The sequence below is a fragment of the Lactuca serriola genome, chromosome 4 (assembly GCF_051521515.1).
Source record: "Lactuca serriola cultivar US96UC23 chromosome 4, Lser_US96UC23_V15, whole genome shotgun sequence".
Lineage (NCBI taxonomy): Eukaryota > Viridiplantae > Streptophyta > Magnoliopsida > Asterales > Asteraceae > Lactuca > Lactuca serriola.
Genome location: NC_136411.1, coordinates 394,172,546 through 394,244,634, shown reverse-complemented (window position 1 = coordinate 394,244,634; position 72,089 = coordinate 394,172,546). Strand labels below are relative to the sequence as shown.

General features: G+C 38.8%; 3 protein-coding genes and 1 long non-coding RNA gene across 8 annotated transcripts in view; 3 read left to right on the top strand and 1 right to left on the bottom strand.

Annotated features, from left to right (window-relative positions):
- Positions 1-1,087, top strand: part of LOC145097902 (uncharacterized) — a 2,843-nt gene extending 1,756 nt beyond the window's left edge. The window contains exons 3-4 of one of the 3 annotated variants that reach the window (XR_013704523.1): positions 1-505; positions 627-1,087. The exon at positions 1-505 is cut by the window's left edge and continues 219 nt beyond it. This is a non-coding gene — a long non-coding RNA (uncharacterized LOC145097902). The other 2 variants (XR_013704522.1, XR_013704521.1) reach the window with 2 other exon arrangements.
- A 21,552-nt stretch (positions 1,088-22,639) lies between these two features.
- RST1 (ARM repeat superfamily protein) lies at positions 22,640-34,251 on the top strand. Of its 3 annotated transcripts, none has more exons than XM_079035561.1 (25): positions 22,645-23,137; positions 23,229-23,510; positions 23,615-23,698; positions 23,824-24,100; positions 24,194-24,432; positions 24,563-24,752; positions 24,840-25,024; positions 25,103-25,203; positions 25,286-25,361; positions 25,430-25,561; positions 25,638-25,719; positions 25,829-25,901; positions 26,603-26,771; positions 26,857-26,987; positions 27,093-27,184; positions 28,091-28,182; positions 28,270-28,485; positions 28,578-28,655; positions 28,823-29,005; positions 29,106-29,969; positions 30,545-30,826; positions 32,050-32,679; positions 33,290-33,458; positions 33,528-33,646; positions 33,729-34,251. In XM_079035561.1, exons 1-25 carry the CDS (start codon positions 22,745-22,747, stop codon positions 34,065-34,067), a joined length of 5,478 nt encoding a protein of 1,825 aa, XP_078891687.1. In that variant the 5' UTR covers positions 22,645-22,744; the 3' UTR covers positions 34,068-34,251. The 3 variants fall into 3 exon arrangements, with proteins under 3 accessions (XP_078891688.1, XP_078891687.1, XP_078891686.1); XM_079035560.1 differs by having other exon boundaries at positions 24,831-25,024; XM_079035562.1 differs by lacking the exons at positions 33,528-33,646; positions 33,729-34,251 and having other exon boundaries at positions 22,640-23,137; positions 24,831-25,024; positions 33,237-33,450.
- A 546-nt stretch (positions 34,252-34,797) lies between these two features.
- On the bottom strand, positions 34,798-39,925 carry LOC145097899 (zinc finger CCCH domain-containing protein 41-like). Its single transcript, XM_079035559.1, has 5 exons — positions 39,748-39,925; positions 38,012-38,703; positions 37,034-37,912; positions 36,290-36,637; positions 34,798-35,498 (listed from the first exon to the last, which is right to left on the bottom strand). The coding sequence occupies exons 2-5, from the start codon at positions 38,600-38,602 to the stop codon at positions 35,106-35,108; spliced, it is 2,211 nt and encodes a 736-aa protein (XP_078891685.1). The 5' UTR covers positions 38,603-38,703; positions 39,748-39,925; the 3' UTR covers positions 34,798-35,105.
- A 24,045-nt stretch (positions 39,926-63,970) lies between these two features.
- Positions 63,971-67,061, top strand: LOC145097898 (uncharacterized). The gene is made up of 6 exons (XM_079035558.1): positions 63,971-64,226; positions 64,347-64,478; positions 65,269-65,358; positions 65,608-65,840; positions 66,529-66,576; positions 66,765-67,061. Exons 1-6 carry the CDS (start codon positions 64,139-64,141, stop codon positions 66,966-66,968), a joined length of 795 nt encoding a protein of 264 aa, XP_078891684.1. The 5' UTR covers positions 63,971-64,138; the 3' UTR covers positions 66,969-67,061.
- Positions 67,062-72,089: the final 5,028 nt, after the last annotated feature.

The following is a 72,089-nucleotide window of genomic DNA, read 5'->3' as shown; positions in this document are numbered from 1 at the left end:
TCACCATTGTAACTTGATAGCTTGCCATGTGGGATGGTAAATGATGGAAGTGATTTGACGACTAGCAACATAAGAACAAAATCTTGGGTATGATTAACTCATTTTGACCTATTGGATTTTTAACCATGGAATCTAATGAGGGTAATGTCTAAATTTTATGTGTAACGTAAGGAAAGGCATTAGCTAGATTGTATTTAGTTTAAGCACATTTAAATAATCATGCCTATCATTTATAATCTTATTTTAGGAACATTATGTGATCGTATTGTGATTATCATGGACTCATACATATACTTGGAATTAGTCTATTTTTCTCAACCTCCGAATGAAAGAATCTTTTTGATGTTTTATGGACAAACCTTGCAGATTTGGCTGTTCGGCATTGCATTTATTGTGTAGTGAATGTCAATGGCAATGGTGAAAACTCATCTTAATAATTGCAACCAAACTTATTGATGTGGTTAAGATGAATGTTATCACAAGTGATTCAAGGCAATGATGATTGGTAAGTTACATTTACATGAACCAAACTATTATGATTTTCTGTATTGTATAATTTGTTGGAATAATTTTTATGTTGGTAAATGATGAAATTGATGGAGCTTTTGGTGTTGGCAAAGGGGTAGTGTACGTCAATTTATAGGTGTACCCTTTGAAGTCTGTTGATGTCATAAATCAAGCCAATTGTTCAAATATCAAAGAGAAACACCAAAGCATATAAGAGGCATTATATGCAGTGCCTTTATCAATTTGAACGGTCAAAGGTCAAATATATGATGGTCTGTATACTTTTTGATCATTTTTAGGCAACCAAAGCTTCGATTTCAATCAGTTTCAACCCATCATCCGCTAAACCCATTAATTTTTTGTTTTCCTCTAACTACTAATTTTTATAATGATCTTGATTGATGGCATGCATCATTTTATATAACTAAACACTCAAAGTGATGGAATTTCTAGCACCATAGGACTATCATGTAATTATATTGTATTTACATATTTTACATTTGTTTTGCTACAGATTCAAGATAAGTATAGTGTAACATCCCGAAAATTAAGGGTAAAATTTTCATTTTTATTACAATCAAAACACCATTGTGACTTTATCCAAACATTTAAAAGCATTTCAAAATAAAACAATTATCATAGTTCATTCCCAAAGATCACATATTGCGGAAAACACGGGTGTATGCGCTGCGATCAAGCCAGGCTTTTCCCTTTCGAACCGGATGTACCTGAAACCATAAACCACAAACTGTAAGATCAAAGCTTAGTGAGTTCCGCAAATACCACATACCAAACATATCAAACGATATATATATATATATATATATATATATATATATATATATAATATAACCAACCAATCAATAAAAGTGCTATGTGGCATCCATAGTCTTGTCATTATGCACGATTCGCCTCGTGGTCTTCCTTGCCAGGTCGTGGGCCAAACCCCTGGGTCTTACAGACAAGTGCCAAGAGCCACCTCTGAGTCTTCCATGCAAACATCACACAAACAACTAGCATACAATCTACTCTACTTAATTAATCAATTGTTAGAGTTCAGACTATGGTCTCTCATACAATTTGTCAGGAACTGCCTCCTGGTCTTTCATACCACTGCCAAGGGTTACCCTCGGGTCTTCCTACAATACATGAAATAAATGGACCAACTTTAGTGCCTTCGAACCATAGAACAGTGAGGAGACTCACTTCGAATACAGAAGCTAGGGTAAAATGACCATTTTACCCTTGACCCATCATGAACCAAAATGAGGTCCAAACCCAAAATAAAAAAGGCCCAAAAATGCTAGATCCATAAAAGCTTACTAATGGCCCAATTTTCCAAATTAGGCCCAACCCCATATGAGCCTTATCCTAAAGCCCAATAATTCCTTAGTTGATAACAAATCTCAGAAAGCCCAAAGACACCACGAGGCTTAAGCCCATTTGGCCCACAAAGGCCCAAATCCATTGAGCCCACAAGGCCCAACAAAGGAATCCCATAACCCAGTCCAATTCCAAAAACAATTCATCAGTCCAGAAGTCCAACTGTCAAAGCCGAAGACCCAATCCAAGGCCCAAAGTCCAAAGATGTCAAACAAGCCCAAAAATGGCACTAGGCCATTTACGTTGGGCGTACACACACTGGTACACTGAGCGTACTCCTAAAGTCCACAGTACGCGGGGTGTAGGATCAGTTACGCTGGGCGTAACCTCGATTTCTCCCAAAAACGACATGTGACTTAATACCTTAAGCACTTAGCCCCAAAACATCATGTAACCTTCATAATAAGCTCTTAACTGATAAAGTTGCCAAATTTATCAGTTTGCATGTCTCAATGGGACCCAATAACCATCTTAATCCATAAGGACTTAATAAACTCCAATCAGAATATGCATGGACCATTCTTACACATAAAGCAAACGTTTTTATGAACTAAAAACATCAGAATAGGCAATATTTATCACTCCAAGCTCCCAGAGTGTTGTCAAATAACTAGGTCTCACCTATGACACCATGATGGGACCAAAACTCACATAATGCTAGATCTAAGCTTCAAATGAGCAAGGTTAGAGCTTTATACTTCTAATGAGCCGAAAATGGAGCAAAGAGTCGAGATCTACAAGCCTTCCATTGATTCACCACCTTGCACAAAGCATCCACTCTTGAATATACACTAAAACCCACCAAAGATGCATATAAAAGGCTCACAACACTCTTGGATGAGGTTAGGGTTCGAGATTAGGGTTGGAGGACAATGGAGGATGAAAGAGAGGCTAACACCTGAGACTTAAGGTGTTTAAATAGTGAGCCAACCCTAAGATTTAGGGTTTTGGGATCCAGCACGTATGTTGGGTGTACTATCTGTATGTTGTGCGTACAACTCCAAAAACCCGTGTTTCACTTTCCAATATTACATTGGGTGTACTCAGCCAAACACGTGCATGCCATCCTTGCATGAATGGGACCGGAATGTAAGCTTTTTCCATCAAGGGTCATTTCTGCCAAAATCTTCAAAATGCCCTAACTTCCTCATTTTAGATCCGTTTCCAACGAACCTTGTATCAATGGATAGGTGGCGAGAAGCCCTACGCTTCTAACAACACACCCAAGCCTTAAAACTCCCGAACAAAACCCAAAATCCTTAAAAGACCGAATGATCAAATCACGACTATACCCTTGACCTCTGAAGTCATAATCGAACACTTGGATCACTTAAACCATAACACCCACGCCAAGAAGAGCCAAATCCTTTCTTTCTCAAGGCCCCAAGCCCCATGAACACTGAAGATTGGGCCCCAACCCCAAATAAAGAAGCAAATCTGGATCTGAGTGTTACATATAGAGTATTGAATCCTTTTGGATTAGAGTGGTTTGTTGTTGTTTGTGGGTGGTGTTGACGATTTTTTAATGTAAGATTTTTATATCACTAATACTTAGCAATGTAAAAGATACATTTTGTAAATTACTAAGAAATCAAAGGAATTATGTCCAAATTGGGTGTTATAGTGCATTATTATGTAGGTTGTTACATTATATTCGACTCTTATGTAACAACGTAAATTTCGAAACAATTTTTATTTTTTTTAAATGTAATTTCATTCATAAAGATTCTCAATTCTTAATGTATCACATGACAAATCCATAAAATCACATCCCAAGATCAAATGTATGAAACTCCAATAGTGTGTACTAATCATGCTGGCGCCTTCCCGCGATCCTCGTTGGTACCTGAAACACATAACACAAACACTGTAAGCACAAAAGCTTAGTGAGTTCCCAAAAATACCACATATAACATATATTAGCCGCTCGAGGCTATAACTTTGTGGAGCCTCTGGTCCTAACTCTATGAACCTTCCGGTTCTAACTCTATAAACTCTGGAACATACACGACATGAATCACATAGAAATAATGTAGTGTATCACAATCACATAAATAGCATACAAGATACTCTGTCATATAACTCTAATTACCACTCTAGGTATAGTATAGTGAGAAGACTCACCTCGGGTAACTCGGTAAATCTCGAACTCGGTAAAAATCTGGTCTAGCCTCCGCCTAATCACATGGAATAAGTACTCTAATCAATACAACTCTCAAGGCTAGACTAAACCCCTCTCTTAGCACTCTCAGAAGGGTAAAAGACCATTTTACCCCTCTCATGGCTCAAAGACCCAAACATTGACCAAACCCTAAAAGTCAACAAAAGTCAACTATCCGGGTTACGCTGCGCGTACCAAACCTGTACGCTGGGCGTACCCGGCAACCTCACAGAATCGGGGAACACGACCCCCTACGTTGCGCGTACTGGGATTATGCCCCGCGGAAATCCCAGTTTCATGCTCCTTTGCTTTTGGGGTCTTAAACGGTTAAGACACACGTCCAACTCCCAGATCTTACTACCCCTAAGCATCTTAATCCATAAAGTTGGTGACTTTAAGCCTTTGCATGGCTATGAGAGTCACCAACACCCAAATCATTCCACTTCCAACACTTTAAAGCCCATAAATCAAACATGACTTCATAATGACGACCAAGCTGAGATTTTTATGGATCAACAACACACATAACACTTAAATGGGACAGATCTAGGTCCATGGAGCCCATTTTGCTCATAAAAGTCTCCACCTTTGTGACATAAACCCTAGAAATGGACCATAAAACACCAAACCAAAATGAAGAGGAAAGTTCTGAGCTTTTTACCTCTAAGTGAAGTTCCTTCGTTTGAAGAACTCAGATCCAAGCTTGAACTCCAAACCGTAGCCTCCACAAGCACCTCCCTTCTTCCTCACTAACACACATAAAGGCACTTTTAGCTCAAAACACTCACACACAAGCTTTAGGATAAAGGAAATGCTCTCTTAGGGTTTCACTCTTTGAAATGGTGGCTGAGGACAAGGCCTTAGCATTCCTTTTATAGTGCACAAGCAACAAATTAGGGTTTGCATCTGGACCCGCTACGCCCAGCGTACCTAGGCGAGTCCGCATCCAACTTAAGCGCATGAGTACACGCAACATACTATTCAGTACGCCCAACGTACTCATTTGCCTTAATATATCACTTAAGGGCTTAACTTGACAATCTTGGAAAAATAAAAAGGTTTAAGAGACGCACCTGGAATTTGGGATGTTACAATTCTCCCCCACTAGAACCAGACTTTGCCCTCGAAGTCTCATGCCACAAACAACTCTGGATGCTGCTCCCGCATCTTTGACTCTGGCTCCCAAGTCAGCTCGGACCCTCTCCGATGTTGCCACTGGACCTGAACCAGAGGCACCTCCTTGTTCCTCAGAACCTTGATCTTCCGGTCCAAGATCGCGATCGGTCTCTCAACATAATTCAGACCCGCGTCCACCTGAATATCCTCCAAAGACACCACTGTCGACTCGTCGGCAATACACTTCCTAAGCTGAGACACGTGGAAGGTATAATGAATCTGGATCAACTCCGCAGGTAGCTCCAAACGATATGCTACCCTGCCCACCCTCGCGGTCACCCTGAACGGACCAATGTACCGGGGCCCCAGCTTGCCCCTCTTCCTGAATCGGATCACTCCTTTCCAAGGAGATACCTTCAGGAGTACGAAGTCTGCCACCTGAAACTCAAGTTCAGACCGTCGCCTATCCGCATAACTCTTCTGGCGACACTGAGCTCTTAACAACCTCTGTCTGACTTGTTGTATCTGCTCTATCGTCTGGAGCACTAAACCAGTGCTACCCAACACTCGCTTCCCGTCCTCTCCCCAACAGATGGGAGTCCGACACCTCCTCCCATACAACAACTCAAAGGGAGGCATACCGATACTCGAATGGTGGCTGTTGTTATAAGAAAACTCAGCCAATGGCAGATACATGTCCCAACTTCCTCCGAAGTCCAACACACATGCCCTAAGCATGTCCTCAAGCATCTGAATCGTCCGCTCGCTCTGACCGTCCGTCTGTGGGTGGTATGCGATACTGAAATGCAGCCTCGTACCCAACTCCTCATGGAATTGCTTCCAGAACCTGGAAGTGAAATGAACATCTCGGTCCGACACGATCAAGATCGGTATTCCATGTCGCGATACCACCTCTCTCACATACAACTCTGACAGCCTCTCCACATAAGAGCTCTCACTGATAGCAAGAAAATGAGCGCTCTTCGTCATCCGGTCAATGATCACCCAAATTGCATCGACACCTCTTGCAGTCCTCGACAATTTGGTGATAAAATCCATGGAAATATGTTCCCACTTCCACTGGGGAATCTCAAGTGGCTGCAACTTGCCATGCGTTCACTGGTGCTCGACCTTAACCCTACGACAGGTCAAGCACCTCTCTACAAACCACGCCACATCCCTCTTCATACAGGGCCACCAATAGTCTCTCTTCAGGTCCAAATACATATTAGTGGCCCCGGGATGGATCGAAAACCTCGATCTGTGCGCCTCCTCTATCAAAATGGTGCGTGCCCCACCCTCAAATGGCACCCAAATCCGACCCTGGAAGGTTATAAGCCCTCGACTATCGGTAATGAACTCATATACTTGCCCGATCACCCGTTCTCTTTTGCGGTTCTCCGGTCTCATTGCCTCAAACTGGGCCTCCCGAATAGTGTCCAACACCGGAGTCATCACCGTCAACCTCATACAAACATCCCGTATCAGGGCACTCTCCGTCCTACGACTCAAGGAATCAGCTACAACATCAGCCTTTCTCGGGTGGTACAGGATCTCGCACTCATAATCCTTTACCACATCCAACCATCTCCTCTGGCACATGTTCAGGTTGGGCTGATCCATCAGATACTTCAAGCTCTTGTGGTCGGTGTATATGGTACTCCGAACCCCATACAAATAGTGACGCTAGATCTTGAGGGCGAACACCACAGCCCCCCAACTCCAAATCGTGAGTAGGATACCTCGTCTCATGAGGCTTCAGCTGCCTCGATGCGTATGTTATCACGTGCCCTCTCTGCATCAGCACCGCACCCAATCCCGATATTGACGCGTCATAATATACCACAAAATCCTCCATCCCCTCCGAAAGAGATAACGATGGGGCTTCGCATAATCTTTGGCGAAGTGTCTCGAATGAGGCATGCTGCTCCGGGCCCTAACTAAAAGCCACGCCATTCCGGGTCAACCTGGTGAGAGGAACAACAATCCTGGAGAAATCCTTGATAAATATCCGATAATAACCGGCCAACCCCAAAAAACTCCTGATCTCTAAAGGGGATCTCAACACCTCCCAACTCATCACAGCCTCAATCTTGGCCAGTGTAACGCCCGTAGATCCGGGATAGTCAAATTAGAGGCAATAAGTGTCGAAAACGACTTTTCGACAAAATATTAATTAGAATAAATAATCTTAACCAAGTTGTATAATATGTCTCAAGGGTTCCGTACATATAAAGAACGCCGAAATCCGAGTTATAACAAAGAAGTTATGGCCCGTCGAAGTTTTACGGCAAAACCGGCACAACACCGGGAGATGTAAATAGTGAATTTACGATGAATGAATTTTTAGCCTTTGTGATCTAAACCAAAGTTGTAGTATACATTAAACCGAGAACATCCATAAAAAGAACGCCCAAATCTGACTTCGTATGAGGAAGTTATGATTTTTCTAAGATTCGGCTTAGCAGTGTACAACCCGAAACTCGAATTTTAGTTCGAGCAGTTTTTGGCTAACGCAACCTTAATGAGAGTTGAAGATATCATTAATAGGAACTCAACGGTAAAAACATAGACGAAAACGGAGTCCGTATGAAGAAGTTATGAATTTTACGCAGACATTTAACAGTATAATCTCCTCCTACTGTTAAATTTAAGATCGGTCGAGAATTAGCCGACGAAGTCTAAATGAGAGTTTTAGATCTTATTTTTACCTACGCGTGGATATAAAGAACGTCAAAAACAGATTTCGTATGTGAAGTTATGAATTTTTGAAAATCGGCTGATTTCCACCCTATGTGCGATGCCACGTGTGAGCACCAGGTGAAAACTTGGAGCCTACGCAACACCACGACGTGGTGAGGGCCACCACGATGTGGTGATGCCCCTGGAGGTCTATAAATAGAGGCTCGAGGCTGCCTCTTTTTCTCACACCTTTCCCCACTTATTTCTCTCTCTATACTCTCTCTCTAAGCCCTAAAACCCCCCAAAAAGCCTAAGGAACCCCCTAGCACGAGGCGGAAGCCCCGGAGCGCCTGACGGCTCCGAAAGGAATAGCCTTCGGCTCATAAACTCTGCTCCAGCAGAGCCCGATTTCCAAGGAAACCCGCTGTAAGTGAGCTATACCTACCCTATTTTTAGTATAGCTTATGTTTTAATATAGTAACATTATTAGGAACTTATAATGAGTATTTGGGCTATTATTATTAGTTATATAAGAGTGTTTCTTAGCGCTTATATAATAGTAATAATATTTAGACTATTAATTAGTCACGTTTAATGTTAGACTAAACTCTAGTGGTAATGATACTAGGTTTTCTCCGAGGGAAATTGTTTTAACAGTAACGAAGTGTTGTCCGAGTACCGAGTCATCACCTTATCAGGTGAATGCATAGTTACTTTCATCTTACACATAGATATGAAGTATTTTATATAAATTACGTGCTATGTGTGCATATTATCTGAATACTTGTTGTCTATGCTAGATGAACGATTTCATACATGTTTTAAATGATTTAAACGATATATGTATTTTATATGTACGTAAATTTTGGGGTAAAACATAGGTAGATGTAATAGATGGAATATAAGTTGGACGATGAGTTGAGAGGTGTTATAGACCACGAGGTGTGGGTGAGAGGTGAACGATGTGAGAAGCCTTTTCCCAAACGATGGCCCCGTCATTCAGCAGAGTATGGATGACAACCACGAACTATTCTAGACAGTCCAGTGGAACACTAGTAGGCTCGCAACCTGTCGGTGTTGTGAACGTTGTGTTCACCCGGTGTACTCTAAACCGTGGTTATCATGCAGACTTGATGCCTAAACCCTCGTGATCATGCATACTTGGTGCCAAAACCCTGGCGACTATGTAGACTTAGTGCATGTTGTATAAATTCTGGCGACTATGCAGACTTAGTGCCTAAACCCCAGTAACGATGGACTTCATGCCAATTCCTTAGGATGATCCTTAGGAATGTATGAACGAGGAATGGTTGATTCTTAGGGTAGATCCTTAAGAGTAAAGAAGATAATGGGGATGGGTAATTGGGTTGATTGTTTGATTATTTGAACATAATAATTATATTATTGTGGGTTGAAAACCCTATGTACTCACCAGGTTTCCCAACCTGACCCACTCAGTTTATTTATATTACAGGTGTTGATATGAAGTCACATTACACTGAGAGATTAAAGAGATGTAGATCACTAGTGTAAATAAATGTAAGTTCCATTTATGCTTATGTTTTTGTATTGACGATGACATCCCAAACATTTTTAAATGAATCAAATACGTTTCTTCGAAAATATTTTGATAACGTATTTATCGTGTTTTTCTGGGAACAAATTCCACAACATTTTTATGAAAATAAGTACTCTGATCTTTACAAAGCATAAACAAAATCAGTCTTTTATGGCCGTGAAAAATGGGGATGTCACAGCCAGATCGACCAATATCCCATTCTAGTTGACGAGGTGTCCTAGGAACTGGACCTCCCGTAACCAGAAATCACACTTGGAGAATTTGGCGTAAAGCCTCTCCGATCTTAGAACTCTGAGGATCTCCCTCAAATGCTCCTCATGCTGCTCTCTGGATCTCGAATACACCAATATATCATCAATGAACACGATCACCGAATGATCCAACATCGGCCTGCACACCCTATTCATGAGATCCATGAATGCCGCCGATGCATTGTGAACCCGAAAGGCATCACCACGAACTCGTAATGCTCATAACGAGTCCTGAACGCTGTCTTCTGGATATCCTCATCACGCACTCTCATCTGATGATATCCAGACCTCAGATCAATCTTGGAGAACCAAGACGCTCCTTGCAACTGATCGAACAAATCTTCGATCCTCGGTAAGGGGTAATGGTTCTTGACCGTTAGCTTGTTCAACTCCCGGTAATCTATGCACATCCGGTGTGAACCGCCCTTTTTCTTCACAAAAAGGATCGATGCTCCCCACGACGAACTACTCGGCCGAATAAACCCCTTCCCCAGCAGCTCCTGCAACTGTGAGGATAACTCTTGCATCTCTGGTGGTGCAAGGCGATAGGGCGCCTTAGCGATAGGCACTGCCCCCGGAACCAAATTGATACGAAAACTCTACTTGCCTCTCGGGAGGCACTCCCGGCAACTCCTCGGGGAAAACATCCAGGAACTCACGCACTATCGGAACCTCATCGACCGACCTTGGCCTCTCTACATCTACTCTCGTATCCACCACATAGGCCACAAACCCACTACAACCCTGCTGTAGGCTCTGCCTCGCTCTAGCGGTCGAACAAAATGCTAACCCGGAACGAGTACCCTCGCCATAAACCGTAAGAACTCCCCTACTAGGGTCTCGTATGGTCACCAGTTGTCGCTCGCAGTCGATAACCGCTCCAAACCTGCTCAACCAGTCCATGCCCACGATGACACAGACATCTCCCATCGCAATCGGGACCAAATCAATCGGAAACTCAACACCAAAGATCTCGAGTGTACCTCCTCGAATCACATCTGTAGCATACACCGCTCTCTCGTTAGCTATGGAAACTCGTAAAGGCCGACTCAACGCCTCCCGACAGATACTGATGTGCTGACTAAAGGCTAACGACACAAAAGACCGACTCGCACCCGAGTCAAATAACACCAAAGCAGGTACAGAACTCACAAGAAATGTACCTACACATATCATAATATAAGCAAAATACCTCAAACTCAAAATAATTAGATGAAAGAATACATACCAGTCACAACATTGGGCGCTGCGCGGACCTCCTCCGCTGTCAACTGGAAGGCTCTCCTGCGAGCCTTTGGCGCCTCGGCATTCATCGCCCGACTCTCGGTAGCTCGTACAGTAGCAGGGGCAGATCCCTGTGATGCTCCCTGTACTGACCCTCGCAACTGCGGACACTCGACCTTCCGGTGTCCGGTCTGGTTGCAGTGAAAACAGACTGCAAACCCCTTGGGGCAATCCTTGGCCATGTGCCCCTCCTTGCCACACTTGTAGCAAGACCCTGCTCTGCAAATCCCCTCGTGACCCTTGTCACACTTGCCACAAATGCGGACCTTCTGGTTCCCTGATCTCGAATAGGCGGGCTTGGCCCGCTTGGCTGCCGGCTGGGACTATGTCGGTCGCCGATCCCTCCCCTGAGACTCTGCCTCCTCCCTGGCCTGAGTCTCGAGCTCAATCTCCCTCTTCCGGGATTTGCCTGAAGCTCGACAAATGTCCGGTATGATGAGTTCTCCATGAACTCACGGATGTCTCTCCTCAAAATGCTCAAATACCGACTCATGCGTGTCTGCTCGGAAGACACGTGCTCAGGGCAGAACATCGCCCTCTCATGGAGCATCCTGGTGATCACTGTAACAGACTCGGTACCTTGCTTGAGGGTCAAGAACTCGTGGGCCAAACATTACCTTTCCACCGGGGGAATGTACTCATCATGAAACATAGCGGTGAACCTCTCCCGGGTCACCGCGGCAAGCTCTGCAGAAGAATAGTGCGTTGTCACAAACTTCCACCAGTCCTTCGCTCCCAGACGAAGCTGGTTCAGCGCGAACCGAACTCTCAGATGCTTCAGACAAGAACACGTATAGAAGCATCCCTCGATGTCAGAAACCTATCTCATCGCAGTAATCGGATCCTGCGTTCCATCAAGCTCTGGTGGCTTCGTGTTGCTGAACTCCCGGAACAGCAACGAATCGCCACCCTAAGGTCTAGCAGCAGCAACAGCCGCAACCTCAGTAACCGTTGCGTATTTCTCATCGAAAGTCTCAATCAGGGTGGTCTTAATAGACCCAAACATCTCTGGTATCTCTGCGCGGATCACCGCAGCCAACTCCTCGTGGATTATCTGGCGGAGCTCCTCATCACTCACTCCGATGGTCTCAGGTTTGTGGCGTGTCCTAACCATGATGTCTCTGAAATACAACACAAAATATCAGAGACTCGCTCGAGTATGCACACATTCGATATCCCATTCCTACTCGATCCCTGGTACCCTAAGGATTCTTACTTGAGTTGCGCACTGATCCGGTGTCTTCAGTTAGGGATGAGCATCGGAAGCGGGTACCCGCTTTTGGAACCGGAACCGTCTCGGAATTGCCGGTTCTGGAACTGGAATTGCCTTAAGCAGTTCCGGTTCCGGTTCCTAAAGTTATGGAACAGCCTTAAGCGATTCCGGTTCCAATTCTCATTTTTTCAGAACCGCTGCCCGCTAGGTACCCGCCGAAACCGGTTATATATATATATATATATATATATATATATATATATATATATATATATATATTAGTATTTCATATAAATATGTGTGTGTTACTTAGACCGGTTTAGAATATATTGGTCTGATTCTATCCCTCTTTGATCCGAATTTATTAAATTTGGATCGAACTAAGTTGTGGTTTTATCGACAAAAACTAACAAAGTTAATGCAACCAGGTTACCCGCTCCCGGAACCGGCCGTTCCGAAAATTTAAGAACCTCCTATAGCGGTTTCAGTTCCGGTTCTAACTTTCTAGGAACCGCCGGTTCCGGTTCCGGTTCTCGCCAAATGAGGCAGGTACCCGCCTATGCTCGTCCCTATCTTCAGTAGTATGGGCCCAATACTACCGTCCACACTACATCAGTATTTACCCCAAGTCCTCCTCTTAGGATCCCAAATCCCGAGTACTCTACTCTTATTATGCATAAGTTATTCCCTAGCAGACCTCTCATAAGTTCCTCGCTGCTACCTACTCACTCTCGAGCGTCTCCTAGCAGCAAAATCCCTAGGCTAAGGCATCACAAATCAGACCACTCTAGCCCTAATAAGAATACCTAGCCTTCTCTAACATGCACAACATATCATATCATATCTCATAACACATAATATAAGGGTATTTTGGGAAATCACCGTTCGGGCGCTGACTGATCGTACACACTACTCTGCTCTGCTCTTTTCAAAACCTTTTACTCCTTTAGAAAATTTTGTGGTTTTATTTTGAAAATCTCTCAAATCCTTAGTTTGAGTTCAGATACGCCTGAAGGTGCACTCGAATCCCTCAAACCAAGGCACTGATACCAACTTGTAACAACGTAAATTTCGAAACAATTTTTCATTTTAAAAAAAATGTAATTTCATTCATAAAGATTCTCAATTCTCAATGTATCACATAACAAATCCATAAAATCACATCCCAAGATCAAATGTATGAAACTCCAATAAAGTGTACTGATCATGTCGGCGCCTTCCCACGATCCTCACGGGTACCTGAAAACACATAACACAAACATTGTAAGCACAAAGGCTTAGTGAGTTCCCCAAAATACCACATATAACACATATTAGCCACTCGAGGCTATAACTTTGTGAAGCCTTTGGTCCTAACTCTGTGGACCCTCTGGTCCTAACTCTGTGAACCTTCTGGTTCTAACTCTGTGAACCTTGCGGTTCTAACTCTATAAACTCTGGAATATACACGACATGAATCACATAGAAATAATGCAGTGTGTCACAATCACATAAATAGCATACAAGATACTCTGTCATATAACTCTAATTACCACTCTAGGTATAGTATAGTGAGAAGACTCACCTCGGGTAACTCGGTAAATCTCGAACTCGGTAAAAATCTGGTTTAGCCTCCGCCTAATCACACGGAATAAGTACTCTAATCAATACAACTCTCAAGGCTAGACTAAATCCCTCTCTTAGCACTCTCGGAAGGGTAAAATACCATTTTACCCCTCTCATGGCTCAAAGACCCAAACATTGACCATAACCTAAAAGTCAACAAAAGTCAACTCTCCGTTATTAAATCTTCCTTATTTTTGCATTTTTGGCCTTGGACTCGGCGACTCGAAGGAATGACTCGCCGAGTAGAAGCGGGATGAGGCGCGGGGTTTAAGTTGCGGACTCGGCGAGTCGAGTCCCGGACTCGGCAAGTAGCCACTGTTTGGACAAAAACCCTAATCCAGGGGTTTGCACCCTATTTAAACGACCTTATGCAGCCTCCTTTTCCCTTTATGCTCCCAAACACTCCTCATAGCAAACCCTAGCCGTTTTTGTGAAGATCTAAGGCTTTTTGAGTGACTCTTGTGAGTTTTGGTCTCAAGGAAGAAGGAAGAGCATAGAAGGATCAAGAGGGGACTGAATGATTCGAGTTTGGTTCATCATTTGCAGTCTTTGGAAGGTATAAAGTCTGAACCTTGCTCATTCTTTTGTTAGATCCCTCTTTGGGGTGATTTAGGGCTTTTATAAGCCATTTTTGGTGGCCAACCATGTTTGCAAACATGGTTGGGGGTTTGGGCTTCTGTAGTATGTCATTTTATGAGCCACAAGTCAGATATAGGTTGCTTTTTGCACCAAGGAAGGCCCCATGCAACAAAACAACCATTCTAGAGCCTTTTAAGCTCTAATGTCCCATGCATGCATGTAAAGTTTGTAACTTGACGTGCTAGATCGAGTTTAGGGGCCTGGATCTATCATTTGGTTAAGTGTTGTACATCAGAAATCAAAGTTCTTAGTAAGGAATGTGTTAGACTCGGCGAGTCCATTCCTGGACTCGACGAGTCCAAGGGTTTTGGTCCCATATCAGTGAGGGTCGTAAGGACCAGTTGAGTGTGGAAGGGTTTTAGGGAGTCCCGGGGAGTGACCCAATGTTCTGGACTAAGCAAAGTGTTCCGGGAATTCATGGTACTCGGCGAGTGCATGAACGAACTCAGCGAGTCCAAGGCAATCTTCATGGAACTCGGTGAGTCGAGGACAGAACGTGTTCATAGGATGAAGAGTAACTTGACGAGTTGTTCATACAACTCGGCGAGTCAGGGCAGGACACGAGTATCAGTTGATGATGAACTCGACGAGTTGTTCATACAACTCGGCAAGTCGGATGAGGATTAAGTCAGTGTTCTTTTGGAAGGAAAACTCATCGAGTCATCGCCTAACTCGACGAGTAGAGACAGTTATGAGGTCTGATGGAAGGATAGGGACTCGGCGAGTTGACGAGTCAACTCGGCGAGTCAGGTCAACTGGAAGTTGACTTTGACTTTGACTTGGTAAAGGGGTAAAATTGTCATTTTACCCTAAGGGTAGATGTCAGTTTCTGACTAAGTGTTTTGTGGGAATTTTAGCCGGAGGATTTCCGAAGCAACAGTGGCAGCAGTCAGAGGATTCCCGCACAGTTCAGCAGCTACGAGGTGAGTTACCTTCCAGTAGGGGTGGGTCTAAGGCCACAATGCCGGCCCACCATTGAGGAGTATTTAGAAGATAATTGTCTTTGTGATAATTTATCTTGGGCTGGTATGCGTTTGGTTATGTGTTATATTTGTATAATATGTTGCATGATAGGGATAGATTCCCTGATAGTGGTCCGTAGGACCAAGGGGTAGGTCAGTACTCGGATGTGTCTGAATGTGTGCTTATATCTGCTATTGTATGCTAGTGGTAGGGGGTGTAATAGTCCCCAGTTACCGGTTGAAAGATACCGATGACGATTACCGGTTGAAAGATACCGATGACGATTACCGGTTGAAAGATACCGATGGTGTTGTATGGTATGTGGTATGATGGGGGAAATCACTAAGCTTTGTGCTTACGGTTTCAGTTTTTGGTTTCAGGTACCTCTTCGTCTAAGGGGAAAGAGCCGGCGGCGTAGCATGGCATCACGCACACATATGATTTTTCCGCATGGTGTTTTCTGGGATTGTACTATGATATGACGTTTGTTCATGGTTGTGGGTTCGAATATGATACTTGGTTTTGAGATGTCATGTTTATACAATACTTTCCAATGAATGTTTGATGAATTAATTAATCAAAAAAATGAAATTTTTGGGCTTGAATTTGGGATGTTACTCAAGGCTAGAGTAAATCCCTCTCTTAACACTCTCAGAAGGGTAAAAGACCATTTTAACCCTCTCATGGCTCAAAGACCCAAACATTGACCAAACCCTAAAAGTCAACAAAAGTCAACTCTCCGGGTTACGCTGCGCGTACCAAACCTGTACGCTGGGCGTACCCGACAACCTCACAGAATCGGGGAACGCAACCCCCTACGCTGTGCGTACTGGGATTACGCCCCCGCGTAAATCCCAGTTTCATGCTCCTTTGCTTTTGGGGTCTTAAACAGTTAAGACACCCGTCCAATTCCTAGATCTTACTACCCCTAAGCATCTTAATCCATAAAGTTGGTGACTTTAAGCCTTTGCATGGCTATGAGAGTCACCAACACCCAAATCATTCCACTTCCAACACTTTAAAGCCTATAAATCAAAGATGACTTCATAATGACGACCAAGCTGAGATTTTTATGGATCAACAGCACACATAACACTTAAATGGGACAGATCTAGGTCCATGGAGCCCCTTTTGCTCATAAAAGTCTCCACCTTTGGGACTTAAACCCTAGAAATGGACCATAAAACACCAAATCAAAATGAAGAGGAAAGTTCTGAGCTTTTTACCTCTAAGTGAAGTTCCTCCCTCTGAAGAACTCAGATCCAAGCTTGAACTCCAAACCTTAGCCTCCACAAGTACCTCCCTTCTTCCTCACTAACACACATAAAGGCACTTTTAGCTCAAAACACTTACACACAAGCTTTAGGATAAAGGAAATGCTCTCCTAGGGTTTCACTCTTTGAAATGGTGGTTGAGGACAAGGCCTTAGCATTCCTTTTATAGTGCACAAGCAACAAATTAGGGTTTGCATCTGGATCCGCTACGCCCAGCGTACCTAGGCGAGTCCGCATCCAACTTAAGCGCATGAGTACACGCAGCATACTATTCAGTACGCCCAACGTACTCATTTGCCTTAATATATCACTTAAGGGCTTAACTTGACAATCTTGGAAAAAGATAAGGGTTTAAGAGACGCACCTGAAATTCGAGATGTTACATCTTGACATATTTATTTTGTATAATAAAGGTTATGAAATCTTAGAACTTTTCTACAGACAAACAAGAACAATATATTAGAAGATTTAAACTTAAATTGTACTTTACATATATAATACACAATTTATTTTTTATTGTATTAGAAAACTAATATAATATGATGAGTAAAAGATGATGGATGTGATGCCTATTAACTATTAAATTATAAAATATACAATATTTTTGATAATCACTATCCATTAGGTTAGAGTTTGGATAAAAAAAATTCAAAGAGAAGTTTACAAATTATTTCATTATTTACCATTTGAGTCCAAGCCGAGTGAGATTTTATTTTTATTACGATTTAGCATATGATACTTAACGAGAGAACATATCTATTGTTTAGGTTGGAAAAAATGGTGTCATGGTTGCTATTTATTTTGTCTGCCCCATCAACACCATCTCACTGTCATATCACTTTTACAACATTTTATTATTTCTTATACCATATCCATAATGGTCACCATCACATGTCACATTTATTTCTTTAATTTTTTTAAAAATACATAATTTAAATAAAAACTTAAATTTCATTAATTGAAATAAAAAATAAATAGTAAGAAATTAAAAACATAAAAACTTAAAAATACAAAAAATAAATAATTAAATCATTGGTGCCTGCTTCACAATTTCTCTGTATATATTTTCGTGATTTCAGACGTGAACTTTCAACTTCGTCATTGCTTAAAATACTGAACATTGTCTTCAACGTTTTAGCAATCACCACTTGCATCACAACTTTGAAATGCCGATGAAGACGAAGAGGATGAAAACATTTTAAGTGTATTTGAGCGAAAGTAAAAGTATTAGTGTAGTATTAAATGATAAAGTTAATTGGTATTTATATATAAAAAAGGAAACAAGCCGTTTGGAACGTTGGATGAGAGGGAGAAATGTAGATTAACAGACGATAGAGGAGAGATGATCGAATTTTTTTTGTCTTGGTACTCATTACTCACTTGGGATGGTGTACGTCACTCATTTGGGGCAGTGTATGTCACAACCATCGTTGCAAACCTTGGTGCTTACTGCTTACCACACCCACTTCTACCAACCTCACCATCCGTTATTGAGGTATGTGTTAATTAGGACAACATTCAGACTCAAGTGATTGACATTTTAACTTGTCATGTTTTTCTTTCTTTCTTTCTTTTTTTTTTATTTTTATTTTTGCTTAACCAACATGCTTAAAGGTAAACCGAAAACATTTTGGTTCTTAAAATGTCTTAACACTTATTTGTTAAATACTAAAATGGGTTATATAATTGTCTATCCACTTCTTTTATAAATAAAAAATAAAAAATAACAAATGACTCTATGCCTAAAACTGTAATGCATAAACCTTATAAACCATAAATCATATATACTTTTATTTTTAATCCAAAAGAAAGCGTAATTATATCTTTAGAATATAACATGTTTCCAGAAGGGAACTATTCTCTAAAAGGAAACTATTCGTCATTCATCGAAAGAAAACTATCCACTATTCCGTCTGAAGATAATATGTTCTCATTCAAGCTGAAGAGAAAACAATTTCCAATTTGATTATGTTTCGCGATGACAATCAATAAATGTAACATCCATAAAACACGACCCAAAATTTTTTGTTTATATTGTTATAAAACCCATATCTAAACAGAGTGAAAAATATGTATCATGTATCTCAATCATCATAATAAAATTCACTAGATAAAACATGTACTAAAATATCAGAGTGAAAATCCCAAGCTAATGACGGTGGTGTGTGCCATGCGATCATCCCGAGCTCTTCCCCTTGCAACCGGAAACACCTGAAACCAAAACTGAAATTGTAAGCGAAACTTAGTGAGTTTCCCCAAACTACCACATACCATACACAAACATAACATAGATAAATATAACTCTGGGACTACTCCCATTGCATCGGGACGAATCCCGACATCAAACTCCTGTCCGATATCGGGCTCACCCCGGCATCTGATCGCATTGGGCTCGCCCCGACATCGGGCTCACCCCGCCACATACATAACATATCATATATCATAAACACATAACATAAACACATAAATTGCATCGGGCTTGCCCCGACATCGGACCGAAGTCCGGAACATATCACATATTACACAGGACTAGCATAGCATACATCGGGCTTACCCCGACATCGGGCTTTCCCCGGAACACATAACACATAACACATAAACATGCATGAATCACAAAGACATCAAGCATACATAACTACTTCTCGGGATCGCCCCGACATCGGACCGAAGTCCGGAAACATGTAGACTGCATCGGGCTTACCTCGGCATCGGACCGAAGTCTAAAACTACTATCATCTAAACAGGCCGCCATTGTGGTCGTAGACCCATTCCTACTAGAGGAAAACTCCCCTCTCAACTGACCGCGGAATAGCTCGTGCAAAGGTGACACCGTCGACTGCTTCACTACTCCCCGACTATAATGACCAAATAAATATTTAGTCAAAAACTGATGGCTCTTCTATGGGTAAAATGACTATTTTACCCTTTTGTTTTAATTTGGGCCATGACCTAGGCCCACTCCTCTCTCATCCTCACTAAGGCCCAATAAGTCCCCAAATGGCCCAATTTTCTATATTGGGACCAACTCTCCAAATGGGCTTTCCTCCCAAGCCCAAACCAATTATTGGGCCCTTTACTGACTTTTGAAGGCCCAATACGGCCTAACTTCTGCTATGGCCAAAGGTAGGCCCAAACCAAGGCCCAATAACTTAGAACCCACTGACTGGGCGTACGCTGAGCGTACCCATTTGTACGCTGTGCGTACTACTTGAATGGTTTGTACGCTGCGCGTACTGGCGTGTACGCCCAACGTACGCTCCTGTTAAGCCATATCTTCCAAAATGACTTAAATCCTTAAGACACTATGTCCATACTATAGATATGGGTCCAATACTTCGTCCTAGCCCATAAAGTTGGTCACTTGGTGGCTTGCAATCCATCAAATGAGCCCAACACTAAAAATGACAATGAACTTCCAAAGAAAAGGCTAGATCTCTTGCATGGCTTCATAAGAGTCTCAAAGCTTGTAACTTTACTTCCAAAGGGACTCATTGAGCTTCAAGAGTGGCAACCCTAAGCTCAAATTCGAAGTTGCATGATCAAGATCCAAAATTTGGACCTAAAAGGTCCAAATCTTCCAAACTATAGATCTAGACTTTGAGGAAGAAAGTTAAGAGCTTTATACCTTCTATAGATGCCAAAAGATGAGCTTAATCCATATCTTTGAGCTTAAGGCACTCAAAGGCTTCTCCTCCAACCTCTCATTTTCTTCTCCAAAGCTTCCTTCACCAAAATGAGCTCACAAAGGTCAAACACACACAACAATGGAGTATGGGGCACAATTAGGGTTTTCTGAGGGTGTAAGGACTGGTAAGAAGCCAAGGGTGTGGCTATAATGGGGTATTTATATGACTTAAACCCTAAAAATTAGGGTTTTCTATCTGCTCACGTATGCTGCGCGTACTCCTGGTACGCTGCGCGTACGTGTGCGCATCCCCCGAATCCGGTGCAGGCCACTACGCCCCGCGTACACCCAGGCTACGCCCAACGTACGTCTTATGGGCAGCCAAATCCTTGGACCAAATGCTTTAGTCCAATCCAAAAGTCCTTTTTGTCTATACTTGGCCCAACCATAAATTAATGAGAATTAGTTAATCAATACCACGAAAGTAGATCGTTACAATAAAACGCAAGACAAACAATTAATTTGTGTTAGGTGATACACTCAATTGTACATAGCTTAGCCTTCAAGTCATTATTATGTTAGGAAACTATTTTAGGAAACTATTGAATCTAATATTTGGTAATGCTACATATTCTTTATGTATAAATTAGTTGATTCGTTGTCCTGATTTGTAGCCAATACAACAAAGAACACATAGCAAAAAGAATCTAACTAATTAAACTTGATATGAATGAGATATGCTTATTCAAAGTTTAGTAAAAATTCTACTAAAGTATATTACCCAAGTTTGCCTACTCTATCCCCGTGTTAAGGAAGGAGATAGTTTTCATGCATTACTACAATATCAACAATACAAATAAATAACTACAACTCATTTTGAAATCACCGTTGGAAATCTCCTCAATAGGTTTTCTAAGGACATTTTCTCGATCATGACTAATAACAATATGTCTAGGTTTTTGATTTATGATCATCTTAGATTTAACGAAGGAGATAATTGTTCCGGGAAATGACTTGTAGTGTTGCATGCATGCATAATTTATCAAAAGACTCATAATTTGTTCATGAATTATCACCCATGTTTTATAGTCAAGAATGTTTGAGTAGTTGAATGGTTAATTACATGTTTTGACCAAGTTTATAGTGGAGATTGATTTCATCACGTTAATTTTCAAGATTTTTTATTTATTTTGGTTGAACTGATTTGAACCGTCAAAATTATAAACAAAATATTGGTCACTGCATTATCTTGTCCAATGATAAAACTTTTCAACTTTTTGTCAGTTTTGTATAAAGTTCTTACAACTTTTAAGATTCTTGTTAAATCTTTCAAGAATTTTATGTTATTTTATCTCATTGTCTTGTCCAATCTATCATATTCAAGCTTTCATTTTATTGTTATTATTATTATTTTATAACTATATACAAATAGAGACATTGCATATACATAAAAAGCATCATTCAAGCTTTTGTGAGTTCATTATCATTTTCATCATTTATTTGAGAAAATATCTTCCATTCGATCACTATATCATAATTACGCTATGAAGATCAACATTTATGTCATGTATATTTCAACACATGTCAAAATCATATCGTTGAAATAAACCAATATAAAAATAAATTTGGTCAAGAGTTGAAACCCAATATCATGAAACCGAACCTTATAAACCCATTAGGACCGATAAGATTGTTAGATACCTCGTATGAAGATCATCTCTATAACAGTTTCCAAGTTACAAGGTTGTATGGACCATATTGAGAATAAGAATCCAAGTGGCGCTTGGAAAGAAGATATTGTGAGTATTTTGGTGTCCTAAGACCATCCGTAATATCGAGGACGGACAACAAACCACGAGTGCCATCACTAACCACAAACGATTGTTGGTGTACCGGTCACGACAACGAACAAAGAACGAAGAATGAAGAGAGAGAAGAAGAAAAATTAAGAGAAAAAGAAGCCATGATTAGGCGTTGTCTCTCGTGTTCGACACAACGATCCACAATGAAAACGCCCAACAACAAATGGCCGAAATAATAATCATGGTCATGTAGACCACGAGCCGGTTGGTCTTGGGCATAACAGACGGCCTAATGTAACATAAATTCATTTTGCCGTTCAATTTCAATATTCACTTTATTGGAATGATTTGGGCTTGCAAAATACAAATTTGCAGGTACATTATCTTAGAGTTGGTGGGCCAGTTCGAACATTACACCATTTTGTGAAAATTTCAAATTTGCCCTCCACTCTATATTAAATGTACACTTTGTATCCTTTGCATTCTAGATACATAATAAAAGATAAAATAGTAAAAGGACGAAAAATATTCATGACTGTACCTTTGTGGACGAATAATGAAATTTACTGGTTTTGAGCCTTTCCTCATAAACCCAAAATGTGTACCATCGTCTTCCGGTAACGACGCACACGTTTCGCCGGCGACTCTCCCTCGAGAAAAATGGACTCCTTTTATCCTCTCCTTGAGAGAACTCGGCTACCTCAACCCTCACTCCAAAAACTCGCGGTTATCTCCATATTCGAGAAGCTCCGATCACCCAGTACACTCACTGGACCCGAGTCCGACCCTGGAATACACGCCGTTACTCAATGCCTGAACTCAAATTCTCCGGCTGTTGTTGATCAATCAGTCCGAGAGCTATGTCTTCTTGTAAAGGACTCCAAATTGAAACTTTCTCGGGGGTTAATGGAACTCCAGTCAGCACTCGACGGCTCTGATTCGCGCTTTGTTAACGTGTTCGTCAAAGCTATAGGTTTTCTCGTACAGTTAGGGTTCAGAAATGATCATCTTTGCTTTCGATTCCAGTCTTCGGAAGCTCATCCTTTCGTTAAGGTGACTTTTGAATACATTATGATAAGCTGATTCTAAACACAATTGCTTATAAGTTGTAAACTCATTATGTGTCGATGTTGATGGTTGCTAGATTATTTCTTGCCGAATAGAGGTTCAATCTGAGCTAGTGCGACAGGTGCTTATGTTTATTAGTCAGAATAGGCATCTGGGAATGGAGGGAGTTTGTGAATTCTTAAAACCATTCTTAAACCTTCTGGTCATACAAATGTCATCTTCAGCAACAATGTCTTCATTAGCAAGGAACCTTTTATCCTCCATTGCATCACTATGCTGTTCATTTCCTCAAGATGCAATTCCTGTTTTCAAGCTGTTGATGGGATGCTGTAAATATGTGCAGTGCAACAACACAGAAGTGAGTGAACATGGAAGCTCTATAGAAAAATTCCTTTTTTTTCAGCCTATTTATACCAACATTGTTGCACATACTTACTTCTCCAATAATAATATTTTTTCTAGGATGTCACCAATGTTTCTTATCTCATGGAGGCTATTGTGGATGCTTTTGTTGGTGTTTTGAGCCACTTGGCTGCTAATGGTGTGGTATGTCAATGACGTTTGATTGGAATAAGTTACAGTGGTGTTATTACACAAGAGAGATTATTGAATATGAATGTCCATGGAAAAGCTATAGTTATTTTTTGTTTGACTTAATCTTTGATCACCAGCTGATTCATGATGCACAATTATGCGGAGCAGAACTTTTAGAGATGGTGTTTTCACTGTATACAGATATTCACAAATATTCTGGTGGAGAAGAAGGCATCTTTGACATGTCAAGGAGGTTAATAGGTGTGCAGGCAGAGCTTGGTTTGAAATTCATACCTGAAGCATCATCTGTGATGTTATCATTGTTTGTTAACCTCATTCACTCAGAGATTGAACACATACAGCTATCAATATTAAAACTGGTTCTGGATCTTATAAAGTGGAAAAGCGGAAATGGTAAATCTGGTCAACTCTCTTTTTTTACTTTTAGTTTTCACCCACCCTTGCATCATATTGTAATTTCCGTACCTCCTCCTTGTACACCTGCAGATACCATTAATGATACGCATGAAGAGATTTTATTTGTTTTTCCTGCCATCAACCTCATGTCATCTCCTTCCAGATATATTAAAGAAGCAGCATCTGAGTTGCTTATTATCTTAAAAGAGCTCTCTGTGAACTTCCTGGTTGCTCCCATAAATGAAGTGCTTATGGAAGAAGATAAATTTCCACGTATCAGCAGATTGGAAGACATCATATTTAGGGTATTCCGTCATTTGTGGTTTCAGGTGAAAATTATTCCCTCTTTCCAGTCATACTTTTTAGGGGTCATGTGGTCATTTTTCTTTCTTCAATCATGTCAACTTAATTTGCCATACTATCATGCGAGTATGTGACCATAGACTTGTATTTTTTCAGGATCAAACCTCTTCTTCTGGTTCCTTTTATCTAAATTTGGTATTAGATAGCAAAAAATTTGTTGAAGAAAAGCAGAATCTGTTTAAAAGTTGGAGTTGGACAGCTTCAATAACTGAGTATTGTCAAAATATGGTTGAAATACAAAAATCATCCCTTCCTAAGTCTCAGTCTCAGGAGATACTTCCACGTGGTAAGCAATTGTTGTTGTTGTTGTTGTTGCTGTTGCTGTTGCTTCTACCAAGTAACAATTAGGTTTCATCAACTGTAGAAATTCCAGCTTTACTTGGTGCAATTGCCAGTGTTGTTATTGTGCATCCTACACTCGGGAACTCTGCAGTAGATCTGCTGGCAGTTACTGGCAATATGGATCCGAAACTTGGTGTTCCGTTATTTTTAGTAATTTTATTTTACCAAAATATATTTTCTGGTAAATCTGAAGAAATGGACCTCCATGACATTTTGGTAAGCCACTAATTTTTACCCTTTTTTTACTTTACCTCAAAGCCAAAGGTTGCTTTTATAAATGCCAAATTTCTGCAGCTAAAAATTTTAAGAATGCTCCCTTCGCTTGTGTCACATCCTGCTATGATACCACTTGTAGTCCAGTCAATCTTACCAATGCTTCAGAAGGATGCAAATCCGTATGTTGTCTTTACTATAATCTATTCTCATGACATCATTTATGATTGTTTCCTGTTTTAATAAGTGTTTACTGTGTTCTAGAGTGCTATACGCTACTGCTTTGCGTCTACTTTGCAAGACTTGGGAGATCAATGATCGTATTTTTGGAAGTTTACAGGTAAGAATTTTCTTGTAACTTTTACTTATTTATGATGTGGGTTTTACTTATTTATGTCTTCTTGTAAGGGTTTATTACTTCCAGAAGCATTCACACAGTTCAAACACGAGAGAAGTATTTGTATAAGCATGGCTGTTACTGTTCGGGATGTTTGCAAAAAGAATCCTGACAGGGGTGTAGACATTATCTTGTCTGTTGAGGTAGGGATTGTTTGTAACTAATTTCTCCTGATTTTTTTTTTCCAAAAAGAATATCTTATCATTTAATAACCTTCAGGCATGCATTGAGAGCACAGACGCTATGATTCAAGCTCTTGGTATCCAGAGCCTTGCCCTTCTTTGTGAAGCTGATGTGATTGGTAAGACCTACTTGATTCATTAATCAAATCGCATGTGTTATTGATTTGTAGATATATGATTATTATTACTCAATTGATTTGTTGAAAATTATGTTGAAACGTTGTCCAGATTTTTATACTGCTTGGGGTGTTATAAAAAAGTATGTCGTGAGCTACTTGAATGACCCGGTTGTTGCAAATAGGTAAGTCCAATTAACTTTGTTTGTATACGCGTGTTCTAGAAACTTTTTTTTTTTTTTTTTTTTTTTTTCCAATTATTGGCTTTGTAATAACATCTTCAAAAGTGCTAGAAAATTTTATTTTTGGGCATGGAAAAGTTGATTAGTCATAGTTGTTCCTCTCATAAACATGTATTACAAAATATGTTAAAAAACATGCATTCCTGTTATAAGGGACATTACCAAATTGCTCTTTTTTGGTTGATTATGGCATGAGCTGAGGCAACTATAATGATTCATAAAGTTATCTGTTTTTTTTTTCACCTGTCACAGAAATTTATAGTACAACTACCCTTGTAATATTATAGGCAAATATAGAAAAGCACTTGTACTATGACCACTTTGTAGATTTACCACTTAAACTGTTTTCTGTGGTGATTAAACAAACCACTATACTTTTTTGTCCATTTAAAAAATCATTTTTTGGTTACCTGTTATAGAATAATAGTTCAGTGGCTAAATCAATAAAATGGTAAAATTACATTGTGCTTTTCTGTCAAAACCAGGAAACTGGAAAAAAACTTGTTTTAAACAGCTAAAAAGAGTATAATGATTTAATCACTACAGAAAAATAGCTAAGTGGCTAGATTGATAAAAGGGTGAACATATTTATTTTGCTCTAATAAAAACTCCTCTAATCTTTGTCAATATCAATCTGTGGGCAGCATATGCCTGCTTTTAAGATGGGGTGCAATGGATGCAGAAGCATATCCAGAAAATGCAACGAGTGTTTTGCAGATTTTATGGGAAGTAGCCACATCAAGAAATCCTTCTCATGGGTCTCTATGGGCCAATGCTAGAGAATCTGCTTTTGAGGCATTAACTCAGTATGAGGTTATAATTTTTATTCAATCTTATTAATTTAATATTCTAGATTCTTCTTTTTCTCTGAACCATGTCATGTGGGATCTTTTTTTAGGTACATCATCTCCAACAATTCATTCCAGATTTCAGGGAAAAGAACATACAAGTGCTTGTTTCTGAGATTGACCCCAAAGTTCTTGGAGCCATGGAGAGATTTGAAGCGAAGATCATAACACACCAACACATGTTAAGAAACGTTTTCATTTTAGCTTCTCTTTTTTAAATTTGAGTGTTTGTGACTGACTGTATGTCATGTTTATGAGACCTGTTCTTTGTCTGATTTATCTTCAGCACAAGGCGAAGAGTAGTGAAGGAGAAAAGATTACCTGCCAACAAGATTGAGAAATTACTAGATGTCTTTCCTCGGGTTATTGGCATTTCAGGTACAATCAAGCAAAATGACTGTTCCAAGTAAAGAGTAATTACATTTTTGGTCCCCTCGGTATAGCTGATTTTTTCAGTTTTAGTCCTAAAAAGTTTTCTTTTGCAATTTTGGTCCTTATTTGTTTTTGGTCCTGTTCTAAGTAAAATGACTGTAGTTTTGGAACCAAGATTGCACAAAGTCGGGAACCAAAAAAGTAATGTTACTTGAAACAGGGACTAAAGATGTTACAAGAATCTCAAGACTCAAATAAGGACTAAATTAGGACCATAATTGAAAAAGTTAGCTATACCAAAAATGTAGTTTACTATTGATGTAAATATTTGGTCTATATTCCTTACACTGTCCAAGTTTCATGTGTTCATGCATCTTGGAGAGTCCATAAGACAAGATTCACTATTAATATGTTGTTTACTTGTGAAATATCCGAAAGAATATAAATGATAGAGTTAATTACACAATTGGTCCTTGTGCTTTCTAATTTTTACCATGTTCAGCCCAAAGTTGAAACCTATTACAGTTTGGTTCTTCCTTCAAGGTTTCTTTTTGATTTTGGTCCCTAAAACGTCCTTGAAATAAGGAACAAAATTTATATGAAAATGAAACCTCAAAATAAGGACTAAATTGATATGAAACCTTGGACTAAAAATCAATATGAAACCTTGAAAATAGGACCAAAATCAGAAAATCTCTACCAGGGACCAAAATTGATACGAAACCTTGAAATAAGGACATACACTAAAAATTGGTACAATTTTGCTTAGAAAGCATAGGGACCATATCTGTAATTTTGTCCAGTATTTATTTACATTTTTTTTTTGTTAGTATGTGCTAAATAAAAGACATACTGTTTAGGTGTGTATGCATGCAGCTTTTATGCTCGAACTTATTATCATTCCATTTTCAGGAACTAATAATAAAGCACGAGAACTGCCAGGTGCAGCCCTCTTTCATCTTTCCTTCGGCACAAAAGACGAAAATACCCAAAGAGGGTCAAAGGTAAAACATGTAGTATGGTCAACCGTTAGAGCTTTACAAAGCTGTTATATACTATAAGATATAACATATCCAATATTTAATTTTCAGGTTATGCACGATTTACATTCCAGATATGAGAATGCATTAATGGAGATAGCTGCATCACTACAGCTCTCAAGGAATATTATTGTTGCACTTGTTTCACTTCAATCCTGGAAACCCTTCTTGCAACATTGGATGCGGGCTTGTGTAATGTTACTGGATGTTAAGAAGCCCTCCAATGTGTTGGATACAGCTTCAAAAGCAGCTGATGATATTCTGAAGGTTTGGTGTCTCTTCTATGTTTGTGTTTCATTTGATTTTGCCCTAATTTTAAATGGTATTAATAATTCCAGTTGTGACAATTCTTTATGCAGTGTATGAGACAAATGGCTGAGAAATCTATCCCTAGGTCTGCTGAGAATATTGGGCTAGCTATGGGTGCACTTTGTTTGGTAAATATTATCATCCTTTGCTCAAAAATGGAGATGCCGCTTTTGTCTTTTTTTCTTTTTCAAACTTTCAGCCCGTTTAATTAAACGGGTCAACCCAATCGACCCGTTTAGTTAAATAGGTTGGGTTAGGGTTACTGCTAGTCATATTCGGTATTATGACTTTCCAGATCCTTCCCCCTTCTGCTCATGCTACAAAAGCAAGTGCCTCAAAATTTCTGCTGAGTTGGTTATTTCAACATGAACATGAATATCGCCAATGGTCAGCTGCTATTTCTCTTGGAGTCATTTCAAGTTGCTTGCATGTCACTGATCACAAACAAAAATTCCAAAACATCAATGCACTTGTTGAGGTACAAATACTCACATCCATTTATATTTATAAGAAATTGTATAAAATAATTTTGAAGGATAAAATGTTATTGACTACATTTCTGACCCATTTTTTTAAAGGCTGCAAGTACGAGCAAAAGCACTCTTGTAAGAGGGGCTTGTGGGGCTGCTTTAGGTTATTCATGTCAAGATCTTCTTACACGTATTCAAGTAGAATCCGACTCCCATTTGGATAAGGAGTTGCAAGAATCCGATTTACTTGGAAAAATAGTTAGAACTTTATGTGGATTGATAAATCAATATGCTCAATCTTCAAGTAGAGATCTCCAAACCCTATCTGAATACTTCCCATCAAATACCATAGATCCAGATATTGCTCAAACCTTTTCTGAAAAAACTTCTGATTACTTGGAGGAAGATATATGGGGTGTTTCAGGACTTGTGATTGGTTTAGGAGGTTCTATTCCTGCAATATACAGATCCGGGCGTATTGATGTGGTTAAAAAGATAAAAGATTTAATTATATCATGGATTCCTCTTCACAACATGAGTATGAGTGAGAATTTGGAACTAGTTTTATCCATGGGGGCTTGTCTTGCACTTCCATTTGTAGTATCTTTTTCACAGAAAGTAGAACTGATTGAGGGTGCTGAAATTGAATATTTTGCGAGTGGGTATAGAGATCTTATCAATGAACTGCTTTCTACAAAAAATTCCGAGGCTTTTCGCCAGAGTTTGTTGATGGCAGCGTGTGTTGGAGCAGGAAATTTTGTTGGCTGTGTTTTGAATGAAGGGATTCATTCGTTGGATGCTAAATGTGTTAAGGATTTACTAGATATGTTTAAAAAAATCTACTCTAATCGCCAACCTCCTCTTATGCATTTGGGTGCAATGCTTGGGGTTGTGAATGCGTTAGGAGCAGGGGCTGGGACACTTTTCCTAAACTGCCCCTTACCGTTTTCGCCATCTGTTTCTGAACACAAGGTAATTAATTCAGTACTTACATTGGTTAGTGTATGAGTTGATTTTTCTGGTTCCGTTTGGCTTCTTTTGTTACATAGGATGACTGGAGAAGATTTCTAGGGCTATTTTTTTAGAGATGATGAGAAGGGCATTTTCGTCTTTTGCACAGACGAGATCTAGAGTGAGTCCTTGTCACACCTTTTTAGGCGGGATAAAAAAAAATTGCAATTTTTGTCTGATTGACATCGGTCCGAGTCAAATGCATGCCAAACACAGTACAATGCCATCTTGTCATGTAATGTTTGTTACGCAGGATAGGACACGATAGGATGAACACTGTGTTTGGCATGTGTTAGACTGAGACTCCGACTGATGTAAATCAGACAAAAATTGCAAGAAAATTTTATCCCAGCTAAAAGGTGGGACAAGGACTCGCTCTAGATCTCTTGTCTGTGCAAAAGACGAAAATGCCCTTCTCATCATCTCTAAAAAAATAGCCTTAGAAGGTTTTTCCAGTAGCGTGTGACAAATGCCAGCCTTATAGTTATAATTGAATTATATTTTTTTTTAACTTGTTTCCCAATGAATCGCAACAGGAATCTTGTTATATGAGTGGTCCTCTGTTGTCAAACACTGTTATGGAGCTCCATTTGACATCATTAATACAAGATATATTTCTTGTTGGTCAAAATTCCGATGACCAACAACTGCAGCAGTATGCAGCTTGGTCAGTTTCATTTGTTAGACATTACATATGGTCCAGTGATCTTCACAATGCAAAACCTAATTCTGCTTCTGCATCCGCATCCCAAAGCTTCCCAGATGATAGCATAGTCTTGAAACTCAGCCTGTGGCTGATGAATCTAAACTACTCTCAGGTGCATAACCATAACCTACTTTTATATTAATTATCATGACTGCTATTAATGAATACTGATGTTAGTGAATTAATTACCTTTATCAACATTTTTCTCACTGTCTACCTATTTAAGGATCATGTTAAGTGCAAGAACTAGCAACATACTTTTGTTGATTTGTTTATTATAGTATATATTACTTTCATTCTACTTAAAAAAGCTACCCGATTATAGCAATGTCATCTAAATACAAATTAATGTTCATTTTTCACTACTATAATAGGGTAGATTTTTCAAAGTATAATGGAATAATTAGAAAAATAAAATAAAAGACAGCAATACTATAACTGGTGTATTCTTTCAAAGTACAATGTCTTAATAAGAAAAATTACTGTAAGTATGATGCTGTAACGAAAAGAAATTAAAGTAGGATGCTATAATATACAAATAAATAAAGGTACATTGCTATTTCTTGCATTTAGCCCTAAAAGGATCTGCTAGTTACTTGGCATATAATATACCTATGCTGATAACATTAGTTTCAACAGTTAACTAACGCCTTCTGATTGACTGATTGACATTTTACTTTTCCTTTCATTAATTATCCATTATCATGTTACCTTGCTCATTGTCCTTTTTTAAGGATTGGGTTAAACACAAGAAATAGCAATGTACTTTCATTTTTTTTTTCCTAATACAACATTTTTCTTTAAAAAATATACCCAATTATAACAATCCCATTCAAATACAAAGTAAATTTCAGTTTTTACTACTATAATTGGTAGATATTTCAAAGTATAGTGTCTAGATAAGAAAAAAATTACAGGGCTATTGTTGGGTATATTTTTCAAAGTATAATGCCTTAATAAGTAAAAGATTGAAAATAGTAGAAAGATCTACCAAAGTAAATAAAAAATATTTTTTACTCCTATAATTGTGTAGCTTTTCAAAGTATAAAGTCTTACTAAGAAAAAAACTTAGGTAGAATGCTATATGATTGCATATATTTTTCAAAAGTATAATCCCTTAATAAGAAAGAAAAAAGATTGAAAATTGTCAAATACTATTACTATGCTGTTTGTAACAGACAGAAATTAAAGTAGGATATGCTACAACACACACACACACACACAAATAAACGAAAGTACATTGCTATTTGTTGCATTTAACCATGTAAAAACAGATAAATTAACACCTTCTAATCAACATTTCACTTTTTTGTTTGCATCATATCATCACATCAGACCACCACAAGTCTACCTCTTAACACAATTGCAACTGTTTTGCGATGTCTCACACACGCACCAAGACTACCACAGCTCGATTGGGGCCCACTCATCAGAAGATGCATGAGATACGAATCAGATTCTGTTGACTATAAAGAAAAACTAAGGGAAGAATGTTTAGTATTCTCTTTGTTTCATGGAAGCAACTTCAATGCTTTACTCACCTTCCTTGATGAACTGTGTGACTTTTCAAGGTTCAAAATGCTTGAAATGAACCTTCAGATGTGTATCCTTTCTCACCTCCCACATACACTAAAAATATTCTCAGGATCTCGGCTTGAAAAGCTACTCAATGATCTCACCAACTTCATACAATCACCATTTTCCTCTGATCAAAGTTATAATAGTAATAATAATCCTCAACAGAAAAGCCTGTTGAGAAAATCCTTCTGGAAGGGAATTCGTGTGTGTTTTGAAGAAGCTTCTCTTGATTCTGAAAAACTCATGGTTGAGTTTGAGGATTGCATGGAGGTCTTGTTTTCTTTGTTGCCACAAAGCTCGGTGTTGACTTATGAATGGGAGGAGTGGTCTGAGGCAGTAAAATGTTTGGGGAAGGCTCGTGGGGAGTGGTTGTCACATTGTTTGGAGGTAATAATTAATACTAGTAATTATTATTTGAGAAAGTAAAAGGAAAAATAAAAGGTTAATATCATAAAACCTCAACTTTATTTGTTTCTTAAAAAGACCTTGCATTTTTCCATTTATTCCGATTTGGCCTTTTTTAGCAGGTTTACGAGCTAGGTAATCTTTCGGCTTTCATCACGTTTTCCCCAAAAAACTCTCCAATTTTTTATCCGAAAATTTGTCAAATGTGAGGGTTTTTCCGGAAAAAAATGTCTAAAATCGGAAGAACACTGTAGGCCTGCTAAAAGGGCCAAATCAGAATAATTGGAAAAAATGCAAGGTCTTTTTTAAGAAACAAAAAAATTTGAGGTTTAATCTAGAAAAAAAAAAACAAAACCAAAATATAGGGTCTTTTATGATATTAACCCAAAAATAAACGAGGGTAAGTTTTATACAAAGTTAGGACGTAATAGGGAAAGCTTCATTTCCATGACTTTCTATATTAAGTCAAAAAGAAACACCCATATTATATACTATAAGTTTTACCAGATTAAGGGGGTGTCTGCGATTTGCTTATATAGAGACTAGAGTGCTTATTCCCAAACACCCCCCTAAGTTTAACCATGTACAACAGATTCCTGCAGAGATGAGTTTGAGTTTGAGTTTGAGTCAAAAAGAAAACATTGGATTTCTTGAAGCAAAGAAAAAGATGATAGCTAAAGCAAGGCTAGTGAAGATTGGTTGTATTCCATTGATTGAACTTTCAAAACTCAAACCTTATATATTCAACACCAGATCTGATGGTTAGTTTCTCAATATTTAAAATTTACAATGTGTGTTGACAAAAATAAGATTTGTATAAATTTGGTCAGGGATATGGGATGTTCTAATGGAAGTTGTAATGGCTTTGCAACATGCTGAAGGAAGTGTGAAACGACAGTGGCTTGTTGATGCAGCAGAAATTAGCTGTGTCACAGATTACCCTATAACTGTAACTTACAAATTCCCTACTTCGATTACACAAAAAAAAAAAAAAAAATTACATATTGAAAAGTTGGGTATTTGATATGCAGGGTATGCAGTTTATGGGTTTGCTGTGTGGTAGTGTGTCCAAGTATATGCCTCTTCTTATAGTGAACCCTCACACTGTATTGAGTGACCTACCCTTAACCCTCACTTCTCTACTCTTACATGATGACGATGATGGTGGTAACTGGGGGGTAGTGGCTGAACCCCTGGTTTTGCTGATGTGGACTTTGACCAACCGTATTTATGATTCTTGGGTTACAAATGCAAATGCTAATACTAATGATGTGTTTCTGTTGAAACTGACGCATCATACTTGTGTTGCTTTGAAACACCATCTGCCTCCGGATAAACAGCTTTTGCTTGCTAACATGACTGTTCCCTAATTTGCCCCTGTTTCTGTTTCTCTCTGTTAATTTTACGATAGGGTAAATGTAAAATCTACTTCAATCTGATGTGCTGCATTGAATATATAGATAGTGGAGTCTGACAAATTACTAAAATCAAGTCTATATTTTAATGATTAACCCATTGCCTTTGGATAAAAGAATTGATAGAATATTTATCTTATTACCTTCTCCATCTTTTTCTTTATTGCTTGTGTGTGTGTGTGTGTGTATATATATATATATATATATATATATATATATATATATATATAATATTCTTTTCCAATACCTCTATTTATTCTTCATTGTCTCATATGATGCTCATTTACGGAAGCATTTTGTTCACCCTGGCCTTAACTCTCTACATTGTAATTTATAAGGCCCCTTATCTAATTCATTTGGGATTTGGGTTTGGTTGATGCGTCATTATAAGACAGTCATTTTCATATTTATATTCTCATTTTCTTAAAACTAGACTGAACATATGATCTCGCTCATTTTCTAAAAACAAACATATCACCAATTTTTTGAAAAATAACAGTTATGAAAAATATCATCAATTGTGGTTAGTTCCCCAGCACTGCACACTCTTTTTCCATGCTTGACATTATTATACTGTATATTTTGAGGGGAATGAGAGGTGACTATTTCCTATCAGTGGCAGGGAAAAAGTGAGAGGATACATCCATTAGCCTTAGCAGACTATAGAGATGTTAATGACAGCATATCAAAGTTATGTCCGAATTATTTATTAAAATGAATCTTAATTATAATCCTTGGTACCAACTGGACAAGTTTTTCCCAAACCAGCAGAGAGAGAGAGAGAGAGAGCAGTTAAGAATTCCCTTTACAAACTAAACTTAACTGCGAGCACGAGACAGACGAGTGGAGAGAGGAGACGCTACAAAATTGAGCAATTAATTGCTAAGTCTAAAACTTAACACTAAAAAAGTACTACTTTGGTATACCATTTACCTGACTGACCGACTGTACACCTAACCCAACCAAACCAGACTAGGGTTTACTTTACTGAAATTAGACTGATTGATTATTTTCTTCTTCTTGTTGTTGTTCTGGTTCCTTGACAATTTCCCTTTTATCCAATTCTCCATCTCCAGATGATGATGACAACAAAGGTTTTTGGGGATAATCAGTTTTTGGAATTTCAAGCACCACAGATGTTGGTTGGTTAGAAGAAGAATCTGAGTTGTGGTGTTTACAAGTGGTGGAATTGGAATTGGAATTTATTAGCCATGTGAAGTGTAGGTTGTGAGCTTTCCATTTTTTACCATTTAAAAACGCCTTTTCGGCTGCATGTCGACTTGTGAAATATATTGTGGCACAAGTTTTGATTATGTCATCATCTAAATCTAACTGCACCTTTGAAAAATCACCGTATGCTGAAAAATGTTCCTTCAAAACAGAAACCTGTATGCACACCCCAAATACTATGATTAAAAAAAGAAAATCACATCACATCACATGTTTCTACTAAAAAGTTTGTTGATTCATATAAGTCATTTACTTGAACATGAAAGATGGGAGTAAATTTTATCAAGGTCTAAATAGCTTTATTCATAATAAATAATTGAATCTATGATTAGCTTTGGACGTGCTTTCAGTTGGGATTTTAAGAAGGTGTTTGATAAGGTTCAATTGGAACTTAATCAGTTTGGATTGTTGATCTACAATCCCAAATCAAACTAAGATCAATGTTGCTGAAGCCAAGATGAAGGTTAGGTTTTGAATCATAGATACTCAGTTTGTGATTGTTGTTTTATTTTATCGTGGCTTGAAAGGAGGAATTTGGTGAACAGTTACAGTGGTGGTTACATTAAAAAACGGTTATGGTGAGGTTTGTAAGGGAGGGGGTTATTAAGGCTTTTAATAAAGAAAATGGAAAAGAAAAAAGAAAGGGTAAAATTGTAATTTTAGATCAAATTTGTAACAAAACGAAATTGAAACCACAGGGACTATCCATGACGTTTTTTAAACTTAGGGACTATCTCCCAGATTTCAGGAAACCACAGGGACCATTTATGAGGTTTTGTCTTATAAAATATGAGGTAACTTTGTATATTACCATGGATTCTTCAAGTATTTGCAAAAATGCTTCTAAAGAGGTCATGTATATATAAGCTTTAAAAGAAAAGAAATACTGTATGACCTTAAAGCATTTTTCAAAGTAAAGGAATTGGGAATAGAATAGAAGCGCTTACATGAGCAAGGCCATCTGGCAGAGGTGGAATGATCTTAAATGCGGTTGGACGATTGTCCAGCTTAAACCGATGATTGCTCACAGTCACAGCAACAGATGATTGTAATTTCAAGTTCAACTTTGGAGATTCTTTCAATGCTGATAATCCAAGAGGGGTTGTTTTGTAATTTTGTGGCTGAGTGGGACCCACAGATTTGCTGCTATTAGTATTAGCTGCCACGTCATCAGGAGGTGATGGTAGAATGGTATCACGATCACTGCTTGCAGCCTTTGTAGACTCAGCTAAACCTCCCGATTTTTGTTTTTTAGCAGCCTGTTCAGGTGCCACTTCACCTTTTAGAAATGTAGTCTGCAGAAAAAGACGAATATACGCTCGTAAATATCAGATCATAATATGGTTTAAGAAATCCACAAGATGGAAATTCTTATATATATAAAATCATTTTATTAAGACCTTCTCCAACCCTAAAAAAAATTTTTGTTACAATTACTAAATAAATTATATTATCAAACAAATATAACCAAAAATTAATAACTTGTATGCAATCAATTCGAATTAATTGTTACATCATAAAAAAACGTTTTAATCAAATAAAATAATTACGTTTATAACACAGTTAAATAAATACTACACCGTTCATTTATAGAAATATTATACACCTATTTGAAGAAATATTACACATAATTAAAAAATAAATAAATAAATAAAGCAGAGAGACCAAAACGAGAGGAAATGAGCACATACTTGTTTCGCAAGTTTATCAAGCTTGCGCCTGAAGTCATTCCTTTTCTGATCAAGCATTTCTTGTTTTTTCCTTAATTCCTCCTTCAAAACCTCTAAATTCTCCAGCTTCTTTTGCAAAGGTGGAGAAGGTTCTTTAGTGCCATTAGCAACCACAGCCACAGGCTTTGGAGGATGATCAGAATCAGACACAGAGACAGGGACAGGGGCATTTACGTCATTATGCAGGGAATCATCTTTTCTTTTGAATGGTATGTTGTCACGATTAGCCCACCATAGCTTAATAAAGCGATTTCCCATTACAGCATCAGGAGACATTAAAGCAGCTTCTGCTTCTTCTCTTTTGGAAAACTGAACAAAAGCTCGTTCGCTATTTAACGGAACATAAATATCAATAACTTCCCCAAATCTTTTAAAATGGGAAATTAGGGTTTCCCTTTTGTTACTTTGATGTGGAATGCCACTCAAAAATAATGTCCGTTGTGCCTTTTGTGAAGGCTTACGCCCATTTCCACTCTCGTTTTTTTGCATATTCTCTTCCGTTTTGATTCTACTTGTAACCTGTGCATAAGATCTTGTACCCGTGCTTACAAAGAGTTCATGATCAGGGTTATCAGATGGACTAGCATCCAACAACAAAGAATCATTTGGTTGAGGTCCAGCTGGCGTATGAGAAGCATTACCCCATAGAGGCTGATCAGGATCATAAAAGTCAGCAGCAGCAGCAGCACCAGAAAAGTCAACAACATGTTTGATATTTTTACCATGTGAACTTTTGCTGTTTGTTGTGGTGATAGTTGGAGGTGAAGGTCCTATGCCAGCTGGCGCTATAGATAGATTTGCACTAGGAAGTGATACAGAGAGATTGAACTGTGAGAGGCTCTGTATGAAGAAAAATAATCCAACTCATTATTAAATGTTTCTAACATACATCAACAACCCATGTAAAGTAAACTGGATTTCCAAAAGGTAAAACAATACCTGAACATCTTCTACAACAATACGATTCATGCCATGTTCCATTGGACACATGTCACCTCGTAGACAAAAACCTTGTTCCTCAAAGTCCCTACATCGTTGTCTTGTAAGTCCCATGTTTAAAGAAGGTGGTCTGAATGTTGCTTGTAATCCAACAGGATGATGGATCATATTCATATTCATATCCAATCCAAATGGACCCCATGAATTTGAACCCCTCCCTGCAAAAAGACCATGAGGGTCTACAGAAAATGGTTGACTTTGACTCCAAACACTACCATGGTCAACACAAAATTGTTGGTTTACCCTAAGTTTCTGGTTCAAATCTGAAGGTCCTCGCGAAAAATGAGAAAAGCCTTTATCTTTCTCCAAAGGGTTATAACTGTACTTTTTCCATGTTTCATTGGAGTGAGAACCATTTTGAGAAGGTTTACTTCCTCTTTTGTATGGCTTTGTAAATACATCATCATCATCATCATCATCATCATCATCTAATGAATGTAACCTTGTATCATCTCTTCTACGATGCTTATGGTTTCGATCATCATCATCATCACTGATTTCTTTATCTTGAGCTGAAACCCTAAGCTCCATTGATTGATTCTGAATAAAGACAACCGATAAGACTTTTACACACCTTACAAGTTCCAGAGGTTTGTACAAGATAAATAAGGCCACTGGATCAACCTGAAATACTGCAGAAAGATATAAAGGTTGAGGAAAGCAAAAATATCGTCGATAAAAGAGATCCGAACTTGATTCTTCTTTGAAATGTTTTAAATCATTAAAGCGAGTAATGCAAATTTCTAAGTTTAGAAGAAACACAAAATCAAAAAGGAAAAGAGTACATAAAGTCAAGAGAGAAGAATAGATTGTATATCTATTGCATTGAGAAGCCCAAAATAGAGTCATTATCACACAAATATGGTAGCAAATCTTGATATAGTACATAATCTTCCCAGTCTCAAAAAACTGTGCCATAGACCATATGATCAAATTTACTGACCCTGATTCATCAACAATTCAATATTGTTCGCTTCAAGAATCGGATTGTAAATATCTTCATATAATTTACACGTGAATAAACCTATTACAATACTATAGTGAACATCAAGTAACCTATCAAAACTACTTCGGGAAAGTATGTGAATCATTGTAGATACTCTTAGCATCTTCACAAGGAACTTTAGAGACAACTTCAACTTTACAGCTTGACTTGAAAATTTCTATCATATTACTTGTCCTTAAAAGGGTTTCTTATCCTCCAATCAATGTTCAGATGCAAAAGGCTGATCATTAACCTCAAACAAAAGTTCACAAAAGGGATCTTAATTATTTTTCAAAAACTAAACGTAAAATGGAGTCTACTAATCGATTGTCATAGAACTTGAAATTGAACTGCATAATCGAATGCATTTCACATGCCCCAAGGTTTAGCAGACATTATACATCTCAAACGGAGATGTCGAATGATCATAGACAAACGAATTCAGCCTTAATTAAGCAAGTCAAATGTAAACCACCCCTCTAAAAACTTTGAAAATTTCATATTATAAACCTCCAAACCTAAACCACAAAGACATTATCGAACAACAAAAGTCTCACATGCAGCAATTTTGAAAATAGCATTAAATTGGACCAATTAATAGACCGCACATAGTTCAACATGAAACATCAATCAATAATTACACAACACGACAAAAAACACAGGAGATTACTAGACGATGGAAGAAAATAACCTCGGTCAATAGAATTCCGCAATTAGGGTTGCGCTTCTGCGTTTCTAGATATCATATATTTTTCATTCGAGCTCCTTTTCGTCTCAAAAATGGCGGAGCACACGTTTTAGTTGTGTGTTTTACATGTATGTATATATCGCTTTCTCTCGTTGTAACCTCTCTTATGTTCTGCACTTTCTCTCCCTAGGACGCAGGAAAGGCATGATGTGGATATAGAAAATAGGCTGAGGGAAATTACATATCAAACCCTCATACTTTTTAAATGTTTCCAAATATGTGCAATTTGTGTATATTTCATACATATAGCCCCTGAATAACCAATGCAATTTTTGTATGTTTCATACATATAGCCCCGATGTTGGATGAAATCATGGTTGTCAAAATCACGATCCTGGTCGTAGTATCGTATGATCCTAGGTGTGAAAAACGAGTCGGATCATAAACAAATCGTATTTAGGGTAGGATCGTAGGATCAGGATCCGATCCGATCCTACCTTCCCTTGATTTTTTTTACCACTTTATATTTTTTACTATTTACTAATTTACCGTTTATCATATTGTGTTGTAACTTATAATTAATATTTTGAAGTTTTTGTAATTTTTGAACGAAAAATTGAATGAGTGAAATATTTTTCATGTTTTAAAATTATAAATTATAAATATGTTCTATTTTGTGGGATCTAAGCATCCCGATCCCAAACTTGCAAACCGAAAAACAATCCGATGTAAGATCTCGATCGTGACAACCTTGGATGAAAGTTTCTAATAGTTAAAAAATAATTTAGTGTATATATATATATATATATATATATATATATATATATATATATATATATATATATATATATTAAAAATAAAGAATAAGTTGTTATTCGAATTTTTTGGACTATTTGATTCTTGTTTTATAAACCAAAACCAATCCAAAATAATAATTCACTTTAGCTTAAAATCAATCTAAAAATATAAATATCTGAAACAAATAGTACAATCTAAATTGTCTGATTGAACAATTCAGTTATAACCAAATAGTGAACAACTCTCTAATAAGATCTCATAAAAAAGATTATTGTTGACTTCAAATCTTTTGGATTTAAAAGGTAATGATTAGCCTATTTAGATTCAAATATTTTGGACTTAAATGGTATATGATTAGCCTACTTAGATTTTTATGTTTTCCGTATAACAAATGTGTCTTTGTTGTAGAAATTTAGATAAGAGAAATTAAATATCCTCCTATCTTTTGATCATGCATATCCTCCTACCCATTTAAATGATGACATGTATCATATTAGTATCCTAAAATATCATTAAATGAGCATTAAATATTACACATGTCATCATTTTATTGGATAGAAAGAAATGTAGGAAAAAAAATAAAATAATATTTTATTTCTCTTTAGATAATAAGACTTGTCTAGCTTTATTTGGTAAGGACATGTCATTATTTGTTTGTGACAATTTTGATTTTTGTTATATGAATCTGAGATATTTTTGTTGCTTGATAATTAACATTTTGTTTTTATTTTGCATGCCAAATTTAATGCCAATTGTCTAGTTTTTGAATATTTTTATTACAACATGTTTGATTGGAAGTAAACTTATTTTTAATTTTGCGTGTTTATATGCTTATCATGACCAACATTTTGTTTTTATTTTGCATGCGCAAATTTAATGTCTACTATCTGGTTTTTGAATATTTTTATTACGACATGTATAACAACCCAATTTTTAGGTCCAAAAATTTATTTTTAATTAATTAATTTAATTAAAACATTCGTAGGAAAATATTGTCGAATAATAACATCTCATAAAACTATGTATAATGTCTAAAAACCCAAATCGTAAAATAGTGATAATGTCAGAGTACAATCCCAAAGAATCTCATAGTGCGGAATCTGAGGTGTGTGTATGATGTGCAGCTACCGCGTCGGCTCCTTCCCCTTCGTTGAAGATGTACCTTAAACAAAATTGAAAACTGTAATCACGGAGCTTAGTGAGTTTCCCCATCGTACCACGTACCATACAATCACATAACATACATATACTGTCAGGCATATATGGGTGCCCGACCTACCCCTTCAGTCATGTCGACTGGATAATGCCTATCATATTTGGGTGCTGGCCTCCCCTTCGGTCCTGTGGACCGGATACTGCCTAGCATATCTGGGTGCTGGCCTCCCCTTCGGTCCTGTCGACCAGATACTGCCTAGCATATATGGGTGCTGGCCTCCCCTTCGGTCCTGTCGACGGGTAACCGGGGACTAATTTACCCCCTATTACCACTATCACATAACATCATAACATGCTAGCACATAAAACATAACAGGTAGCAGCAAACCTAGATGAATATCACAAAGACAAACATCTAACATACAACTCCTACTAGTGGGCCGACATTGTGGCCGTAGACCCACTGCTAATGGAAGGTAACTCACCTCGTAAGGCTGACTGCTGGAAAACTGCTCGGCAACTATCTGACTGCTTTTCCAGTAATCCTCCGGCTATAATCCCCACAAAACAATCAGTTAGAATCTGATATCTACTCTTAGGGTAAATGACTATTTTACCCCCACCAAGTCCAAGTCAAAGTCAACTTCCAATTGACCCGACTCGTCGAGTTGGGCCGCCAACTCGTCGAGTCCCCAACTCTTTACCCTTCCTTATCCACGACTCTACTCGTCGAGTTTAGCAACGACTCGACAGGTTTCCCCTTCTATATGAACATCGAATGAACATTCATCCAACTCACCAAGTTGTATGAACAACTCGTCGAGTCTACCTTCATTTGATAAACAAGTCCTGTCCTTGACTCGCCGAGTTGTATGAACAACTCGTCGAGTTCATCTTCAACTATAAGGAGATTGCCTTGGACTCGCCGAGTCTGTTCTAGCACTCGTCGAGTCCCATGAACTCCATGTCTAAGGCTAAGTCCAATACGTTGAGTCACTCCTTTGGACCCTCTAAAAACCCTTCTAGCGCCCAATTGGGTTCCTTCAAACCCTAACAGAAAAGGGAAGTCTCGCCTCGGACTCGCCGAGTCCTAAGAACGACCCGTCGAGTCGAGCATGTACAAGTCTCATTTCTCGATTTCCAGCGTACAACTATTGACCAAAAGATAGATCTAAGCTCCTTCAATCGTTCTAGCACGTAAAGTTACAAACTTTACGTGCATGCATGGGACTTTGAGCTCAAAAGGACATAAGATAAGCCCTTATAATGCATGGGACCTTACATGGGTGCAAAAGTAGCCCCTAACTGCCTTGTGACTCCCTTAATGACCTGATTCTGAAACCTTAACCCCCAACCATGCTTGCAATCATGGTTGGTCGCCAAAAATGGCTTATAAAAGCCCTAAATCTCCCCAAAAAGGGATCTATCAAATGAAAAAGCAAGATAACAGCTTTATACCTCCAATGAACTATGGATGATGCACAAACTTGGGTTTCCCTGGTCTCCACTTGTTTCCTCAAGTCTTTCACCTTCCTCCTTATGGCCACAACTAGAAAAATCCACCAAAAATGCCTTAGTTCTTCTAAAAAACGGCTAGGGTTTGCTATGGGGAGTTCTGGAAGCATTGGGGACGAAAGGGAGGTTGAATAAGTGGTTTAAATAGGGTGCAAACCCTCAAACTAGGGTTTTGTCCGGACAACGCCTACTCGCCAAGTCCGGACGCCGACTCGTCGAGTAGGTCATTAAACTTTGCGTCCAAGACGCTCTGACTCGACAAGTTGGACCTCAAATCGCCGAGTCCAAGGCCAAAATGCAAGGTACTTGAATGAAATACATACCAGGAACCAGGTGCTACAAGTCTCCACCGCTTATTTTAGACTTCGTCATCGAAGTCTACTGTTCGATCCTGAAAGAGTTCTGGATAATGCTCCATCATCTCAGCTACCGGCTCGCACGTCCATTCCGAGCCTTTCCGATGCTGTCATTGCACCTTCACCAGCTCGACCTTCTTGTTCCTCAGATCCTTTGACTTCCGGTCGAGGATCGCCACAGGCCGCTCAATGTAGTTTTGGTTGTCATCGACCTGAATATCCTCTAGGGGCACCACTGCCGAGTCATCCACCAGGCATTTTCGTAGTTGGGAGACGTGGAAGGTGCTATGAATCTGACTGAGTTCGGCTGGCAGGTCCAGCCGATACGCCACCTTGCCCATCCGAGCTATGACCTTGAAAGGTCCAATATACCTGGGTCCCAACTTGCCCCGCTTCCTGAATCAGATGACGCATTTCCAAGGCGACACTTTCAGGATAACCATATCCCCGACCTGGAACTCCAGGTCTGACCGAAGCTTGTCAGCATAGCATTTCTACCAACTCTGTGCACTTGTGCAGTCTGAAGTCTGCTCCTGACCTGCTGAATCATTTTTGTCATCTTGAGCACTACTTCGGTGCTCCCCATGACCCTCTGGCCAACCTCACCCCGACATATCGGGGTCGTGCCCTTCCTCCCGTATAACATCTCAAAGGATGGATGATCGATACTCGTGTGGTAGCTGTTGTTGTAGGAGAACTCAGCCAACGGAAGGTGTGACAACCCGAAAATCCTTGTTTTGTAAAGTTTAACTATTCAACTCAACCGAGTGTCAGCCTTCGTTTTGCTATCTTTTAACGAAAATGTGGGTCTATATGAGTGTTCTAGGCTTAGTATAACCTAGATATGAGTCTTAATAAGGGTTAGAAACTGTGAAGCATGACAAAATCGGGCCAAACACACCAAAGATGGTGTGTGCGGCCAGCCAGCCGCACACCCAGCCGCACACACCCTCCAGCCTCACACTCGACCCTATATATTGAACACTTAGCCAACCTTACACCCCCTTTCTCCCACTCCTTCAAAGCTGGAACTTTCTCTTTCTAGAATCTTTATCCAAGAACACTCTAAGGGCCTCAAAAAAACATGAAGTACTCCTCCATTCAGCTTGTTATATTGGTAAGACACCTGAATCTAAGCCTAAAACTCATAGTGTTCTTCATGTTCTTCACCCTTTGAAGGTGTACGGCCGCACACACATCGTGTGTGACCGCACACACCTCTTTCGCCCTAAAATGGACCTAAACACTCCTTTAAGCATAGCAACGACCCAAAACACCTTCTTAGGATCATCCCCAAGCCTTATAAAATCGATTTGGGCATGTTTGGGTGGGAGTGTACGACCACACACAGGCCTGGCCGCACACTCTGGCCGCACACCTGGCCGCACACTCACAAAGGTTGAGTTTGGTCGCCTTACACTCAAATCTAATGCCCTACACTCATTTAGGGACTTCAATGGGTGTTTGTAACACTCATTTCTAAGTGTTATCATGTCCCTAAAGTGTATCCATGTGTCTATTAGTGGTTATATACCCTACATATATTCATATATGTGTTATTACATGTTAAACTAGGATCCGTTTGTGCTCACGACTTCATTCGACACCCGACGATCCTATATCAATCTTTCTTTCGAGTTACCCATGTCAGGTGAGTTCATACCCCTTAATCAACCTTTTAAATGATTTTTAATGCTTTTACCGGGGGGAATACAAGTCAAACTAGTAAGTTATTAGATCAATCACATGTGATTAATAACTGTATAGCAAAATAGATTTTTGTTTGTTAAACTGCTTTATCCAACTAAAGGTTTTCAAATCTTGTTTTCAAATCTCGTTTAAAGTATGAATATCCCTTTTTAGATTATTAAATATTTTCCAAATGTTTTCAAAGATTGTCTTATAAACTGACATCAAGTCATAAATTCTTATTTATAAAGTTTTCCAAAGGTTTTACCAAAGTTTCTTTTATGCTTTTATATTGTTAAATGCATGCCTGTATATGTATAATTATATAAGTAATGTTAAAAGGACTTAGGAAGGCTAGCTCGCCCAACCTCCTTTTTCCTTGTTTGGATGTGGCTCTAGGGTATCGGTTATCCGTCTAAAGGTCGTTTAAATATTAGTTATGTATCATGTATACGTATATAGTCATAAAGGTTCCCTCAGCCAGTTCATTTCCTTTGGGTAGCAAAGGAATCTAGATAACTCTTAAGTAAACTATAATAAGTATAGTTTAGAAACCAACTCTAATATTCATGAAGGAGAAACCTAGTTATATCTATATTCTAAACACTTATACTTTTAATAAAGAGAAAGGTTATGAAATTCAAAACACGAGATACATCCTCATGACGCGGATTTCACCGTTGTCAAGTTGGTAACCAGAGTCTCCTGGAGGGAGAGCGGACATTGTGTGTATAGATCTATACGGGACAGACACTCCCACATCCTGACTGCTAGCTACAGTCCCGGCCGACCAAGCCAAGGGGTGACAAATGTCACATTCATTTTGACGCCAGCAGGTCGTCAAGGATTCGATTGTCAATCAGTATGGTTACGAGTATCTTTACGTTTACCTTATAATTCATGGCTTTAAGGTAATAAGTATTATCATGGTATTTCTATATATAAAACCATTATAACCTATCTTCCTAGTTATATACTAGGCCACATTATAAACCTTTAAAATAACCCACATAGTATTAAAGGCTAATTTAGACTCTCCAAGGCGTATTGTTCCCATAATACTTCCTGGAGTCTGTATTTCATTCTCTTAGACTCTCCGAGGCGTATTGTTCCCTTAATACTTCCTGGAGTCTGTATTTTATTATTTTTAACCCTCCGAGGTGTATTGTCCATTCGATACCCTCCTGGAGTCTATGTTTTATTCACCGTTAGACTTAGACAGGCGTATTGTCCATTTAATACCCACCTGGAGTCTATGTCGTATTTATTTCTAGCCAGCAGTGTTAATGCTGAGGTAAAATATTATTTTCCCTGTTACTTTTACTTGTGATTGTTCTCACAGATTCTTTAAAGTAAAAACTATATTTTGATAATGATAGTACCGTTAAAGGAAAATATTCTTTAAAACACAAAAACAATCGAGTCTTGGTAGAAGACTGCTTTTAGTAAGAGATACTCCTTGATTTAAACATAAAACAATTGAGTCTTGGTAGAAGACTGCTTTTAGTAAGAGATACTCCTTGATTTAAACATAAAACAATTGAGTCTTGGTAGAAGACTGCTTTTTTATTCAATAAAATGTAGGATTTTCTGGAAAGGATTCTAAGACTCTGTAGATTCTAAACCACCATCATTGAGTGAGATTATTTTGAAGTAAAACATGTATTTATACCAATGTCATTAAATACTTATGAACTCACCAGCATTTAAAAATGCTGATACTTGCTTTCAAAATAACTTGTATTCTCAGGTCATCGGTAGACAGGTACACTCCGGGAGTTTTTGTGAAGACAGCTTAGTACCAAGTTGCATTATAAGTTATTTTTTGTATTTACCTTGTTGTTGTTGCTAAATGTAACTTATGAAAAATTATTACTATTAATGCAATGGTTGTTGTACTTGGATTACTATACTGCATATGTTGTGATACTTGACATGACGTCCTCCACCCCAGAACGTATTCTGCTGTCCTCGGTTTTGGGGTGTGACAGAAGGTAAGTATCCCAACTACCACCAAAATCTAATACACACACTCGCATCATATCTTCCAAAGTCTGGATGGTCCGCTCGCTCTGGCCATTCGTCTGTGGGTGAAAGGCGATGCTGAAATGCAGACGAGTACCCAACTCGTCGTGGAATTTCTTCCAAAACCTGGAAGTGAACCGAACATACCTGTCAGAAATCACAGAGACCGGCACCCCGTGCCGAGCCACCACCTCTCAAATGTAGATATCGACCAGCTTCTCGGCCGATATGCTCTCCTGGATCGGTATAAAATGGGCACTCTTGGTCAACCGATCCACGATGACCCGTATGGAATCCACTCCCCATACGGTCCTGGGAAGCTTGGTGATGAAATCCATAGTAATATCTTCCCACTTCCACAGGGGCATATCCAACGACTACATCTTTCCGTGAGGCCTCTGGTGCTCGGCCTTGACCTTCCTGCAGGTCAAGCACCACTCCACATACCATGCTACATCCCGCTTCATGCAGGGCCACCAATAATCAAGACGAAGATCCCTATACATCTTCGTCGCCCTGGGATGAATGGAGAATCAGGATTTGTGCCCCTCCTCCATCAGATGTTGACGCACGCCTCCGTGGTATGGAACCCACACCCTACGGTGTAGTGTCAATAATCCCCTGCTGTCATAGTTGAAGGAGGAATCATGTCCCACTATACGCTCACTCTTTCAATGTTCTTCCTTCATATCCTCCTGTTGGGTCTCCCGGATCTACTCCAATAATGGGGTCACTACTGTCATCCGTATGCATATATCTCTGATCGGCGCTGCCTTGCGGCTAAGCACATCGGCCACCACGATGGCCTTCCCCAGGTGGTAAAGCATCTCACAATCATAATCCTTCACCACGTCCAACCACCGACGTTGCTTCATGTTCAGATTCGGCTAGTCCATGAGATACCTCAGGCTCTTGTGGTCCGTATAAATGGTACAACGAACCCCATAGAGGTAATGACGCCAAATCTTGAGAGCAAAAACAACAACCCCCAGTTCCAAATCATGCGTCGGATAATTTTCCTCGTGCGGCTTTAGGTGCCTCGAAGCGTATGCAAAAATGTGCCCTCTCTGCATCAAAACCGCGCCCAAACCCGCAATAGATGCGTCACAGTATACCACAAAATCCTCTACACCCTCAGGCAGGGCTAGGATCGGCGCCTCGCACAACCTCTGTCTTAGAGTCTCGAATGTGGCCTGCTGCTCGGGTCCCCAATGGAAAACTACGACCTTCTTCGTAAGCTGAGTCAAGGGAACAACTATCTTGGAGAAATCCTGGATGAATCTCCGATAGTAGCCGGCTAATCCCAAGAAACCCCGAACTCAGATGGAGACTTCGGAACCTCCTATCTCATCATGGCCTCCACCTTGGCCGGGTCGACCAGAATTCCGTTCTGACTGACAAGGTGCCCAAGCAACTGCACCTCGCGCAACCAGAACTCACACTTGGAGAACTTGGCGTACAAGCTCTCCCTCCTCAGAGTATCCAAAACCTCTCGCCGGTGCTCCGCATGTTGCTCCTGCGTCTTGGAGTAAACCAAGATATCATCAATAAATACTATCACAGACTGATCCAGCATCGGCCTACATACGCGGTTCATGAGATCTATGAACGCAGCAGGAGCATTGGTGAGCCCGAAGGGCATCACCACGAACTCATAATGGCCATAGCGAGTCCGAAACGCAGTCTTCTGCACATCCTCTTCTCTGACCCTCATCTGATGGTAACCCAAGCGCATATCAGTCTTGGAAAACCAAGATGCTCCCTGAAGCTGGTCAAAGAGGTCGTCAATCCTCGGGAGTGGGTAACGGTTCTTCACCGTTTCAGCTCCCGGTAGTCTATGCACATGCGATGTGACCCGTCCTTCTTCTTGACAAACAGAATCAGGGCTTTCCAAGGCGAACTACTCGGCCTGATAAATCCTTTGTCTAGCAGCTCCTGCAGCTGCATAGACAACTCCTGCATCTCGGGAGGAGCCAACCGATATGGTTCCTTGGCTATCGGAGCCGCACCAGGGACTAGGTCGATCCTGAACTCCACCTGTCGCTCCGGAGGTATCCAAGGAAGCTCCTCTAGTAACACATCTGCGTAGTCTCGCACCACCAGAACGTCACTCACCGTCGCCTTACCCGCCTCCCGGGTATCCATGACATAGGCGACATATCCTGTGCAACCCTGCTGAAGGTAACGCATAGCCCTCGCTGCTGAACACAAAGTTGGTCCTTGTGACATCCCCAATTTTCATGGCCAGAAAAGACCGATTTTGTTTATGCTTTATAAAAATCAGAGTACTTCATTTCATAAAAATGTTGCAGAATTTGTTCCCAGAAAAACACGATAAATACGTTATCAAAATATTTTCAAAGAAACGTATTTTATTCATTTTAAAATGTTTGGGATGTCATCGTTAATATAGAAACATAAGCATAAACGGAACTTACATTTATTTACACTAGTGATCTACATCTCTTTAATCTCTCAGTGTAATGTGACTTCGTATCAACACCTGTGATATAAATAAACTAAGTGGTCAGGTTGGGAAACCTGGTGAGTACATAGGGTTTTCAACCCACAATAATATAATTATTATGTTTAAACAATCAAACAATCAACCCAATTACCCATCCCCATTATCTTCTTTACTCTTAAGGATTTAACCTAAGAGTCATCTATCATGCATTCGTTTATTCCGAAGTCCCTTACTTCCAGGGTTATAGGACTGGCACTAAATCCATAGCTGCCAATTTTCGTTCGTAAAGCACTAATTCCATAGCTGCTATAGTCTATTCATCGGGTACTAAATCCATAACTACCAGTGTTTATCTAATAGGTACTAAGTCCATAACTACCAATTCCTAACAGGTACTAAATCCATAGCTATCGGTGTTTGTCCAATAGGCACTAAGTCCATAGTTGCCGATGTTTATTAGGCACTAAGTCCATAGCTGCTAATGTTTATTCACATCATCTTTTATCCCTCATTATTCATCTACCCATCTCATACCCAACATATTCGCATATATAAAATAAGTATACAGTTTAAATCCTTTAAAACATGTATAAAATGTTCATCCAGCATAGACATCAAGTATTCAGATAATATGCACACATACCACGTAGTTTATATAAAATACTTCATATCTATGTGTAAGATGAAAGGGACTATGCACTCACCTGAAAGGTGGTGACTCAACACTCGGACAACGCTTCGATACTCTCAAAACGATTTCCTTCGATAAAACCTAGTATCAATACCACTAGGGTTTAGTTTAATGATAACCGCGACAAATTAATAGCCTAGCTATTATTTTTATTATATAAGTGTTAAATAACACTCAATATAACTCATAATAATAGCCCAAATAATTATTTTAAGGACCTAATAACATTACTATAATTATTTGGAAGCTATATTAAAAATTGCGTAAGCGTAGCTCACTTACAATGGATTTTAACGAAAACCGGAACTTTATTTGGAGCAGCATTTCAAAACCGAAAGACCATTTTTCTCGGGACTCCGGGAGCCTCGAGGCTTCCTTAGGGTGCTAGGGGATCACCTAGGCTTAGGGGAGGGTTAAAACCCTTAGAGAGAGAAAGAATTTTAGAGAGAGAAAGAAATTGGTGTGAAAAATGAAGGCTGCCTCGGCCCCCTTATATAGCCGCGAGGCCTCGGGGTACACTGGGTGTACTTCGGACCTACGCTGGGCGTAAGGGTTCGGATAAGGATGCCAGATGGGTGGGCGACGTGGCTTCGTCTCGGACCGCAGAAGATCAATTACGCCGGGCGTAAGCAACTTCGTACGCGGGGCGTAATGCGAGGCGACGTGTCCTTGTCGGATGCGAGACCGTGGGGAGCAAGGGAAGGCTAGGATCGTGCCACGTCATCACAGTTTCGCAAATTGCACACTTAACTTCTAAAAATCATAACTTTTGCGTACGATCTCTGTTTTTAACGTTCTTTATATCCACGCGAAGTTGGGAACGTACTCTACAAGTTTCGTTTAGACTCCGTCGTCTAATTTTGAATCGATTTTAAATTTTATATTATTAACAGGCCGGGGCAGGATTGGTCCATTAAATCCTCATAACTTCTTCATCCGACGTCCGTTTCCGCCCATCTTTTTCTTGCTACACTATTCTTAATGAGATCTTTGATTCTCGTTTAGGTCGTGTCGGCTAAAAATCACTCGATCTAATATTCGAATTTCGGGTTGTACATCGCTAATCCAAAATTTCGAAAAATCATAACTTCTTCATACGAAATCAGATTCGGGCGTTCTTTTTATCGATGTTCTTAGTTTAATGTATTCTACGACTTTCGTTTATATTGCTAAGGCTACAACTTTCTCTATCGTAAATTCACTATTTACGCTTCCCGGTGTCGTGTCGGTTCCGTCGCGAAACTTCGACGTGTCGTAACTTCTTCGTTATAACTCGGATTTCGGCGTTCTTTATATGTACGGAAACCTTGTGACATATTCTACAACTTGGTTAAGATTATTTATTTTAAATAATATTTTGTCGAAAAGTCGTTTTCGACCCCTATTGCCTCTAAATTGACGAGCCCGGATCTACGGGCGTTACAGTCCTCGTTGTGGCCTCTCGCCCTGAATCACCAGATCTCCCCCACTTGGGGTCCTGATCCGCACTAACTTTTGCGTGCATTCGATCACCGCCCCATTGGGGCTTAGCTAATCCATGCCGATAATAACATTGTTCCCCCGCAAAGGTATGGGAACCAAGTCTACTAGGTAGCGCTCCTCGAATAATCTCAGCACACAATCTCGGAATACTGTTGACGCTCGCACCGACGAATCATCGACAATCTCACCTCTAAAGGGTAATCCAACATGTCTGAAGACTTGGGAAACCTCTTGCTAAGCGCAAGAGAAACAAAAGATTGAGTGGCACCTGAATCAAACAACACCTGTACTGGAATGCCGTTCACATGGAACGACCCTAAACATGCATATACAAAGCATATATCAATATCATAAACATCATATAAATAGAGTAGAGGGGAAGAATCATACCCGTCACCACATCGGGTGCAGAGCGTGCCTCCTCGGTAGTCAACTGGAAGGCCCGAATCCTCACCACTAGAGCCTTTGCCTTGCCCTGCCGGCCATCAGTAATCCGCAGGGTCGCTGGGGCTGGCGTCTTCACTGGCGCTGCTGATGTTGCTGTCAACTGGGGACAATTGGCCTTCTTGTGGCCCCTCTGGTTGCAGTGGAAACACAACAACTCTAATGTCTGAAAAGTGGGTGCAAGGGCGGTACAATCCCTGCTGAAGTGTCCCGTCTTGCCGCACTTGTATTAGCCAGACGCTCCTAACCTACAAACTCCTTCATGCAACTTGTCACATTTCCTACAGCGGCTTCGGCTCTATTGGCCTTTCAGCCCAACATCTGATCCCTTGGGCTTCTTCCCCGAAGCCCCAGTCACCTGCCCCTCTTATGCCTTCCTCTTCCAGATGTGCTCCAGATCAATCTCCTTCTCCCTTGCCCTGGAAATCATGGAATCCAGGGTAGGGCAAGCTGAAAAACTAAAATGCTCCCGAATGTCGGCTCGTAGCATGTCATGGTAGCGGGTCCTCCTCATGTCCTCATCTCCCGCATATTGGGGCACCAGTAACTCCCTCTCCCGAAACTTGGCGGTAATCTCCGCCATTGTCTCAGTCGTCTGTCTCAAATCCAGGAACTTCCGAGCCAACTGTTGGAGTTCCACCAGAGGCGCGAACTTAGCTCTGAACCGGGTCACAAAATCCGACCATGTTATAGCCTCAATAGCCGAGGCTCCCAGAGAGTCACCAACCGACTCCCACCAATCCCTGGCCCGGTCCCTCAAGCACCCTGCTGCATATCTCACCTTCGACCCCTCGGGGGCAAAATCTAGTCAACTGTGCAGACTCAATGTCTGCAATCCATCGTCTGGCAGTAATGGGGTCCTTTGCCCCATGGAAATCCGGTGCACCACTTCCCCTGAAGTCCTTAAAGGACAGTGTGCATGATCCTGACTGGCTAGTTGCCATGTCACTCATGAACGCCCTATGACGATCCTCCATCAGCTTGACAATCCCTTACTTGATCGACCCAAAGATGATCGGGGTCGCATCAAGGATGACTCTAGTGATCTCGGACGCGATGAACTCGCGTAGCCTCTCATCCACTGGTTCGGAGCCTGAACCTGAACCTGATCCCTCTCCTGAGCTGCCAGCTGCTGGCCTCGGACGTAGTACCACCATTCTGCAATACATAATGACAACTGTTAGTGGTACTGATACATCTAGAGGGGTCACATCCATCATGAGCTCCTTGGTCTTGGCTCATCCTTCCTTGATTCAAGTACGGATCCTCTGCTTTCACTAGTACTGGCCCATACTACCTTCCACATTTATACGTACTTTCCTCAAGAACCGACTTGACTCCACCAAATCACTACTACTGCTACTGATCTCTACTACTCTCATCCTGGGCTTACCCTAGGGAAAATCTCTGACTCCACCCAAACCGGTCCTCAGCTGCTGAAGGCCTCCTTGTAATTCCAATTAGCCATCACTTGAATACTATCACATGTAACGAGGCTCGGATAATCCTTCGAGTAAAAGACTCGCCCCTAAAACCGTTAGAATCAAACGAGAGCTGCGCAATCGGGCCAAATCCAGCACTCTGAAATTATTCAACCCTAATCATATGTGATGCGACGTACTCACCTAATGGCTAACTCCCATCATTCGGAGTCCCACAAAGCACAAAGCAAGCAGCATTTGGACGCAGGAAAACTACTCAAGCAAACCTATTCTCATCACGAGAAATTATACTAGCATACAATGCTAAGCTCATACTATCAAGCATAACCTAAACAGGCTATCCTACTGCTGTCTACTCAATACTAGCATGCAATTCTCACAAGTTAAAAACACGTAAAGCAGGCACAGAAGGCATCATCCCTAGATCCTTAGTCCAATTCTAGCATGCTATTCTACTGAAGCTGATAAACATAACATAAACTTGTATGGGTACTTTGGGGAATACTTACTTGAGCTCGGCTGGTCGCGCACATCACACACTTCGTTCTTTCTCAAAACTCTTTTAACTTGTTCTTTAGAAAACCATTTTCTTGTAAAATCTTTTAATCCCTCGATTTCAGTCCAGAAACCCCGAAGGGTGTGTCCAAATCCCTCAAACCAGGGCTCTGATACCAACTTGTAACAACCCAATTTTCACGTCCAAAAATTTCTTTTTAATTAATTAATTTAATTAAAACATTCGTAGGAAAATATTGTCGAATCATAACATATCATAAAACTATGTATAATGTCTGAAAACCCAAATCGTAAAATAGTGATAATGTCAGAGTACAATCCCAAGGAATCTCATAGTGCGGAATGTGAGGTGTGTGTATGATGTGCAGCTACCGCGCCAGATCCTTCCCCTTCACTGAAGAGGTACCTGAAACAAAACTGAAAACTGTAAGCACGGAGCTTAGTGAGTTCCCCCATCGTACCACATACCATACAATCACATAACATACATATACTGTCAGACATATCTGGGTGCCCGACCTACCCCTTCAGTCATGTCGACTGGATAATGCCTAGCATATCTGGGTGCTGGCCTCCCCTTCAATCCTGTCGACCGGATACTGCCTAGCATATCTGAATGTTGGCTTCCCCTTCGGTCCTGTCGACCGGATACTGCCTAGCATATCTGGGTGCTGGCCTCCCCTTCGGTCCTGTCGACCGGTAACCGGGGACTATTTCACCCCTACTACTACCACATAATATCATATTACATATATCATAATCTGACTAGCATGGCTGGGTACTAAACTGTAACGCCCGTCTTTTTGGGCTAGGAATTAATATTGACATGATAGTCTAGGTTAACCTTTGTGACTCATTTTGAAAAAATGAAAAGGAATTATGTGAATATTATATGTTTTATGCTTAATTAATAGGGTTTAATTAATTAAGAATAAAAACGAGCGTCGAAAATAAATATTAGATAAAGCCGATATTTATTAAGAAAGTGGTAGTGGTCGTGACAAGTATTACGAATATATAAATAATGCCGAAATCCGAGTTATAACGAAGAAGTTATGACCTGTCGAAGTTTCGCGACAAAACCGACACGGTGCTGAATGTCGTAAAAAGTGAGTTTTTGATAAACTACTTTTTAGCCTTGGTGATCTACAAGAAAGTCGTAGTACTTGTTAAACCGAGAAGTTCAATAAAAAATAACGCCAAAATCTGACTTCGTATGAGGAAGTTATGATTTTTCTAAGTTTCAGCTTAGCAGTAGACAACTAAAAACTCAAATTTTAGATCAAGTGATTTTTAGCCGACATAACCTAAACGAGAATTGAAGATCTTGTCATTAGTAGTACAACGGTAAAAAGTCTGACAAAAACGGACGTCGGATGAAGAAGTTATGAATTTTTAACAGATTTACCAGTCTCGGTCTGTTAAAAATAATAATATAAAAATTAAAATCAAAATTAGCCGACGAAGTCTAAACGAAAGTTGTAGAGCGTAATTTTACCTACGCGTGCATATAAAGAACGTCAAAAACGGAGCTCGTATGCGAAAGTTATGAATTTTAGAAGATTTTGGTACAAAATTTGAGAAATTTCGCATAGATAAGCTTCACCTGGAAAGGCCACGTCACCCTCGCCCAAATCGTGCCACGTGTCCGAAATTGATGAGTCACCTCGCATGAACAGTAGCCGCGTGTCGCTTCCAGATTCGACCGAAGGTAGGCCCAACCGAAGCAGGCCACGTGTCGCCCCGTGTTCCGATCTGCTGACGAGTCCGAAGTGGTCCAATAAGGATCCGATGTGTGTGCCTCGGTGGCGAGCCCTCGCATGCGAGACGTGTCCGATGCTTGTCTTCCTCCGGATCCGACCACGTGCCTTCGCCTCCTGATGCCACCTGCCCTCGCTGCTGACTCACCTTCTCAACCGACCTTCGGATCTCCACTCCTATAAATAGAAGACCTGCGAGATCTCCCGGGTAGAATTCCAAAATTGTCATTTTTCACCCATTTTTCAATACTTTGGCTATTTTCACATCCCCCGAAGCCCCGAGATCATTTCCAACGCCCGGAACACGTCCCGGAGTGCCCGAGAAGCCCGTGAAATTTATTTTTTTTCGGTTTCGAAGCCCGACCCTCACAGAGCCCGGTTTCTCAATAAAACTCCCGGTTTTATTAGAAAACGATCGTTTTAGGCAACGAAGTGTTGCCTGGTTATCGGTAAATCATGTGAGTGTATAGTCACTTTCACCTTACACATATATATGAAGTATTTTATTAAAAACACGTGGTATATGTAATTATATTAATTGTTTAATTAAGGTGACTGTTGAATAGATGTTTTATACAAGTTTTAAACTGTATATGTATTTTTATCTACAAATATGTGGGTAAAACATGGGTAGATGAATTAGATGATGTGTGATGTAATAAAGGTGATGAGGGGTATCGATGTTTAAGATGATCTAGTCATCTAGCAGAGTATAGACAATGTTCACAGACTATTTTAGATAGTCCAGTGGAACGTTAGCAGACTTGTAATCGATAGGTATGTTTGAACTATATGTTCATAAGGTGTTCTCGAACTATATGTTTCATTAGGTGTTTTTGAACTATGTGATCATCCGTTAGTTCTTCTTTTGTGACACTATTACGTGTCGGGGTACGGGAGCATACAGGAGTACTTTATTAGTATTTTCCTTATACCTTTATTTTGAAGAGCTTTGGAGTCTTTGTTTCTTTTATGAAGTGATCGGACGAGCTTCATGAGTCAGCGTTTTCGATGTCGGATAAGGTGAGTTTGGGGGTTCAGACCACAGCCTAGGCATTAGTCAGTGTTTCCATTCTCGATGCCGGATAGGAGTAAGTATGGGGGTTCAGACCACAGCCTAGGCATTAGTTAGTGTTTCCATTCTCGATGTCGGATAGGAATAAGTCTGGGGGTTCAAACCACAACCTAGGCATTAGTCAGTGTTTCCATTCTCGATGCCAGATAGGAGTGAGTCTGGAGGTTATATACCTCACGATATTCAGACCACAACCTAGGTATTAGTCAGCATTTCCATTGCCGAATAGGGTGCGTCTGGGGGTTACATACCTCATGATATTCAGACCACAGCCTAGGCATTGATAACTACCCCTGACTTAATTGTCATGTGGTTCTTTCTTTTACGAACAAAGGTTCGTGGTTAAACTTATTCCATTCATTTGATGTCTTCATTGATCCTCGTTTACTGCTAGGGAATTCCCGAAGCAGTTTCGTTAGTTGGTTGTTCATATCGATCCTTTGGGCTAGATCTAGTAAGATCACTGTATAGGATCAGTATGTGGGGATCGACGTTGTTAGTGCTTGTAATATAAACCTTGGGCAACGATGGACTTCGTGCCTATTCCTTAGGATGAATCCTTAGGAATGAGTGATAGTTGATTCTTAGGGTAAATCCTTAAGAAATGAATAAGATAATGGGGATTGGGTAATTGGGTTGATTGTTTAATGTTTAAGCATAATAAATTTATTTATTGTGGGGTGAAAACCCTATATGCTCACCAGCCTCCCAAGCCTGACCCACTCAGTTTAATTGTATCACAGGTATTGATACGAAGTTGCTTTACACTGAGAGATTAAAAGAGAAGTAGATCACTAGTGTAAATGAATGTAAGTTTTGTTTATGCTTATGTTTTTTTTATTTACAATGACATCCTAATGGTTTAAGTGAATAAAATACCTTTCTTCAGAAATGATTTGATAAAATATCTATCATGTTTTTTTATTCTGGGAACAAATTCCGCAACACTTTTATTCAAATGATTACTCTGAAATTATTTTAAAAATCATAAATTAAAACGGTCTTTTCTGGTCGTAAAATTGGGGATGTCACATAAACTACCCCTTTAGTCCTATCGACCGGTAATCGGGGACTAATTCACCCCCTACTACCACTATCACATAACATCATAACATGCTAGCACATAAAACATAACAGGTAGCAGCAAACCTAGATGAATATCACAAAGTCAATCATCTAACATACAACTCCTACTAGTGGGCCGACATTGTGGCTGTAGACCCACCGATACTGGAAGGTAACTCACCTCGTAAGGCTGACTGCTGGAAAACTGCTCGGCAACTGTCTGACTGTTGTTCTGGTAATCCTCCGGCTATAATCCCCACAAAACACTCAGTTATAATCTGATATCTACTCTTACGGTAAAATGACTATTTTACCTCTACCAAGTCCAAGTAAAAGTCAACTTCTAGTTGACCCGACTCGCCGAGTTGAGCCGCCAACTCGTCGAGTCCCTAACTCTTTGCCCGTCCTTATCTACGACTCTACTCGTCGAGTTTAGCAATGACTCGACGAGTTTCCCCTTTTATATGAACATCGAATGAACCTTCATCTGACTCACTGAGTTGTATGAACAACTCGTCGAGTCTACCTTCATCTGATAAACAAGTCCTGTCCTTGACTCGGCGAGTTTTATGAACAACTCGTCGAGTTCATCTTCAACTATAAGGAGATTGCCTTGGACTCGCCGGGTCTGTTCTAACACTCGTCGAGTCCCATGAACTCTGAGTATAAGGCTAAGTACAATACGTTGGGTCACTCCCTTGGACCCTCTAAAAACCCTTCTAGCACCCAACTGGGTTCCTTCAAACCCTAACAAAAAAGGGAAGTCTCGCCTCGGACTCGCCGAGTCCTAAGAACGACCCGTCGAGTCGAGCATGTACAAGTCTCATTTCTCGATTTCCAGCGTACAACTCTTGACCAAAAGATAGATCTAAGCTCCTTCAATCGTTCTAGCATGTAAAGTTACAAACTTTACGTGCATGCATGGGACTTTGAGCTCAAAAGGACATAAGATAAGCCCTTATGATGCATGGGACCTTACATGGGTGCAAAAGTAGCCCCTAACTGCCTTGTGACTCCCTTAATGACTTGATTCTGAAACCTTAACCCCCAACCATGCTTGCAATCATGGTTGGTCGCCAAAAATGGCTTATAAAAGCCCTAAATCTCCCCAAAAAGGGATCTATCAAATGAAATAGCAAGATAACAGCTTTATACCTCCAATGAACTATGGATGATGCACAAACTTGGGTTTCCCTGGTCTCCACTTGTTTCCTCAAGTCTTTCACCTTCCTCCTTATGGCCACAACTAGCAAAATCCACCAAAATGCCTTAGTTCTTCTCAAAAACGGCTAGGGTTTGCTATGGGGAGTTCGGGAAGCATTGGGGACGAAAGGGAGGCTGAATAAGTGGTTTAAATAGGGTGTAAACCCTCAAACTAGGGTTTTGTCCGGACAGCGCCTACTCGCCGAGTCTGGACGCCGACTCGTCGAGTAGGTCATTAAACTTCTGCATCCAAGACGCTCCGACTCGACGATTTGGACCTCAACTCGCCGAGTCCAAGGCCAAAATGCAAGGTACTTGAATGAAATACATACCAGGAACCAGATGCTACAACATGTTTGATTGGAAGTAAACTTATTTTTAATTTTGTGTGTTTATATGCTTATCATGACCTCTACATATCTATGACATATTATAAGGGATTTAATACAATTTAATAACAACTTCCAACATAACAAATAGCTATATTTAAAACATAAACTATAGAATACAACTTGTAGCCATAGTATATATCATATTTACACAATTCTAAGTAACAACTGTATGTCTTAATCCTCTAACAACCTTACCTTATTTTTTCTTTACTATCTTAAGCATAAAACATAACGTTCTAAATATATATATATATATATATATATATATATATATATATATATATATATATATATATATATATAACATCCCAAAAATCATAGTAAAACTTTTTGATTTTCAAAACCATTTTCATAAAAACCACAAGTCAAAAAAAACATTGTTTTCTAAAGCATCAAACAATCAAGGTATCAACACATCTCTCAAAATATCAAAATCCATGGGATGATGTGGACGATCACGTCTTCGTCTTTTCCTGATCCTCTAAAATATGGTGTACATGCAACCCTAGAAACGTTGGATCTATGTTTTCTCTATTATACATGCAAATTTGATTTTCCAAGGTTCTCAACCTAACTAGCATGTTATGGGGTACTTGTAATATAAAAACCTTAGTAAATAACATACCTTTTTCTTGTGTTTGATTGCTTGGAGTCTTGAGAGCCTAGCACCAATAATGTGTATGCCTCAAGTGGAATCATAAATCACTAATCCAACTTGGAAACTTGAGGAATAGTATGCACTTAGTAGAAATCGGCCACCCTTTGTTCTCACATACACTAGTGCCATTTCATGTGTCAAAGACCTCTTTATATAGTATGGAGGATTAGGGTTACATTCATGTAAACCCTAATACCCATGACCTTTCATTTCCGTAGGATCCATGGGTTATAAACTCCATGGACTATCCATGCAAGCTTAGCCCATCCTAAATGAACTTGGCTCATTCCACATATATATATATATATATATATATATATATATATATATATACACACACACACACACACACAAGAGTCCATATTTAATTAGTTCATTTTGATCACTAAATTAATTCTAAATTAATTTTTGATCAATACTAATTAAATAATATGATTTCATATTAATATATTACAACAAGTAATATATTTATAAATCATAAATACACTATTCTCAAAAGATTATCTATCTGTATTGTTTCGGTGAAGTGCAACCCAAATGGACCATGCCGGGTCGGGTCAAGTATATACCAAATATAGTTACAGATCTAGACACCTTATCCAACAATTAATTGGGAGCCTGAGGCGCACGCTGGGCGTACGAGTTGAGTATGCCCTGTGTACTCATCAGATGGACGTGGACCTGGACATTCTCGGTATTGGACCATAGTTTGGGCTTCCATTGTTTGGGCCTTGTTAGGCCATCAGACTTCTGTTTTGGGCTATATTCTAGTATATTGGGTTCCTTTGAATTTTGGCCAATGATGAGTTTTGGGGCCAATTTGGAAGATTGGGCCATATTTGGGCCTCTTTGAGTAGTTGGATTGGGCCTTGGTTTTAGGTCAAGTTAGGTAAAGGGTAAAATGGTTTTTTACCCTTGGTTATTGGCCAAGTCGCTTAGACTCTTGATTATGGGTCGGAATCCAATTATAAATTGGATGTTTTGATATTGATAGTGTGGGGATTTTCCGGACCAACAGTCAGAGATTCTTTCGAGAGGTTCAGTAGCTAGATGTGAGTTTCCTTATTGTGTTTAGTGGGTCGAAGGCACTAATGTTGGCCCATTGTTTTTTATGTTGGGATGCTAGATGTCTGCGTGACTCCTGCATGTGTTATGTGCTTATATGCTTACCATGCAGGATCTGATGTTGGGCGGGGCCCGATGATTAGTATGTATGTTATTTATCCTTCTAATTATTGCATATGTGTTTATCTGTTATATGATTATATGTATACCGAGCGGGGTCCGATGACCGACAAATCTGTATACTGAGCGGGGATCGATGCCGGGCGAGACCCAATGACGGGCGGGGCCCACTATATGTTCGGTATGTATGGTATGTGGTATTTTAGGGAACTTACTAAGCTTTGTGCTTACGATTTTCAGTTTATGTTTTTAGGTAATCTTGGTTCGAAAAGGAAGATCCCAGAATGATTACAGTGCACACACCACCTCGTTCCGCATTTTATGATCACTTTGATGTTTTATGATGTAGTTGATACACTTTGTCTAACCATGGTTTTATGATGATGTTTTGGATAATAGTTTTATTAATTTTAAACATGAAAATTTTTGGTCTTACTTTTGGGACGTTACAGCCTCAACCCAACCATATCATGTCGACATAAACATATAAACAATATCAAGCAAACACAGGTAATCATAACAAATCTACATGCTTATCATACCGCTATAACACAACAACATCCTATACCCAATGATACATAACATAATCAAGTAGGCCAACCTTGGTGCCTTAGACCCATATGCATAGTGAGGAAACTCACCTCGAAATCTAGTAGATAATACAATAGCTCTCGCCCGAGATCAAAACCGAAACCACGAGTGAAAAAGGTCCAGAGAATGCACATAGAAAAAATGATGAGACTTGCTTGCTGAATCCACCCTCCAATTCACATTCTTCTTCTCATCCATGCTCAAAGTCGGATGTTACAATATCCATTGAACTGATGTGATACATGTACATATACATGTAATGTATATGTCATCAACAACACATGGATTAGCTTAAAGTTTAGTGAGTAACAATATATTAACCCTTAACATAATGCGCAAAGTGCATAACAACACATTATAAAGTACAAGAATACCAACAAAATGGAATGATACACCACACGGATGCAATAAAATTAATATAACACCATGCCAATTGACATAACCGTTTCAACTTGAATCTTAATTAAGCTAAGATTTACTTCAGAATAATCCGTAAGTACCACATTTGTATAAACAAAAGAATGATTCTCAAATTAACACATCATTTGTATACCATATTAAATAATGGTTATAGGTTCTCAAACTGTTACACATATCCTAACCACTACTAGATGAGAGAACTAACAACACATACCAAGAACTAAAGTAAATAACCTCTATCACAACAACTTGCAATCATTACCACATGTACTATCTAGTGAAATAGGATGATAACAATCATAAAGTCATTAATCATATATATGATAATATATACAACATATATGATATATACTACTAATTACTTTTAGTTAGTTACCATAATGACCTTTTTAAAAGTATGAAGCTCCCCCTTTTTTCTTATATACTTCAAGAACCTAAAATTACTAACCCTATATGTAGCCACTAAAACCTTTGAACCACCATTTAAAAAATGGAGGGGCAATGAGTAATGCTGTAAAGAAGTGGTTTCCGATGGAGGTTTAGATATGAGACGAAGACCGAACAACAAAGTAGATATCCATCATAGATCGGCGTCAGAACATATCTCACAAGATGATGGTAGGTGGTGGCGATGAAGTAAATCTCACGAGATGGGGTGGAGAAGAAGGCATGGTGCGGGTGTTATTTTTTTTATTTTTTTTAACTTAGTTTTAATTAAAAAAATATAAAATAAATTAAAAAGGGCCAACAATATTAGAAACTAAAACTATAAGGACCCCTTGGGCCATCCGGTATACCAAGGACGAGTCTCTTCGTGGTCTAAGTGGTCACTAACCACGAATGTAAACACCATCCTCAATGTTTGTGGTAGTTAGTGGTCGTGATTATTTGTGGTGGAGAATCAATTTGTTTCTCTCTCTAGTTCTCTCTATCACTCTCTACATTTTAATTAATTAATATATTTTTTATTTTAATAATAAAAGTATAAGAGAAATATAGTGGTGGATATCCCAAACTTTTAATAATCAAATGTGGTGATGATTTGACATCCCTATTATAATGTTTAGTGGTGAATATATAAGATGATTTGACACCATTTCATGATTTGACACCACTTCTATAGTGGTAATGATTTGACGGCCAATATTTTAGTTTTAATAGACCGAAATAATTAAAGCCTCAATTTGATAAATTTGAAACAAAAAAACCATTTACGAAAGTTTGTCTTGATTTTATTAGAAATCAATTAAAAAAAAAGTATATCCAAAATACGAAGACAATGACTCGGTTACAGCCTAGAGGGGCTAAGCCAAGGCTCGATGTTGTATCATGTATGACATGTCACAAACATACGCCGTTACCGCTAGGTCAGTTATCGTCTTCAGCGATTCTCTATGCTTTTGCCGAGATGAATTCATGATACGCAGTGCAAAATTACTTAGCCCTGCTAGTAGTTTAGGAAAAGATGGCGCACACTATAAGGTTTCTTCAGCTAATTAGAGCTGGAACAACGACAAAATCTCTCGCGTCAGTTCTTCCTCCTCGAATTCCCCGTAGGGCATTGATTTTTATTCTGTATTATATTGCCTTATGTTATTGAACATAAAGTTTGAATCTATGTAATCAATTTAGTTGATTCATGTGCTGTTTTTGTCTATTTGTTGCAATTTTAGTAAAATTTCAACCGTTCAAGAGCTTGATGGAAAGTTTCGAGTCAACATCTGGACGATGCAGTCGTCCCTCGATCATCGACTGGAAGTTGCACGTGCAGAGATATTTTCATACGACGAAATCGTGTAATATAGGTAAGCTTTTGACTTGTTTGAATTATTGGTTACAACACAATGAATCGAGAGTGATTGGAAAAGGTCAGTTAGGTTTACTTTAAGTTCGGAGATTGTATCACCAAAGTTAAATATCGTAGTAATCGGCAGTGATATATAATCACTGAAGTGATTTTCATCTTTGTGAAGTATGCATTGCTTTTACACTAATTATGTTCAAAATGCCTTAAACCTTCCTTCCAAACTCAAACTTAACATATTACCTTTTATCTACAAGTTATATGGTTGTGATTCTTTTCTCAAACGATATTGTTAAATGTGAAGTTAAAAAAGAACTTAACTGACCTTCACGGGTCAGATGTGACTCTTCATTTGGGACATATGCAGTAAAACTTATTAAATTGTTATGTTAAAACTCAATAGAAGGAATTAATATGTATTGGTCTTTAGAACTCAAGAACAGGGATGCAACAACTTTATGTGATGCTTTTACATTTCTCAAAATGCTTTTCTTAGTTATGTCGTTTTTGGAGCTTGTGGTTCTTGATACAAGATTGTTTGTCAGAATAAAGGATTCTTCTTTGCCATGTGATCTTGAAGGCTGGAAGCAATGCCTAACTTTTTCGTTGAGAAATTAGTGTATGTGCCTGTTATTTTATAAATTGTTAATCAGTCTGTATCCAGATAATATACTTCACAGTGGCATAACATCTCTTGTAGCTTATCATATTTATCAATTTGAATTTAAGTTTTGATGGAACCAAAGAAGTTGTTCTATGCTAATTAGCAGTTTCATCTATGGAATAATCAGGTCATGAATTTAGCATGGGGAGGCTATTAGGTGTATCAGCTGTACTAGGATCTTTCTTCCGTCGGCCACGCTTTGCACATTGTATAGATGGTAAGGAGCTCATTTTCTTCTTGTTTGAGTTCTTTAGGGCCCCATTTGCTACATAGAACATGACAAAACACATTGTACTATGCAAAAGACGAGAATGCCCTCCTCATCTTCATCATAAAAAATACCCCTCAAAAGTTTGTCCAGTCCTGTTGCGTATAATAAATGTAGCCCCCAGAATTTGAAAGACCCGAATGGGTTAAATTATATATGTATATATATATTTTAAATCTATGATACATGATGTTGAAGGTTATGCGAGTTCAGTAGATGATCATAATAGCATGGGGATGTTGGGTGAATCAGAGAGCGATGATAATCCACATTATTTTATGATTTTTGCAAAGAAGCTGATGGTGCCAATTGCTCTACTCTTAATTGTGTGGATGAATTGGAATTATCCGGTTGCTCTTGGAGTTAAAGTGGTGCTCACTCTTCTCAGCACAAAGCCCAGCCCTTTCTCGGTTTATGTATTCATTGAACAGGTCAGTATACTATAGATACATCATAACTCCATCATCATTGCATGAAAGGCTGCATTTGTAATATATCTGAACAAGGGTTTTAAAAGCATATGTGTGACCACACTTTTACAAAAATATATTGGGTATTTTGTATACATACTAAACCCTAAATTCCGAATAGTCATGCAATTTATTAAAAAAAAAAAGAAATTGATGGAAAAAGCAACACACTTTTACTTTTTTTTTTTTTTTTTTTTACCAATATTGGCAATGTATTTTTTTTTACTCATGATAGCAGTGTACTTACATTTTTACCAATAATAGCAACATAGTTGCATCATTTTACAAATAATAGGTATATGTAACCCATAATAGCAATGTACTTTCATTTCTCTACCAATATTAGCAATATGTAATTACCCAAGTATGTAACTATTATGTGTAAAAAATATAAGGATGATGATGCTACTGTGATAACAAATAGAGTCCATTGCTATTATCGGTTAAGAAATTTACTTACATGTAAACAATATGTAACAAATAAAGTATAGTACGCCTCCGTTATGTGTAAAGAAACACAGTACATTGCTATTATCTGTTAATAAATATAACTATGTGTTATCATGGGAAAACATATAAGTACATTGCCATTTTGTGTAAAAGATAAAGTGCATTCACTCTAACTTATGATTCTCTCTCAATGTTTCAGTTGCAACAACAATACAGGGGCCAGCACCCCTTCTTACACAAATTCAAGGTCAGTACACGTTTGTTACACTGAGAATGAGAAGGGCATCTACGTAATTTGTATATAGACAAAATATCAAGAAATTTTAACATTTTTTTGTCCCATTGACATTGATGTTAGTCTGAGTCCGAGAATGGCTGCCAAACACAGTACAACCTGTTCTGTTCTGTTATGTTGATCATGAATCTATTTTGCAGTCATTATATGCGAAAAAAGTGGAGGTTGATGATTACACGGTGTTGTGTATCGCAAAGGTTGAAATAGGAGATCAAAAGTATACCCTTCTTGGAATCCTGGGTGGCTGGTGGGTTTTTGAAATGACATCTTTGAGGAGTGCTCTTTCTGGATTTAGGACCAAAACCCTAGAAATACTACAAACCGCTGTAAGTAGTGACTCCTAGTTGTTATATAGACTTATAGGAATAAAAAGGTTCATAGTGTGATATCTGTATTTTGGATATTTATAAATCCCGATTATTTGCCCACTTTTTACATATATGGAATCGATTTCTTTTTTACAAAAGAACAATACAACCGTTGATAGTATTATTCCGGTTGAAATTGCTTTTTAATTTTGTAGCCAACTATATCCAAATTTTAGTGTTTCTATTATCTTTTCTTCTTTTATGTGTTGTGACATTGAGGGCTGACAATGGGTGTCCCTGTCACCTACCCCTAAAAAATAATTGAAGGCAGTGTTTGGTATGAGGTAATCGAAGAAGGAATGATATGGAGCATTCAGCTGAATGAAAATATCCTGTTTGGTTTGGTTTGGTTGACTCAAAGGAATGGTATTAAAGCATTCTCCGTGGAATGTGATTCCTTTCCTTGGGCTGATTTTCATTCCATGGGGGAGGTGGTGGTGGCAGAAGCGGCAACAAGCGGCAACAGTGGCAGAGGCGGAAGAGATGGTGGTTGCTGCGGCGGCGGCGAAGGTGGTGGTGGAATAAGAAACATTATATTAGGGTTAGAACTTATAAGATGTTTTCCAAAACCAGAATGTTATTTTTTTGTCTTCTAGAAAAATTGGTCATGCAGAACTTTTTATAACTCCAGTCTTTTAAAAAAAACAAGTAGTCTTTTGTTTTAATGTTTGCTCTCCAGTCGACTTGCATATATATAAGAAATCTTTTAAAAAACAAATAGTCTTTTGTTTTAATGTTTGCCCTCCGGCCGACATGCATAAGATATAATGCAAACTTTTTTCTAAAAAAAATAACACTTAGAGAGTCTTTTAATTTTTTTGCAAATTGCGTACGTGGATAAAGAAATGTTACGTTAATGCAAGCTTTCAAAATAACATGAAATTTGCTTTGAATTCATATCTCGATGTTTTGGATTTTCTATTATAAATTGTTTTTGACTTGTAAATAATAAGTAGTGCTCGAGTTGTCTGTTTAATCTATCGTTTAACCCTTTTATTAGAAACTAGGTCTATATATGAGTTCTGGAGACTTTTCCGATTAACATTTTGTTTGGTACTCGACAAGAGAATGTGATCCCTCGAGATATTCGATGGTTCAAGCGTAGGAAGTTACAAAAGACGCATTGAAATGCGTTTGTTGATGTTGAGGGGATATGATTATTTATGTAAATTTCCCATTATGACCCCTATGTATACATATGTAACAATTGATATATAATTATGTTTGGAGGATAATAAACTTTTAGTAATGTCTGGTGGTCTTATAGTTCTGCATGAATTTCACCTGGAATGTCACCTAATTACGAGCCTCCGCAAAAGTAGGCACGTCGGGAAGCCAACAAAGGTTCATATCCACTCGACCCACCACCACCTCCAGAAACTGGACCAATAATCGATAAGGACAAAACCATAATGGAGTTACAAAAGCATTTTCAAGAATGTTAGAGGCAGTTGCTAGAACATGATATGCTTTCCGTTAGGGATAAATGTAGATCCTAATAATAAGAGTACCAAACAGGATAAGTCAGACAATATAACACTAGGGTTGGAGGTACATTGTTATTAACCCTCATATATTGTTATTTAACTTTACGGTATACATGCTATTGCATCGTTAATTATTTAATAATATGAAACCGTTACATTATTAATTGTAGGGTGACATGGTTACTCGCGTGGATCCATTTATCATAGAGGACCATGGTACGTTACATGATGATGACTTTTGGACTCATGTGCTTGAGGTACATACATAATTAAATATGTGCTATTACTTGTTGTATTGTTAAAATACTTAATTTTACTTAATATTATATTTTTCTAAGGTGACACCATTAATTTCATAAAGCACCCTACCACACTAGCTGAGAGCCCATTACGAGATGATGGAGTACTTAATCAAATGTTTTCCATACATATAACAATGCACCTACACATCAAATTATCAAATGCCACCATTAGCTCTTAGGCATACATAGAGAATGACCTATGTTTCCATATGAAAAGGAAATACAGTGCAATCGTATGCTCAACACCTTTAAATAGTTGCATAGATGATAACATTGGCAATCTATACCAAAACCAAGATGTTTCGCTATATTTTGTTAATCGGTTTCTCACGTATAAACCAAGGATGGAGTTTTGGATGATATAACCATATATGTGGACTTTGATTTGGGTTGGTTGGAGTGTGATGTATGTTTTTTTGTATGTTATCATTGCACACTAAACATTCAGTTAGGTTACTTACTCTATTGTATACATGTGTTGATTGACATCACATCATGCTCTGGATTTCCTTGTTTATAGATTGAACATTGAATGATGTTAAGTGTGACATTTATACCGACAACTTTCAACACATATTTATAGGATTGGTATGACATGGATGATGGATCCATTTACACAACTTGGTTTGAGTGTCGGTATACTTGTGTTTTAATTACATCACTTCAGTAACAGTAACAATCATCTATAAGAAATTGTTATCTAGTGAGTAGTTAATTCCAACCTTTTATGTTATACATCCTTATTAATATACCAAATGCCCATTGATTGGGGGGGGGGGGGGGGGGGGGTTGGATTTCCAGATGTTTACTCTCACTATATATGATAGCTACTGTGATGATGACTATTTTTTAGAATCTCCATCTTGGTTTATAACTATGTGAGCATGTATCTACAAACTCCTAGTTGCTATCAACTATTGGGGTACCAAACTAACTAACTGATGTGATGCACCTTGAGAGTTTTACACTCGCCTTTGTACATGACACAAATGTACCACAACAGTCTCACGGTAAAAAGGACTGTGCAGTTTTTTTATGTTGGATCCTAAAAAGATTGATCGCTAGTCAATTAGTCAACATAAAGGGATGCAACCAAACATAGCCAAGTCATATCGTGTGGAAGTGATCTGCACAAATTGCGTGTGGCACACGACAAAAATAGGTGTGCATTTGCATGTTATATTGTTATTTAAACATATCTAAGCTTTTTATAATTATTAGTTTTGGCACTAGATTTAATATGTTTCATGCAATTCCATAATTATTTATTTTTGCAATATAATTTTTGTTTTTTAAAAATTATATAAAGTGAACGACGACTACCCATAATTAAACACTATAAACGAGCAACTGTTAATTTGAATTTACATACAAAAATAATAATAAAGACACTCCGAAATTTCATTTCAGCTAATCCTTTGTAGACTCGACTCCATGACTTGTTGCTGACAAAGTAATCATTTTACCAAAATAAAATAATAATAATTGTTTTTGTTAAAAAAACAAAAAATAAAATACTATTATATTGTTTAAAGCGGAGCTAAGTTTAGGTCATTCGTTATATCCACCACTAACTATTATAGTGGTGGGTGTCACATATCACAACTCCCTTCCATTAACCATTTGATACTTACCATTAAACACACAACTCCATTTTATATTTTTATTTAAATTTAATTCAAAAATACATTAAAACACAATAAAACATATTTATTTATTTAAATTTAATTTAAAAACATAATAAAACATATATATATATATATATATATATATATATATATATATATATATATATATATATATATATATATATATATATATGAATTAGTATTTTATTCAATGAAACATAGATTACATAAATTTAAAACACACAACATAAAATAAAAAAAATAACAATAAAGAAACATAAAAATACAACCACAAACGACTTAAACTTGTTTTTAAAGCTTATTTTTAAGCACTAAATTTTGGGGATTTTCAATTTTCGTCAAGCTTTGATGTGTTTGAACGGTGTGTTTCGTGTCTTCATATTGGTGCATGACCACAACAAACGGACCACCTCTGTCTACATTGTTTATAACAAAGTTATAAATCTCATTGAATTCAAGGCATTTTACCCTTATGTCATAAAACTTTGAACATATTTCATCAAAGCTACGACTTCGACAACCATTAAATCATGGAAAACGTTTCCAACTTTTACCAAAAAAATAGGAGGCATTTCTGAGTCTTCCGAAACAGCTATCCATGCTAGTGCTAAGTTCTCTTCTTCATTTTCTGACAAATCCATCCTTTTAGGAGCCATTGGTTTTGAATTTATCAAACAAAAAAAGTGTGTGATTGTGAGAAGAAGAGAAAAGAATTATGTGAGTAAAATGAAGAATAAATATGATATTTATAGAAGATGTTTAATGGTGTTTGAAAGGTAAAATAAAAAAAAAACATTTTAAACCCTAAAATATGGCCGTTACTCAAACGTCAACCCAATTAGTCGCTTCAATTCGTTGTCCGGAACACGAAGGGCCACAACCACGACCCACCATGAGCCACTGCATGGTTGTGGTTAGTGGCCACCTAGACCACGACCTCCTCCATTGCAATCATAACGAATGGCCTTATAGGAGTAGGACATATGCCCCCAACGAAATATTTAGAATTAAGATTTCTAAATTTGGGCTAAACTTAAAACTAGTAACACATACTGGTGTCTTTTTTTTTTTCCTACGTCAATTTTCACTACATGTATAAAAAGATTAAAAGAAACACATATCCAAATTAGAATTTACCCCTTCACATCTTCTACTTATTACACAGAGACCTGCGTGATTTACTAAAACAATAAAAAAATATTTTTCTTTTATGCGCTTGTTTCGCAAAAAATGAAATTCACAAATCTATTTACTTATGCATTGTTTTGTTGTATTTTTGTATTTATATGTAGAGATTTAGTCCATGACTGTTACTTAGACGAGACGGTATGGGCACTTCTCGTGCTCGTTGTGCGGACGTGGCAAGCCTTAACGGCGCCGTGACGGGGGGAACACCGCCCCTTCTCGTTTTTGCTCGTTGAGGGTGAAACTCGTTGGCGTCACAACCGGAAGAAATGACACCATTTTCAAACATTTCGTTGACTAACCGTTTGGCAATGGTTCTTTTATAAAAAAAAATTAACTATACCCTATAAATACCTATCATTTTGTAAAAATATTCACACAATTTCTCTTCTTCTCTATACATACTTTCAATTATCTTCAAAAAAAATATGGACCATTTCGACTCGTCCGATGATTCAGATAACGATATTCAGG

Bases quoted from the DNA above. Each gene is read 5' to 3' on its own strand.
- RST1 (XM_079035560.1), top strand. From the start codon at position 22,745: ATGGACTCCTTTTATCCTCTCCTTGAGAGAACTCGGCTACCTCAACCC. The intron at 24,101-24,193 runs GTAAATCTGGTC...GTACACCTGCAG, and splicing joins AAAGTGGAAAAGCGGAAATG to ATACCATTAATGATACGCAT. The intron at 32,680-33,289 runs GTAATAATTAAT...CATGTACAACAG, and splicing joins GGTTGTCACATTGTTTGGAG to ATTCCTGCAGAGATGAGTTT.
- LOC145097899 (XM_079035559.1), bottom strand. From the start codon at position 38,602: ATGGAGCTTAGGGTTTCAGCTCAAGATAAAGAAATCAGTGATGATGAT. The intron at 37,913-38,011 runs GTATTGTTTTAC...TTCTTCATACAG, and splicing joins TTGTTGTAGAAGATGTTCAG to AGCCTCTCACAGTTCAATCT. The intron at 35,499-36,289 runs GTAAGCGCTTCT...GTGTGCATACAG, and splicing joins TGCCAGATGGCCTTGCTCAT to GTTTCTGTTTTGAAGGAACA.
- LOC145097898 (XM_079035558.1), top strand. From the start codon at position 64,139: ATGGCGCACACTATAAGGTTTCTTCAGCTAATTAGAGCTGGAACAACG. The intron at 64,227-64,346 runs GTAGGGCATTGA...TTGCAATTTTAG, and splicing joins TCTTCCTCCTCGAATTCCCC to TAAAATTTCAACCGTTCAAG. The intron at 64,479-65,268 runs GTAAGCTTTTGA...TGGAATAATCAG, and splicing joins GACGAAATCGTGTAATATAG to GTCATGAATTTAGCATGGGG.